This window comes from Heteronotia binoei, chromosome 1 (genome assembly GCF_032191835.1).
Source record: "Heteronotia binoei isolate CCM8104 ecotype False Entrance Well chromosome 1, APGP_CSIRO_Hbin_v1, whole genome shotgun sequence".
NCBI lineage: Eukaryota > Metazoa > Chordata > Lepidosauria > Squamata > Gekkonidae > Heteronotia > Heteronotia binoei.
The window spans coordinates 194564173-194636261 of record NC_083223.1 but is presented as its reverse complement, the minus strand read 5'-3'; the positions used below and the strand labels follow the sequence as shown (position 1 = coordinate 194636261).

The 72089-nt window shown below is 46.6% G+C and overlaps 1 protein-coding gene and 1 long non-coding RNA gene across 2 annotated transcripts in view; both read left to right on the top strand.

Moving 5' to 3' along the window:
- LOC132576410 (dynein axonemal heavy chain 6-like) overlaps window positions 1–15466 on the top strand; it is a 125100-nt gene extending 109634 nt beyond the window's left edge. The window contains exons 18-19 of the mRNA XM_060245563.1: window positions 7438–7653; window positions 15257–15466. Of these exons, the coding sequence (XP_060101546.1) occupies window positions 7438–7653; window positions 15257–15466 (426 nt within the window). The remainder of the gene's footprint in view (window positions 1–7437; window positions 7654–15256) is intronic.
- A 28903-nt stretch (window positions 15467–44369) lies between these two features.
- LOC132576588 (uncharacterized) lies at window positions 44370–59462 on the top strand. Its single transcript, XR_009555762.1, has 3 exons — window positions 44370–44581; window positions 48291–48543; window positions 59355–59462. It is a non-coding gene; the product is annotated as an uncharacterized LOC132576588 (long non-coding RNA).
- Window positions 59463–72089: the final 12627 nt, after the last annotated feature.

The following is a 72089-nucleotide window of genomic DNA, read 5'->3' as shown; positions in this document are numbered from 1 at the left end:
TCTGTCCTGTGGGCAGATAGTCATACATGTGACACTCAGTGCAAAACACTGGAAAGCCCCCACCTCCCCTGCTGGCATTCTACCTTCATGATAGCTTTTTAAAAATATATACAGTCCCCTTTAAATCCTGTTTGTTTATATGGGTCCCCTTCTTACCTTATTGGGAGCACAAGGAAATTAGGGATCTGGGTTCCTGGTCCTTACACAGCCCCCAGGCTAAGAGCCACAGGCCAAGGGCCTTTTAGCTCTCTGGCAAGGCTCAGCTTAATAATGGGGAACACAGCCACTCCTAATCAATCAGCAACAATGACCTTCACCTTCAGCCTACTCAAACCAAACAGACAGCAGTTCCCCAGCAACCACAAACTCAGAATTTTCCGCAGTCACACAAACTCAGAAATTCTCAGCAACTTCCCCAGCTGCTTACCGTTATATCAATTATTCTCTGCTCTATCTCAGAGCTTCTCTGCTCTCTCCTATTAAGTCATAGTTCTCTTCCTGTATCAGGACTTCAAGTTCCTCCTGTTTCCCACACTCTGTGCCTTAGTGTAGAGACATTGGAATTCATGTTTTTGTTTATGTACCTGCAAGTTAATGTTACTTAGCATACCTGCCGCTCCTCACACAAGTTTAACATTTTTATCTCCAATTATTGGCATCATACTATGCTTTGAATTAACGTCTCACTCCCCCATACAATTTAGTTTAAAGCCTTTCTTATTAGGTTAGCTAGGTTCTTACCAAACACGCTTTTTCCTACCTTTGTGAGGTGCAAACCATCTCCCAATAGAAGACCACCATCTCGAAAGCGTAAATCATGGTGCAAAAATCCAAACATGTTTTTGTGGACCTCCCTTCTTCTGTGTAGATGACTGGGAAAGGCAATGGCAAATCACCCCGTAAAAAGTCTGCCGTGAAAACGTTGTGAAAGTAACGTCACCCCAGAGTCGGAAATGACTGGTGCTTGCACAGGGGACCTTTCCTTTCCTTCTTCTGTGGGTTGAAATCTTGGCAGAATCCAGTTCTGATTCTGCCTGCGTGCTGCATATTCATTACTAATTTGTAAGAGACTTATATCTGTCCATTTTTGCTGACATCATGTTTTAACAACTGAGGTGATGACTCTGCCTTTCTGCATTCTGCATTTTAATCAACTTATCTCATTGGTTATACACACTGACCAGAAGCCAAAATGACCCTAGACGGGATGTACTAAAACGAATGACAACATGGTCCATAGGAAATAGCAGAGCCTGGATGGTCCATAGGATCTCAGTCTCAGTCTGCCTCCCCCAACTGAGTGGGGAAGGAATACTGCTGCATTTTATATGAGCCAGCCTTGTGCAGGGTAAGTTCTTCCAATTTTGCAGTCATAAGAACATAAGAGAAGCCATGTTAGATCAGGCCAATGGCCCATCCAGTCCAACATTCTGTGTCACACAGCGGCCAAATATATATATATATATATATAAATATATATATATATACACACACACACACACACACACACACACATACACACTGTGGCTAATAGCCACTGATGGACCTCTGCTCCATATTTTTATCTAACCCCCTCTTGAAGGTGGCCATGCTTGTGGCCGCCACCACCTCCTGTGGCAGTGAATTCCACATGTTAATCACCCTTTGGGTGAAGAAGTACTTCCTTTTATCCGTTTTAACCTGTCTGCTCAGCAATTTCATCGAATGCCCACGAGTTCTCGTATTGTGAGAAAGGGAGAAAAGTACTTCTTTCTCTACTTTCTCCATCCCATGCATTATCTTGTAAACCTCTATCATGTCACCCCTCAGTCGACGTTTCTCCAAGCTAAAGAGCCCTAAGCGTTTCAACCTTTCTTCATAAGGAAGGTGTTCCAGCCCTTTAATCATTCTAGTTGCCCTTTTCTGAACTTTCTCCAATGCTATAATATCCTTTTTGAGGTGCGGCGACCAGAACTGCGCACAGTACTCCAAATGAGACCGCACCATCGATTTATACAGGGGCATTATGATACTGGCTGATTTGTTTTCAATTCCCTTTCTAATAATTCCCAACATGGCGTTGGCCTTTTTTATTGCAAACGCACACTGCCTTGACATTTTCAGTGAATTATCTACCACGACCCAAGATCTCTCTCTTGGTCAGTCTCTGCCAGTCACAACTTCTGCCAGCCTTGCAGCAGTTTGCATGCACTTCTCAGTAGTGATAGGGGCTGCTGTCTCTCAGTGGCTACCACCTACCTTGAGCAGGACTGCCTGTGGGTTGGAGAGGCCCATCAGGGGCAGGCCCATAAACACTTTTCCCAGAGGCTGTAATGGTCAATATGCCCTTTGCAATGACTCATGTTGTTGTATCTTGTGGTTGTTTTCTTCAGACTTCTAAGGAGATACGTGCTATTATCTCTGCTAACTTCCTTTTCAGTTTTTGGAGCTCTTTTTAGTTAATTCACAATCACTAATCTTGCTGTAGTGTATCAGTAACAACATGCGACCAGGCGCGGGGGCAACTGGGCTGTCCCAGACGCCCCAGCGCCGGGCGCGGAATCCCCCGCCAATCAACAGCTGTGGCGGGAAGTTCAACCGGTCAGGATTGGCCTGACCGGCCCAGTAGGCTGTACCGGGAATTGTATATAAGTGGGACCCGGCCCGCGTGTTCCCTCTCTTGCAACGTGCTCCTAATAAACTATGTTGCCCTACTCTCGTCTCCGCTTCGAGTACGTTACACTGGCGACGAAGGTGGGATACTAGCCTCATCGGCTACGAAGGAGACCAAGGGCACCACCGGCCACGTCCGCCGCTGCAGCCACCATGGCCAGCCAGGGCGGAAACACCGGTCACGTCGAGCCGTTCGACCCCGCGAATCCAGAGGCCTGGGAATCCTACCTGGAACGGGTCGAATGCTACCTGAGGGCCAACAAGGTCACGGAGGACAGCATGAAGAGGGACGTTCTCCTGAGCGTCTGCGGGGCGGCCACGTTCGAGATCGCCAAGGGTCTCTCGGCCCCCGCCCGCCTCACGGAGAAGTCCTTTGCCGAGGTCAGCAGACTCCTCACCGGCCACTTCTTACCTCAGCCTTCACGGGTGGCCCGCCGGTTCCTGTTCCACAGAAGGGACCAGGCGGCCGGAGAATCGGCCGCCGACTACTTGGCGGCCCTCCGCAGGATCGCCGGGAACTGCAACTTCCCCCAGCTGGAAGACACCCTGGCCGATCGCTTCACGTGGGGCCTCCGCGACGAGAGGCTCCAGCAGAAGCTCTTCGCCAAAGAAGAACTCACCCTCCAGAGTGCCTTCAACGAAGCAGTGGCGTTCGAGAGGACCGCAAGGACCTTCCCCAAGGCTCGGGCAGACACCGTCCACCGCGAGGAGCTGGACCACGACCGTCCAGAGGAGGAAGAAGCCTACCAGCTGCGCCGCCCACCCGGGCCACACAGCCGAGCAGCCCAATGCCCCCGAGCGTCCGAACGACCCCCAGCGACGGAGAGGGTCCCCGCCACCAAGTGCGCCAGCTGCGGCGACCCCCGCGACAGGAGGGACTGCCAGTACCGGACCTGGGACTGCTGGAGCTGCAGGAAGACAGGCCACATCGCACGGGCCTGCCGGCCCAAGCCCAACCGGTGGAAGCCGACCACGCATCACAAGTCGGCGGAGTTCCACTCCACAGACTCTACGTCCCTTCAGGTACTGAACTTGCCCCTCGCCACCCCCGACAAAATTAAAATGGCGGTCCTCATAGAAGGGAGCCCCTGCCAAATGGAGGTGGACTTGGGTTCCTCCATCTCCATCATAGCGGAGGAAACCCTGAGGAAACTGTGCCCCCGCCAATGGCTGCAACTAAGGCCGGCGGACTTCATACTCCGGGACTTCCAGAAGAATCCGGTGCAAATTGTGGGGTGGGCGCGGGTGCAAGTCGAGCGAGGGCCCTTCTACGGCCCGCTGGACATCCTGGTGGTAAAGCGCCAGCTTACCACCCTGCTAGGACTGGCGTGGTTCAAACCCTTGGGGATCCGCTTGGAGGGGGTGGGGCAAACCCTAACGCCCAGAGGGTTCGGGGAAATATGCCGAGAGTTCCCGGACGTGTTCGATGGGTCCCTGGGGAGCTACAAGGGGCCAGCTATTTCCCTACCACTAGACCCCACAGTCAGGCCGATTATGCTCAAGGCGAGGAGGGTCCCGTTCGCCTTGAAGCCTAAAATAGAGGCAGAGCTAGACCGCCTCACGGCCCAAGGTGTCCTCGAGCCGGTGGACTACGCCACCTGGGAAACCCCCATCGTAACCCCCATCAAGCCAAACTGGGAGGTGCGGATCTGTGCCGATTATAAATGCACCATTAATAAGGCACTACAGGACAACCCCTATCCAGTGCCGGTGGTGAGCCACGTCCTGGCCGCCCTAGCGGGATCTAAGATATTTGGGAAGCTAGACCTGGCACAGGCCTACCAGCAGCTCCCAGTAGACAACAAGACGGCGGAGGCCCAAACGATCGTGACGCACAGGGGGGCCTTCCGGGTGAAGAGGCTACAGTTTGGGGTTAGCGTCGCTCCGGGAATTTTCCAGAGCATAATGGACACTCTCCTTAAAGGGATCCCAGGAGTCCAGCCGTTCTTCGATGACGTTTTAGTCGCCGCCCCGGACCCCGAAGAATTCGGCAACTGCCTTCGAGAGGTGCTCCGCCGGTTCCAGGCAGCGGGGCTCAAGGTTAAGAGGGAGAAATGCTTGCTGGGGGTCCCACGGGTGGAGTTCCTGGGGTTCGCCATAGACGCAGCAGGAATCCACCCAACGGAAGAAAAGACCCGAGCCATCGTGCAAGCCCCGGCCCCCACGTGTAAAGCGGAGCTACAAAGCTTCTTGGGGGTGCTCAACTTTTACCATTCATTCCTCCCCCACAAGGCAGCCCTGGCAGAGCCCCTCCACCGGCTGCTGGACAAAAAAGCCCCTTGGGTTTGGGGCAAACGACAGGCCGCCGTGTTTCAGGCGGTCAAGGATGTCCTGGTGTCCAATGCGGTACTCCACCATTTTGACGAGGCCCTCCCCGTCATCCTGGCCTGCGATGCGTCGCCTTATGGGGTGGGAGCAGTCCTGGGGCACCAGCTTCCGGACGGGAGGGAGGTACCGGTCGCTTACTACTCCCGCACACTCACTCCAGCCGAGCGCAACTACGCGCAGATAGATAAGGAGGCCCTGGCAATCATGGCGGGGGTCCGCAAGTTCCATGAGTATCTATACGGGAGAAGGTTCACCATTGCCACGGACCACAAGCCCCTCTTAGGTCTACTGGCCCCAGACCGACAAACCCCCCAAATACTCTCACAGCGCGTGTTGAGGTGGAACCAATTCCTCAACTCATACACGTACACACTGGTTCACCGGGCCGGCAAGGCTATGGGTCACGCGGATGCGCTCAGCCGCTTGTCGCTTCCGGAAACGGGTCCAGACCCCGCCCCCGCACACCAGGTCATGCTGATGGAGAGCCTCCCGGAGCAGCCCCTCCACGCAGCGGAGGTAGCCAAGGCCACACAGAAACACAAGACACTGGCACAGGTGCTCGACTGGGTGGTGAGGGGCTGGCCAGAAGGGAACATGGGGGAAGAATTCAAGCCATATAAGACCAGGCGGGAGGAACTAGCAGCCCACAATGGGTGCCTATTATGGGGAAGCAGGGTGGTGGTCCCGCCCCCGCTGCAGAAGCGGGTCCTGGAATCCCTACACGAGACCCATCCCGGCATAGTCCGAATGAAGGCGTTAGCCAGGAGCTACGTCTGGTGGCCGGGGATGGACGGGGAGATTGAGACCTGGGTTCGGAGGTGCCAGACATGCCAGGAAACGCGGCCCGAGCCTCCCAGCGCCCCCGCGACACGGTGGGAGTCTACCAGGAAGCCATGGTCGAGGCTCCACCTCGACTTCGCGGGGCCATTCCAGGGGCAGATCTTCATGATAATCATGGACGCCTACACCAAATGGCTGGAGGTCATTCCCGTAGGGTCCACCTCGTCAGCCACCGCAATCAAGGCGCTGCGCAGGGCCTTATGTACACACGGTATCCCGGACACCATAGTCTCCGATAACGGGACCGCGTTCACCTCAGCCGACTTCCAGGCGTTCCTCCAGCGATATCTGATTAGGCACATTAGGGCGGCTCCCTTCCACCCGGCCACCAACGGCCAGGCAGAGCGGATGGTCCGCACAACAAAGGAAGCCCTGAGCCGAATTGTACAGGGCGACTGGGACCACAGGTTGGCCGCGTTCCTCTTCGATGATAGGATCACACCCAACCCGGTCACAGGGGTTAGTCCGGCAGAGCTCCTCATGGGGCGCAAGCTCATAACCCGACTGGACAGACTACATCCCGACCGGGCTTCAGACATCCGCGAGAGCCCCGAGGTCCAGGACGCAGTCAGGGGTTTCTTTGCGGGCGACCCGGTTTACGCCCGGAACTACGCAAAGGAGCCCGATTGGGTGGCGGGCCGAGTGCTACGGGTGACCGGGTCCCGCCACTACGATATATCAATCGAGGGGGGCCAGGTACTACGACGGCACATAGACCAGTTGCGGCGCCGCACGCTACCAGAGGAGCCGGCGGACACAGAAGAGGCAAGATCCGGGGGGGAGCCATCCAGGGGCCGACCTGAGGACGGGGCCCCAACACTCATAACGCCGGCGCAGGAGGCACCGGAACCGACAGAGCCTGAAGGATCCGCAGAACCAGTCCCGCCGCCTCCGTCCGCACCAGGGCCCACCGAAGCACCAGCCACGGTAGCCGCGCCTCCCGGACAGGACCTCCCTAGACGGTCCACCCGGGAGCGCCGTCCTCCCGCGTATCTGCAAGACTATGTTCATTAACCAGGGGGGGAGGGGTGTAGTGTATCAGTAACAACATGCGACCAGGCGCGGGGGCAACTGGGCTGTCCCAGACGCCCCAGCGCCGGGCGCGGAATCCCCCGCCAATCAACAGCTGTGGCGGGAAGTTCAACCGGTCAGGATTGGCCTGACCGGCCCAGTAGGCTGTACCGGGAATTGTATATAAGTGGGACCCGGCCCGCGTGTTCCCTCTCTTGCAACGTGCTCCTAATAAACTATGTTGCCCTACTCTCGTCTCCGCTTCGAGTACGTTACACTTGCCATTCTCTCTTTGGTTCAGACAGAGTCCCAAAGGTTCAGGCCATAATTAATTCATTATCCTTCTAGGTTATATTGTTTATATATTGATCACAGCAGCTAGAACAGGAGGATGGAGGAGAGGTGATTGTTACTCAAGAGCCCAAAAATACCTTTTCTGTCATGAAGTTAAAGTAGTATAGTTGCTCCAGAAACCCCACCACAGAAACTGAATCTGTTAGCTAGAGCAACCATTTCCAGGCAGGGAAGTATGGAGGGGGTATCATAAGCAGGTTAGCCTTGGTGGGTGTTAATTTACAAATAATTCTTGGATTGTTTTCTTTTCAGAATACTTCAAAGAGATGCAAAGTAGACAGTTTTGTTGTAAACCCAAAGTGTGTCAGCCTTGGTGAACTTTTTGGACAGACAGATCCTAACACCATGGAGTGGTCAGATGGCCTTTTAGCATCAGCAGTACGAGCATTTGCCAAACTGTCTGCCAAAAAACCTAAAAAGAAAGACCAAAGCAGCAATGGAAAATCTGGAATCCAGAGTTTGTACACTGTGAGTTTAGCATTTAATAATTATACTATACTTTCTTATATAGTGTGTAGACTGGGTCTTTTGTATAGACTTGTGAGTTTTGGAAGTTTCTCAATTTATTGTTCAATGTGCCCACCTTGAATTGCTCCTTTCCTAGCCAATTCCTTTCATTTTTCACATGTACAGAAGCAAGCAAAATTAGGAATGAGCATGAACTGGCTTACAAACCTAAATTTGTGATGAACTTGGCCCAGTTTGTGGTTTGTGAATCGAGGTTTGTGCCATCCTGCCACCATAATTCTCTCATTTAAATGCCTTCTGAGTTCACTTGTGAGTTGTGCTGCTGCAGCAGCAATGCAGCTTGCAAAAGCCATTTAAAGGTATCCCTTTAAATGACTTTTGCGTGCCAAGCCACGCCACTGTCCAATTCATAAGTGAACTCAAGGCATTTAAATGCCTTTTGAGTTCACTTACAAGTTGCACCATGATGGCAGTGCAGCTTGCAAAAGCCATTTAAAGGGTACCCTATAAATGGCTCTTGCAGGCGTGGATTGCACTTGCATGCAGCTCAAAGAGAAGGATTTTCCAACATAATAAGTATGGGGAAGATCTTCAATCAGTGATCGATTGGATCCTTCCAGCTAATCGTTTTTCAGAAATTGGAACCTGTTTCTGAGGAAGTGGAGTGAATGAAACGAGAGTTGCTCACCTAGGGACTCATCAAGAAGTTAAGAACATAAGAACATAAGAGAAGCCATGTTGGATCAGGCCAACGGCCCATCAAGTCCAACACTCTGTGTCACACAGTGGCAAAAAATGTTATATACACACATACACTGTGGCTAATAGCCACTGATGGACCTGTGCTCCATATTTTTATCTAAACCCCTCTTGAAGGTGGCTATACTTGTGGCCGCCACCACCTCCTGTGGCAGTGAATTCCACATGTTAATCACCCTTTGGGTGAAGAAGTACTTCCTTTTATCCGTTTTAACCTGTCTGCTCAGCAATTTCATCGAATGCCCACGAGTTCTTGTATTGTGAGAAAGGAAGAAAAGTACTTCTTTCTCTACTTTCTCCATTCCATCCAAGTTGATTGAGTTAGCTAAGAAAAGTTGGTCAATATTGACTGGAAAACACTTGGACTATACTATAGTGATATAAATGTGCATATATTTTTTGTGAGTTCATAGTGGAAGTCTGTCTAAAATAGTGGGTCAGAATTGACCAAGAAAATACTTGAATTGTATTATAGTTATGCATGTTGCATTTAACTGTTAGTCATAACAGAATTACTACAGGTATTATACATTGTATAGAATTTATGGAAAAGTGTTAATAATGAAGTAATTTTGTTTTTTAAAAGAAAATTAAGTTACAGAATAGCAGCCACCATAAACAGTGTCTCATATGTAATACAACATTTTCCTGCAGAGAAAAGTAGCCAGAGTTTCTTATGAAATTAATAAATCATTGAATGAAACTTATTATTTTATTGTGATTGATTACAGAATATATCATTGTTGTTGTTGTTATTTATTACATGTATTGAATTGCCCTATCCCAGGTAGCACCAGACTCAGGGCGATGTACAACAGTAAAAAATACATATATAAAAAATCAATTACAGTAAAAAATTACAAACCCTGATGGCGTCTTTAAAATGCTCTTAGTCAGTACATCATGGCATCACATCAGGGATGGGGGGATCCCCCCAAGAGGGGGTGGAGAGGAAAAGGTGCCAGCATGGCAACCATCACTGTTCTTATGCAAAGACTTGGCAGAACATCTCTGCCTTACAGGCCTTCCAAAACTGTAAAAGATCCCACAGGGCCCTGATGTCTTCTGGCAGAGCATTCCACCAAGTTGGGGCCAGGATTGAAAAAGCCCTGGCCCTTGTTGAGGACAGCCAGACCTCTTTCGGGTCAGGAATCACCACAGATTTCAACTACTGGAGCGCAGTATGTCCCTTCCAGGGACATAGATACATCAGTCTCAGACCGCTCAAGGCCTTAAAGGTCATAACTAAAACCTTGAATCTAACCCGGTACTCAACCATCAACCAGTGTAGCTGGCACAGCACAGGTGGAATATGTGCCGACCGTGGTGTTCTTGTCAGGACTTGCGCTGCCACATTCTGAACCCGTTGGAGCTTCTGGATCAGACTCAAGGGTAGCCCAGCATAGAGCGAGTTACAGTAGTCTAGTCTGGACATGACCGTTGCATGGATTACTGTGGCTAGGTCCGAGCGAGATAGGAGCGGAGCTAGCTTCCAAGCCTGACAAAGATGAAAAAATGCCACCTTGGCAATATGTGTGACCTGGGCCTCCACTGAAAGCGAGGTGTCCAGTGTCACTCCTAAGCTCTTGACGGTAGGCACTGGTGTTAGTAGCGCCCCATCAAAAGTCAGCAGTCTACGCTCCAACCCCGCTCCCCCAACCATAGAACCTTCATCTTTGATGGGTTCAGCTTCAGCCTGCTCTTCCTTAGCCAGCCCACCACAGCCTCCAAACCCTCAGCCAGAGTTGGTGGGACTCTAGCCGACTGGTCGTCCAACAGCAAATATAGCTGGGTGTCATCTGCATACTGATGACATCCCAGCCCAAAGCTCCGTACCAGCTGGGCAAGGGGGCTCATATAGACATTGAATAACATTGGGGAGAGGAGTGCCCCTTGTGGAACCCCATACAAAAGGGGATATCTGGAGGACCTATCCTCACCTTGCACCACCCTCTGTCAACGACTATGCAGAAAGAAGGAAAGCCATTGTAAGGCCGCCCCGCATATTCCCACTTCGGCAAGGCAGTGAGTCAACAATGCATAGTCAACTGTGTTGAACACTGCTGTAAGGTCTAACAATAACAACAGCGCCGACTCGCCTCAGTCCAGCTGCTTACAGAGGTCATCCGTTACAGTGACCAGGACAGTTTCAGTCCCATGGCAAGGGCAGAAACCAGACTAGAATGGGTCTAGTGCAGATGTGTCCTCCAGAAAGCCCTGAAGCTGCTTGGCCACCGCTCTCTCAATTATCTTGCCCAGAACGGCAAGTTTGAAACTGGTCGATAATTGGCTGGATCTAAAGGATCCATTGATGGCTTTTTTAAGAGCAGTACAACCACTGCTTCCTTGAGGCCCTCTGGAAACATCCCCGTCTCTAGGGACAGGTTGATGATTTCCTTGATAGGGCCCCGGATCCTCTCATTGTTGGTGTAATGAATCTATGTAAACCCAGTCTGACAGCTATGTTTTGACAGCTGGTGATCTAGCAGGTATGCTAGGCCACAATGACCTTATCAGCAGGCCGGTTTGAGCCGGCAGAAGCCAAGAGAAGAAACCTGCTGAGTCAGCATGACAGTGCACAGCCAGGATTGGCTAGTAGAACTATAAGAAGACTGTGTGTGGAACACACAGGTCTCTCTCTGAGAGTTGGTGTATAGGCGGAGCATTTTGTCTGTTGAAGTAAGGTATTGGACTGCACTAGTGAGCACTTATTGTATATATCTGTAAATACACTATTTTGGCACTAGTTGCAGGTGTCTGGCTGATTTCTTTCCTGGAGCCCTGTGTTGGGCAGGTCACCAAGCTCACTCTGCTAACTCCCGCACCGACAGGGTTATGGGCCCAGCACGCTTCCGCTGCGCGGAGGAGCACCGTGAGAGTTGAGCTGACCGAGAGTTTGGAAAGAGCCGGAGGCGAGGAACGCTGGTTGAAAGACAAAGCAGCACCAGCTATCTCGTTTTGAGAGCCAGAGGGACGACGGCAGCCAGCTGTGTGGAGGAGTCGGCATCATGGCTTAGCAGCAGCTTGCAGTGCCCGTTGAGAAGCTCAACTCAGCCAACTACGCGGTGTGGAGCCTGAGAATGGAACACTACCTCAAGCGTGAAGGGCAATGGCTGGTTGTGAGTAATCCCCCTGCTGCCTTATCTCCTGCCCAGACTGTGTTAGCCGATAAGGCACTGGCAAACATCGTGCTGGCTATAGGAGATGACCAGCTAGTATATGTGCGTGGGAAGGACACTCCCAAGGCTGCCTGGGACGCGCTCAGTGGGGTTCATGTTAGTACCACTGCTGGCTCCCTTATGGCCTTGACTAGGAAAATGTTTCGCACTGTTATGCCAGCTGGAGGGTGTGTGAAAGACCACATCAAGAAGCTAACGGACTGTTTCGTTGAGCTTGAGGCCAGAGGCAAGACTGTAGCTCCCGATGACAGAGTTTACATTTTACTGTCATCGTTGCCGCCTGAGTTTACTCCCTTGATAACTTCCCTGGAGACAGTGGACGTAGCGACCCTGACAATGGAGTACGTCTGTGCCCACCTGCTTGATTTTCAAGAGAGGATTGCGGCAGTGAGCTGTCCGGGGGTGTCGGCCCAGGAGCGTGCGGCTATCGGCTCGTCCGGGAAGACAGCCAAGAGTGAGCCAGCTTTTGCTGCTGGCAGATGTCCAAAGGCTGAGGAAGAGGAGCCGACTGCAATGGCAGTCCGACGCTGCTATGGGTGTGGGTCGCCACAGCACCTGCTTCGAGCTTGCCCAGAGAGGGGGAAGAAGCGGCGTGGATGGAGGCAGCGAGAGCGGAGGACCACCAGCCCGTGTGAGGAAGGAGCCCGGCTGGTCACGTCTGCAGGAGAGAGCACAGGGTCTGCTTGGATTTTAGACTCTGGGGCAACGAGCCATCTCTGCTGCAAAAAGGAGCTGTTGAACAATATTGACATTCCTGGGCACAGGCATGTCAGATTAGCTGACGTAACTTCCTCAGCTGTTACTTGTACAGGGTGTGTTGAATTTCCCGTGTTCAATTGTACTTTGCAAAATGTTTTGTGTGTACCCTCACTACAGTCAAACCTGCTAAGTGTTAGCACGCTAATTGACCAGGGATACCAGGTGAGGTTTGAAAGGACCTGTTGTAAAATCCTGGGAGGTGGGGGAAAGGTGCTTGTAACTGGAAAAAGAGAAGGTAAAATATATGTGGTCCAGAATGAATGTGCCCAGGTGGCACAGGTGTCAAATGAGCCTGTGCACAATAAGTGTATACATTTACTTCACCGGAGACTGGGGCACTGCGGGTTTAGAGCGTTGAAAAAAACCCTGGAGTTGGTGCCAAGTCTAAAAGTGAAACCTTGCAAATGTTACTTGGATTGTCAGGTCTGCAAGAAGACCAAAAGCAGGGCATGTGCTGTGTCTAAGGAAAGCACGAGAGAAAGTAAGCGTGCCCTAGAGCTAGTTCATTTAGACGTGATTGGCCCATTGCCAAAAAGTCTGTCGGGGAGGAGGTACTGCTTAGTGGCCACAGACGACCATACGAGGTACTCTTGGGTCTTTGCTATGGTGCAGAAATCTGAAGTGTACAAGACACTCAGAAAATGGGTCAAAGCAGTTGAGAGACAATTAGGTGTAAACCTCCTGGCCATTCAGACCGACAGAGGGGGGGAATTCTTATCAAATGAATTGAAATGTTGGCTGGAGAACAAGGGCATTGCCCACCGTTTAACGAACCCAGCCACGCCCCAAGAAAATGGGAAAGAAAATGGGCTAGCAGAGCGCACAGGAGCTGTGTTGCAAACGATAATGTACAGAATGCTTGAGGATGCAAGGTTGCCAATTTGTTATTGGGCAGAAGCCATGTACTGTGCTGTGTTTATACATAATCGTGTTTGGTGTGAACCTGTAAATAATTTGCCCTATAGGTTGCTGTATAACAGGTACCCAGATTTGAAATTTCTGAGAGTCTTTGGGACACAGGCTCGGGTTGGTATCCCCTCCGAGAGCAGCAGGGAGGGGGATGTCCGGGCAGAGAGCCTAACTTTTCTGGGCTACAAGCCAGAGGCCAGGTGTTATCGCTTCTGCGATAAGAGAAAGAAAATAATCCTCAGTGAAACTGCCCAGTTTAACGAGCAGTCCAGCTGGCCTCACTTACACTCTGATAAGAGAGAGTTTGTACTCCTGCCAATTACTGATAATGATGCTGAAGTCCTGCCCAGGGTAATTAAGCAGGAACAACAATCTCCCGACCGGGGGCTGGCAAGCAGAGGCTCAGAGAAACGTGAGCTCCAAGGTGGTTCAGAGCCTCAGACGGAGAGTCAGGAGGTGGAGTGTGAAAGTCAGGAGGTGCAACCTCTAATCACAGGGGCAGAACAACCAGCCCAGGAGGTGGGAACAGATCAGCCTGAAGAAGACAAGGCCGGTCCTAGCACAGAGCCACGGGTGTCTGCTAGAACCACAAAAGGCAAACCTCCTGCCAGGTATAAGGTACCCTATGTCACTCTGACAGTTAAACCAGACCCACCAGGGTTTGAAGAAATGCTAAAGGAAAAGGCCAAGAAGTGGAAGGCCTGGGTGGCAGAGTGCGAGGCAAAGAATAGGGAGGCTGAAGCCAAACGCCAAAAAGAGCTGGCTGACCAGGACAGTGATGATATTTTTTATCACTAAGATGAGTTCCTGGACTGGTAATTACAAATGTGTAAATATGAAATGTATGTTACTGTATGCATGTGAATATGAAAACTGTGTACAGTGGTTGGGGGTACTGGGTTCAATAGATTAGGAGGTGTGTTGGTGTAATGAATCTATGTAAACCCAGTCTGACAGCTGTGTTTTGACAGCTGGTGATCTAGCAGGTATGCTAGGCCACAATGACCTTATCAGCAGGCCGGTTTGAGCCGGCAGAAGCCAAGAGAAGAAACCTGCTGAGTCAGCATGACAGTGCACAGCCAGGATTGGCTAGTAGAACTATAAGAAGACTGTGTGTGGAACACACAGGTCTCTCTCTGAGAGTTGGTGTATAGGCGGAGCATTTTGTCTGTTGAAGTAAGGTATTGGACTGCACTAGTGAGCACTTATTGTATATATCTGTAAATACACTATTTTGGCACTAGTTGCAGGTGTCTGGCTGATTTCTTTCCTGGAGCCCTGTGTTGGGCAGGTCACCAAGCTCACTCTGCTAACTCCCGCACCGACACTCATCACCAGCCTTAACCAGCCACGAGGGACACGGGTCAAGTAGGCAAGTGGTGGGCCTAACAGCACTCAGGACTCTGTCAACATCAGAAGAGAAAAGCAGATTGAAAGAGTCAAAAACTGAGTCAAAAAATATAGATCTAGTGGTGGCATCTAGGCTTCTCAACAGCTGTTTGATGAATCTATGAACTATTTGTATTTCAAAGTAGCTCTTGTATTTCATTTTTAAAATTAGTGTGTTGTGTCTAGGGGTGTGCATTCAGATCTACCTGATCTGAAAATATATCTCAAAAACACCTTATCAATATTTTTGGATATATTTTGGCATCCCATATGTCTTTGGGATTTTTCGAAATAACAAAAAAAAAATCCTGAAAACCTCCCAGATATATTCAGGAATTGCTGGCAGACCCTGAAAAACAGCTGAGGGGTGAGCAGTGGCGTAAGGAGGGGGGGCGGGGGGAGCGGGCCGCCCCAGGTCTGGGGGTCCCCGCATTGGCAATGGGGGCCCCCAAACAATGGCCGTGACGCCGTGTTTGCTGCGCTGCGAGGGGGGGGGAGAAAAAGAATGGAGGCGCGGCGCCCGACAGCGACGGGGAGCGCGCGCGCACATCGGGGCTCCTCGTGCCCTTCCCCCTCCCCTTTTTTCCCCCTCTCCGTCTCACGCAAAGGCGGCGGCGCGTCGCTTTTTCTCCTCCCTCGCCTCAGAAGGCGCGTGTGCGCAGGCAGGCACCAGCCTCCTTCTCGGGCATCGGGCGGGACGCGCCTCCTCAGCGCCCGTGCGCGCCCCCAGGGCCCGAGGCGCCGTTGCCTTTCACTATTGGGGTCCAGGTCCAGATCCTCCACCTTTGTGCACTTGGTTCTTCTTGCTGAGGATGTGATCTGTACAGCTCTGTCCCCTGTGCAATGCCACTCTGGGCAGCTTTGGAGTTTCCCAAGGGCATCAGACCTGGAAACATGCAGCCTTTTATCTAGGCAGAGCTGGTGGAAATTACTGCCAAAGTAGCCACTTGTTTTCACAGATATTTTCTGAGCAGTTGTTCAGGGCTATGTGAGCAGATATGAAGATCTGGATCCAGGATTTGGCTGACTGCCACGTCAGTAGTAAAAGTACATCAGATGGATTACATATGTACGTGCCATCAAGTCACAACTTATTTATGGAGACCCCAGCAAGGGGCTTTCAAGAAAAGTGGGAAGCACAGGTAGTTTACCATTGCCTTCCTCTGCTGAGCTTTCCAAGGTGGTCTCCCATCCAAGTACTGGCCCTGCTTAGCTTCTGAGATCTGATGAAACCAGGCTATACCATGCTGCCTTCCTCCACCGTACAGATTGCAACAGCATAAATCATTTGGACATTATTCAGACCTGTCGCACATCTCCCTGCCCCGCCCCCCCCCCCCCAAAAAAAATCCCTTGACATCTTCTATCTTGGCAGAATTCTAAGTGAGGAATAATCTGAAATGGTGCAGCAGTAGCATGCAGAGTCCAACAGTCTCTGCCTTGGATGCAGTAATTACAGCTTAACCCTATAACAGGGATACTTGTGGTGGCTTGGAAGCCACATGTGATTTTTTGGCATGCCACATGATGCTCAGCAGAGCCACGTGAGTTTTTTTTCATGGGACCAGGAAAGGACGCAAAAGGCCGAGGCTGCTAATAGGAATTGTGATGAGCATAACTATCTGCGATTGGGCACTTCCTCCTCTGGATTTATTGTGTTTGTTCCTGGTGTGATCCAGCAGAGGAAGCCCTGCTGATCCCACCCTTTGCTAGCTGAGGACATGTGCCCCTTTCCTTTTGCCACCACACTGGAAAATGTAGCAATGCTAGTTTTATGAAGGGGGGAAGTTGCTATACCAAGTCTGGCTTTCCTTCCCTGTTTGAATATTCATGACTTGAGCAATCTGTACTAGCCAGACTCTCTCCTCGCCCTTCCCTCTCACCCTCTTCCTGACGCGAGGTAGTTGTTCTGCACGATGCTATATTTAAACGTAGAACCATTTTAGCAATTTGACTTTAAAAAATTGTATATTAAACCAGAAAGCTCAAGGCAGGCAGAAGGCTGTGTCAGGTAGCACATGTGGGGGTGGGAGCAGCGAAAACAACACCCCCATCCCTCCCCCTCCAGACAGTGTCCTTGCAAAGTGGCAGGGGGGGGAGGGTGGAGTGGGGGGAGGGAGGGAGGAAAGATGGCATTAAAAAATCAGAGAATCTTGTACCCAAGAAAAAACAGAGGCATTAGGGCTTTCTTACAAGGACCCCCAGAGCCCCATGGTGTAGAGTGGTAAAGCTGCAGTACTGCAGTCAGAACCCTCTGCTCATGACTTGAGTTCAATCCCAGTGGAAGCTGGTTCAGGTAGCCGGCTCAGGTTGACTCAGTCTTCCATCCTTCTGAGGTTGGTAAAATGAGTACCCAGCTTGCTGGGGGGGGAAGTGTAGATGACTGGGAAGGCAATCAAACCACCCCGTAAAAAGTCTTCTGTGAAAACGTTGTGAAAGCAACGTCACCACAGAGTCGGAAACGACTGGTGCTTGCACAGGGGACTACCTTTACTTTTTTTTTTCTTTACCAGGACCCCCAGACGACTTTGGAATGACAGGACTGCTTTCAAAGCAAAACAGGCCTAGCAAGCCCAAGCTTTCATTTCCAATGAGATGGGGATTTCTGGGTGTGTTCAAAGTTTCATCTCAGTGTGTTCTGCCTGATGATTCCATTGCCTCTTTGGAAAGAGAAGGAAGGCCACGGTTGCCAGTCTTCAGTGTAACCTGGAGATTTCCCTAGAATTACAACAGGCAACAGAGATTGGTTCCACTGGAGAAAATGGCTGGTTTGGAGGGTGGGCTGCATGCCATCATGGTGTTTCCCCACCTCAAACTTTGCTCTCCCCAAGCTCCACTTCTAAATCTCCATGAAGTTTTAAGACAGGAGGTGGCAACCCTAGGAAACCCTTCAGCAATCTAAAGCTTGCTGTCAGTCACCCCAGCGAGGTCCTTCCAGAGTACAGCATGCCCTGCTCATCTCCATTTTAAGAAAAAATGACAAATTGCAGGAAGTGTGAGGGAGTCCCCCTGACGTTTGTTTCTTCAGTGTCATACAAGAGACTGTGAATCCTCCATACTTTGGGACCTGCAATCTTTGGTGTACCTAACTGTGTTTAATGCAGGCTTAGTACATATATATGTACGTGCTGTCAATTGATTTATGGTGTCCCCAGAGGGGGGGATATCAAGGCAAATGAGAAGCAGAAGTGGATTTGCCATGGCTTTCCTCTGCTGCGCCTTTCCTAGTGGTCTCCCATCCAAGTACCAACGCTGCTTAGCTTCCAAGCAGCCCCGTAGCCAACCAGGGACCCACGGGGCCTGCCCCCCTGACAGGGTTTTTTTGGGGGGTGCTCACCCCCCATTCTTCCCCCTCCTGCATGATTTAAATCATGCAGGAGAGGCACCCAGGAGCAGCCACTGCCCCTCCCATGCCATTTATAGGGCCCACAAATCAGCTGATTGGTGGACTCACCAGCCTCCTGCATGATTTGAAAGGCCCCTCTTTAGATGGCCCCCTCCCTCCTGGCCCCTAGCTACAGAGCTTCCAAGACTTGGCAAGATTGGGCTATGCCATGGACTTATGGTGACCCCAGCAAGAGGCTTTTGAAGCAAGTGAGAAGCAGAGGAGGTTTGCCATTGCCTTCCTCTGCAGCCTTCCTTGGTGGTCTCCCATCCAAATACCAGCCCTGCTTACCTTCTGTGATCCAACAAGATCAGGCTATATACCATACCATCTTTCCTCCTTTCATAGGGACACCTGATAGTTCACCTCAGTTCCTGTTTGCTGGTTGGAAACAGGAACCTGTATGTGCTTTTTTTAGAGTGCAGATTTGAACCTGAGTCTCTGAGATCTCGCTCTGACATCCTAACCGCTACACCACACTGGCTTTTTGCACAAGTGTTGCATGGGACTGGCCCAGGCAACTGCACAGACATTGTTGGTGCCTTCCCCGCTGGTAGGCATGCTGCTTCAGCCATCTTGGTAGGCACAACCAGACACCCATCTCCCGCTGATGCTCTCTGACAAGCTGCTAAACACCCCACAGAGAAAGAAACACTTCTCATTTACAACTATGCAAATTTGTTTCTTTTCTGATATGCAAATGAGGGAAGTCACATCACTTCCTGTTTCCAGCAGGGCTCCCTCGCAAGTGGTGGCCATCTTGCGGAAGTGACATCGCTTGAAGTGACATCATATCCTGTTTCTGGAGGCGTGCACACACACACATAGGGGGGCCCACATAAATCTTGGGCCCCGGGCCCCCAAAGCCCTAGCTACGCCACTGGGGGTGAGAGCAGATTGCTTCCACCCCACAGCTATTTTCAGATTTTCTTTTGCAGTCCCTTTAAACAGGGTGTGGAAGAGAGCTCACAAAATTTGGAAGAGAGCTCACAAAACTGCTGAGCTGAGGAGGGGGAACACCCTCCCTTTTGGTTCAGTTGGGGCTCTTTTGGGGAGTGTGCTTTAAAACTGGCAAGCCTAAAAGAGCCTTCAAAGCAGCTGATCCCATGGGGAGAACTCTCCCTGCTGGCTCATTTGGATCTCTCTTGGGTAGTTCTAAGAGAACCTCAGCTATATCTGTGGGAAGAGTTCTCCCTGGAAGATCAGCTACTGTGTGGGCTCTTTGGGGCAATTTGGTTCAAACGGGACTGGCCAAGAGAGTCCCAGCTGAGCCCAAGGGAAGAGTTCTTCCTGTGGGATTAGTTACTATGCAGGCTCTTTTGGGTAGTTGAGTTTAAACCAGACTGTCCAGGAGAGCCCCAGCTGAACATGTGGGAAAAGTTCCCCTTGTGGGATCAGTTGCTTTTCATGCTTTTTTGGGCAGTCCAGTTTAAACCGGACTGCCTAAGAGAGCCTCAGCTGAGCCTCGTCTCTGCTGTTTTTTGTGGCTTTGGTGCTGCTTTTTTCTCCCTATTTTTTATTTGGTTCTATTGGGTAAAATAAATAAATAAATAAATTCAAAATTTGTAAAAAAAATAATAATAATAAATCCTGAATCTGAATACTTTATTTGTATTGGTTTTTTTCAAGAATCCTGATTTTTTTTTGGGAGGGGGGGTCTAATAGACCTTAACTGAAAAATATCAAGAAAAAATTATTGCACACCCTTAGTTGTGTCTGTGGCTTAGTAAGGGGAACACTCTGCTTGCTTGCAAAGCGAGATGTCACCTCAATCTGACTCAGGTCTTTCAACACACCTTCCAAAATAAGTGGTTCTGGGGGACTTCCGGGGGAGGAAAATGTTGACCTGAGCTGCTTCTCATAACTGGAGCAGGCTGGAGCTTCTGTTCGGGGTAGTGGAAGGCAATTCAATGCCTACTGCCTACTTTTCTCAGAGATTAGTCCAAGATATGCACAGGAAACTTTAAGGAGATTTACCTTAGCTAAAAGGGAGTCCCGGGGGGGGGCTTCTTTGAGGCTTTGAGGGGTCTCCGGGAAGAGTTGCACTTTCATCATCTGCAGAAGCTTTCAAAGTCATTTATTTGACATAAGCTCGACAGGATCCTAACCTTCTTGGACTTTACTAAACATCTAAAGTTTTGAAAGACCTGTGAGAACTTGAATAATTGGAAGAGAAGGTACAGATCTTTCATTCTGGAACTTTTTACAGCTTAATGGAGTAAATTTAAAAGGTGGGAAAGGAAAATCTAGAAAGTCTGGAAGAAGAGGGGAGGAAGAGATGAAATTTGGACTTTATAAATATTAAGGACAGTGTTAAAAAGAGCTAAAAAGTGGAAAGGAATTTATTGTTTAGTCTACTTGCGGTTTTGAAAAAAGAGCAACAATCGTCACATCGTCACAGACTTGCAGCACATTTAAGCAAGACAGGAAGTACCTCAAGTATCGTGAGATCTCCTTACCAGTGTGAATGAGACTTCGTGGCAACAAAAGCAAGAAGTAGAGGAAGGAAAACCTACTCTAGGAATATATACCATTGAGAAACATCGGCAGCCATTGCTGGGAGGTCAAAATAAAACAATGTTTTTAAAGAATTCGGGACATTAAAAATTGTTGGAGTTAACTGAGAAGAGGGTAAGAAGATAAATACTATTGGTCATATTATTTGTGTGAACCTGGAACATTTTTAAAAGGGGGGAAAATTGTAGGGAGCAGTAAAAAGTTGTGGCTATTTTGGAAGATTTAAAAAATGTAAAAATAAATATCTTGACTTTGGGAGCTCCGAGGATGGCGAAATTGGGCTTGTTGTAAAGGGCAAGTCCTACTCTTTTGAACCTGATAGTCGAATTGGAAATTGGTGAGGTCCAAATTTTCGCTGTTTTTTAAATGTCTGGACACAAGCAGCCCCGTACAAGGGCTACTTCATTAGAAAAAATGCAGGACCAACTGCAGTACAAGGGCTACTTCATTAGAAAAAATGCAGGACCAACTAGAGGCAATGGAGGCCAGAATGATGAAAGGGGTGAGAGAGATGATAAATGAATCAAACAAATAAATTATTGCAGAGATTAGAAAAGACATGGAAGATCTCAGAAAGGAAACTGAGGAAACATCTAAGAAAGTGCAGGAGGTAGAAGGCAGAATAAATGTATATGAGTCCACCTTGTTGAAAATGCAAGAAAAAGTGACAATCCATGACTGCAAATTGATGGAGAATCAGATACGTCTGAGAGGAGTACCTGAAAAGGAGGATGGTGATTTAAAGGAATTTATAATAAAAATAATTGCAGACTTTTTAGAGGAAAACCCTGAAGAGACTAAAAACATGTATGACTATATGTATAGAGTGAACTCACTTTATGCCAAGAAAAATAACTTACCAAGAGATGTTGTCATAAGATTTATGACAAAGGAAATGGTGGGAAGAATCATGAATAAAATTTTTAAAAAGACACTGATAGTGGGAGGCAGTAGAGTGAGAATCATGAAGGAGCTGCCAAGGCAAGTGATAAATGATAAAAGAACATATAAAAAGTTGACAGAAAAATTGAGAGACAATGGAATGAGGTTTAGATGGATAATATCTGAAGGTTTGAGTTTTGAACTCCAGGGAAAAAGAATCACAATTACAAATACACAGGATATGAGTAGATTTTTTTCAAGAAAATAAAGAATTTGCACCATGATGGATTACAAATTACTGTCTTGGAATGTTAGTGGACTAGATTCACCACAAAAAAGAAGGGCAACATTTCATTGGATTAAGAAACAAAATTGTAATATAATTTGTTTGCAAGAAGTGTATATTAAACAAAAAGGATTATAAATTTTTATGGAACAAACACTTGGGAGTGGAATTTTTTTCATTGGTTGAACAGAAGAAAAGGGGAGTGGTTTTTTATATTAAACAAGAATTGGAGCCAAAATTAGTGTTTAAAGATAAAGATGGACGATTTGTAGCAGTAGAGATAATATTAAATGGAAAAAAAAACATTGTTATTGGGATTGTATACGCCTAATGGCGCAAAGGATGCTTTTTTAAAAGATGTTATACAACAGCTTGATGAAATGACTTATGACCAAGTTTTGTTAATGGGAGATTTTAATGGAACAGTTAAGAACTCATTGGACAGGGCTGGAGGGGGGGGGGAAACAACAGCAAAGAAGGAAAATTGCCAAAGTCTTTTTCTGAAATGGTCAAACAAGAAAATTTGAAAGATATATGGAGGAAATTTGGGACTATACTTTTTATTCAGCAAGACACAAAACTTTTTCCAGAATTGACATGTTGTGGGGCACTAAATATTTAGGTCTTATAACAAGGAAAATAGAGATTTTACCCAAAATTGGGGCTGATCATAGCCCAATAATGTGGATTACAAAATTGTCTAAGAAGTTGAGAAGATGGAGATTGAATGAAGATTTGCTACAGAATAAAGAAATAGTGACATATCTAGAAAATGAAACGAAAGCTTTCTTTCAAATGAATGACAAAGAGGATATAGAATTTCAGATGGTCTGGGATGCCTATAAAGTAGTAATGAGAGGAATATTGATTACTTTGAATAATAAAGATAAGAGAGCAAAAGAAAAACAGTTGTTGGACATTCAAAATGAAATAAAGAAAAAAGAAGGGGAGTTGAGAAAAAGGCCAGGGAAAAAGAAACTTATAAGGGAAATTTCAATATTATAAACGCAAATGAGACATTTGTTAAATAAAGAATTGGAATGGAATTTGAAAAGACTGCAGCAGAAATCTTTTGAGGGAGCAAATAAATTGGGAAAGTATTTGGCTTTTTCTTTGAAGAAAAAGAGAGAAAATAAAATTATTAATAAAATTGTGGTAGATGGAAGAGAGGCAGTTACCCAAGAGGGAATAAAAAGATTTTTTTAAGTACTATGCCAAGTTGTTTAAAGGTGTTAAAATAAAGAAAGAAAAGATGGGTGAGTATTTACAAAAGATAAAAATATAACCCTTAACTGAAAATATGTGAAAAGTTTTGAATGATCCAATTGAAAAAATAGAAGTTGAAGCAGCAATTAATGCAATGAAAAATGGAAAAGCACCTGAGCCAGATGGATATACAGCTAAATATTTTAAAACCTTTAAAGATGAGTTAACAGCGAAATTGCAGAAGTTGATTAAGATGATAAGAACAAAAGGGAAAATATCAAACACATGGAAAGAAGCTGTTATTTTGTTGATACCTAAGAAAGACAGAGATGTTACGAATGTAAAATATTATAGACCAATTTCGCTGTTAAATAATGACTATAAAATATATACAAGAATCTTGACAGAACGGCTTAAACAACATTTGATAAATTTTATAAAGGAAGATCAAGTGGGGTTTCTTCCCAAGAGGCAAACAAGAGACAATATCAGAACTGTTGTAAATATTGTAGAATATTATGAAAGACATCCAGAAAAGGAAGTAGCATTATTCTTTGCGGATGCAGAGAAAGCATTTGACAATTTAAATTGGGACTTTATGTTTGCAGTAATGGAGAAAATGGAGCTGGGAGAAAGCTTTATAAGAATGATAAAAGCAATATACACTGAACAACATGCAAGGCTATTTATAAATGCAGATTTTACAGAAGATACGATTATCAGCAAAGGTACAAGACAAGGTTGTCCACTTTCCCCATTGTTGTTAATAATGACTCTTGAAATATTACTGATGCAGATTCAAGAAGAAAAAGAAATAGAAGGATTAAAAATAAAAGGATTTACTTACAAATACAGAGCATTTGCAGATGATATAATGTTTATAAATGAAAACCCCATACAAGTCACACCTTTGTTGTTAGCCAAAATACAAGAATATGGGAGTTGGCGGGACTTTGTATTAATAAAGAAAAATCAAAACTTCTATGCAAAAATATGCAAATAAATAAGCAACAAGAATTGCAGAGACTAACGGGCTGTGAAGTCACCTCCAAGGTAAAATATTTAGGTGTGGAGATAACAATGAAGAATATTGATCTGTTTAAAAATAATTATGAGAAGATATGGCGTAAAATGGATGAAGATATGTTAAAATGAAATAAACTTAATTTGTCACTGCTGGGTAGAATAGCTGCAATTAAAATGAATATTCTACCAAGAATAATGTATTTGTTTCAAACTATTCCCATTGTGAAAGATAGTAAACAATTTGATAAATAGCAAAGGAAAATTTCAGAATTTGTGTGGACTGGGAAGAAACCAAGGATTAAAATGAAAATTTTGAGAGATGAAAAAGAGAGAGGTGAATTTCAACTACCGAATTTAAAATTATATCAGGAAGCAGTTTGTTTAGTGTGGATAAAAGAATGGATAACCCTGTTAAACAAAAAACTCTTAGTGCTGGAAGCTCACGGAAATAAATTTGGCTGGCATGCGTATTTATATTATGGAAAAAAGAAGATGGACGGTTTTTTCTCTCACCATTATATAAGAAATAATTTGCTAAATACATGGATGAAATATAAGAAATATGGAGATGAGAGAAGACCATTATGGATAGTGCCAGCTGAAGTAATAAAAATAACAGCTGAGATAGGTGAAGAAAAGTGGTTGTCATATAATCAATTATTAAAAATACAAAGTGGCAAAATAGAATTGAAAACTGCTGAAGAGTTGAATAATAAATATGATTGGTTCCAAATGCAACAAATAAAGAGCTTGGTGGATAATGATATCAAAACTGAAGGAATAAGAAAAGAACAAACAGAAATGGAAGAAGTTCTGCTTGGAGATAATGAAAAATTAATTTCAAAAATATATAAATTACTTTTGAAATGGTCTACGGAGGATGAAGTAGAGAAATCTCAAATGATTAAATAGGCAATTAATGTAAATAAAGAAATACAGATGGAAACTAGGGAATACTTTTGGAAGAATTCTATGAAGCTCTCGACGTGTCATAGTATTAAAGAGAACTTTAAAATGATGTATAGGTGGTATATGACTCCTAAAAAATTAGCAAAGTTGAACAATAAGATGCCAGACAGATGTTGGAAATGTAAAAAACATGAAGGTTCTTTCTACCATATGTGGTGGACTTGTGAAAGAGCAAAAAAGTATTGGCAGATGATTCAGCAAGAAATTTCTAAGATCTTGGGATATGAATTTAAAAAAGTTGTAGAGACTTTTCTATTGGGATTACAAATGGAAAAATTTCCAAAAGAAGATAGAACTATAATTTGGTACTTGCATTCAGCTGCTAGGACATTATACGCGCAGTTGTGGAAGCAAGAAAAATACCAGAGAAATGGGATTGGATAATAGAAGTTATGACATGGAGTGAAATGGACAAATTAACAAGAATATTAAGAGACTATGATTTAGAAGTTTTTAAGACTGAGTGGAAAAAGTTTAGAAGATATGTAGAAAAAGAGTGGAAAATAAAAGGACATTGGACAATTTTTGATAATGATTAAGTTTTAAAAAGAAGAATATAAATTTTTATTTTAATACTTAAGGGTACCTTTAAATATTTGCATTTTAAGTAAATAACACCGGTGGGGGTCAAGTAACAAGGGGAGGGGTGGGTAGAAAGTAGTATATGGGGCAGATAAAAGAAGTTTTTAAAGATGTAAGAAATAGATTTATTACCATATGTTACCAATAAAATTGTTTTAACCGACAAAATAAGTGTTTCTGGAGCAGGCAAATACTTCTCATCTTCCACAGTGAAGACGGAGGCAAAAAATGCATTCAGCTTCTCAGCCATTTCCCTATCCTCCTTCAGTAATCCTTTTACCCCCTGGTTATCCAAGGGCCCCACTGCCTCCCTGGCTGGTTTCCTGCTTCAAAAATATTTGAAGAATTTTTTTCGTTGGTCTTTAAGTTTTTTGCAATATGCTCCTCATAGTCCCTTTTTTCCTGCCTGATCACAGTCTTGCATTTGATTTGCCACAGCCTGTGTTCACTTTTATTAATCTCACTTGGACTAGCTTTCCACCGCTTACATCCAACTCTTGGATGTATGCCATCCGGACCTGGTGACTTATTAGTTTTTTAATTCATCTATCAGTTGTAGGACCTCCTCTCTTGTCACCTCAATGTGACTCAGGTCTTTCAACACCCCTTCCAAAATTAGTGGTTCTGGAGCGGGCAAACACTTCTTGTCTTCCACAGTGAAGACGGAGGCAAAAAATGCATTCAGCTTCTCAGCCATTTCCTTATCCTCCTTCAGTAATCCTTTCACCCCTTGGTTATCCAAGGGCCCCACTGCCTCCCTGGCTGGTTTCCTGCTTCTAATATATTTGAAGAAATTTTTTTGTTTGACTTTATGTTTTTGCAATATGCTTCTCATAGTCCCTTTTTTCCTGCCTGATCACAGTCTTGCATTTGATTTGCCACATCCTGTGTTCACTTTTATTAATCTCACTTGGACTAGCTTTCCACCGCTTAAAGGAGTCCTTCTTACCTTTTACAGCTTCCATTACTTTGTTTGTTAACCATGCAGGCCTTTTCTTATACCTGTTTGTGCCTTTCTTAACTTGTGGTATATATTTTATCTGAGCTTCTAGGATTGTAGTTTTAAATAGCCTCCAAGCTTCCCCAAGGGTTTTGACTGTATTTACCTTTCCTTTCAGTTTCCTCTTCACATGCCCCCTCATCTCAGAGAATTTACCCCTTTTAAAGTTAAACGTGGTCGTGCTGGTCTTTTGGGGCAACTCTCTATTTATACAAAACGTGAAATCAATAACGTTATGGTCACTGCTCCCAAGCGGCGCAATCACTTTTACATCTCTCACAAAGTCTTGGGCATTACTTAGTACCAAATCCAGGATCGCCCCACCTCTGGTAGGTTCTGAGACCATCAGCTCCATAGCACAGTCATTGAGAGCATCAAGAAACTCAATCTCTTTCTCTCGACCAGAACACATATTGACCCAATCAATCTGCGGGTAGTTAAAATCACCTATTATGACACAGTTTTTTTTGACTAGCCACTATCTTTAATCCTTCCATCATATTATAATCGTCCTCTATATTTGATTTGGTGTGTGATAACAAACTCTCATAGTTAAATTTCCTTTTGGGCCCTCTATTTCAACCCAAGAGAGAAGACAGGAGGTCCTACAACTGATAGATGAATTAAAAACTAATAAGTCACCAGTTCCGGATGGCATACATCCAAAAGTTCTGAAAGCACTCAAAGTTGAACTTGTGGATCTTCTGAGAACAATATGTAATCTTTCATTGAAATCTGCCTCTGTTCCTGAGGAATGGAAGGTAGCAAATGTCACCCACATCTTTAAAAAGGGTTCCAGAGGAGATCCGGGAAATTACAGGCCAGTCAGTCTGACTTTCAATACCAGGAAAGTTGGTAGAAAGCATTATCAAGGACAGAATGAGTAGGCACATTGATGAACACGGGTTATTGAGGAAGACTCAGCATGGGCTCTGTAAGGGAAGATTTGCTGCACTAACCTGTTACAGTTCTTTGAGGGGGTGAACAAACATGTGGACATAGGAGACCCAATAAATGTTGTTTACCTTGACTTCCAGAAAGCTTTTGATAAAGTTCCTCATCAAAGGCTTCTTAGTAAGCTCGAGAATCATGGAGTAAAAGGACAGGTCCTCTTGTGGATAAAAAAGTGGCTATTTAATAGGAAGCAGAGAGTGAGTATAAATGGGCAGTCTTCACACTGGAGGACGGTAAGCAGTGGGGTGCCGAACGGCTCAGTACTGGGTCCCATGCTCTTTAACTTGTTCATAAATTATTTGGAGTTGGGAGTAAGCAGTGAAGTGGCCATGTTTGCAGATGACACTAAATTGTTCAGGGTGGTGAGAACCAGAAAGGATTGTGAGGAACTCCAAGGGGATCTGTTGAGGCTGGGTGAGTGGGCGTCAATGTGGCAGATGAGATTCAATGTGGCCAAGCGCAAAGTAATGCACATTGGAGCCAAGAATCCCAGCTACAAATACAAGTTGATGGGTTGTGAACTGGCAGAGACTGACCAAGAGAGAGATCTTGGGGTCGTGGTAGATAACTCACTGAAAATGTCAAGACAGTGTGCTATTGCAATAAAAAAGGCGAACGCCATGCTGGGAATTATTAGGAAGGGAATTTAAAACAAATCAGCAAGTATCATAATGCCCCTGTATAAATCGATGGTGCGGTCTCATTTGGAATACTGTGTACAATTATGGTCTCCGCACCTCAAAAAGGATATTATAGCATTGGAAAAAGTGTAGAAAAGGGCAACTAGAATGATTGAAGAGTTGGAACACTTTCCCTATGAAGAAAGGTTAAAACGCTTGGGGCTCTTCAGCTTGGAGAAACGTCGATTGCGGTGTGACATGATAGAGGTTTACAAGATTATGCATGGGATGGAGAAAGTAGAAAAAGAATTACTTTTCTCCCTTTCTCACAATACAAGAACTCGTGGGCATTTGATGAAATTGCTGAGCAGTCGAGTTAAAACGGATAAAAGGAAGTACTTCTTCACCCAACGGGTTATTAACGTGGAATCCACTGCCGCAGGAGGTGATGGCGGCTACAAGCATAGCCAGCTTCAAGAGGGGGTTATATGTATGTATATATATATATATATATATATATATATATATATATATATATATATATATATGTGTGTGTATATATATATATATGTGTGTGTGTGTGTGTGTGTGTGTATATATATATATATGTGTGTTTCTGTGTGTGTATATATAAAAAAATTTTGGTCACTGTGTGATACAGAGTGTTGGACTGGATGGGCCATTGGCCTGATCCAACATCGTTTCTCTTATGTTCTTAGGGTTTCAAAATTTCAGGGGCCCAGAGAATCTGTGTAAAGAGGGTTAGGGGGCCAAAGAAGAAACCTGTGAACATAGTAACATTATATCTTATATTCTAATACTGAAATATGGCACCATCTCTGGATATCTAAATCTATGGATTGGGCCCATTTACACAGAAGTACAACCCCCCCCCCCCCGAGTTTGCAGAAAAATCTGTAAACGGAGAAATGAAGGGGGGCATAAATCCCCTGGACAGAGGAGTGTTGTCTGCACATTATTGTAGCTGTTGGTGGAGTGAAGAGGGGAGGTTGACTGGGAGAACTCCCTCTAGAGCCCAACGGAGTTGAAGTAGTGATATTAGGGTTGGGTGGGATGGGGGGGGGGAGATGGCTCCTTGTTGCCATTGTTGAGGTGAAAAGGCTGGAATCAGGTGAGTTGGGGGACGCACCTTTGTCATCACCTTTGCTGTTGAGGGAGTGAGGCTGCAGTCAAGTGGGATGGGGGGAGCTGCTTCCATCCTCACTGCCAATGAAGTGGTAAGGCTGGGGTTGGATTAGATAGGAAAAACTGCCACCACCAGCATTGTCGAGGTAGCAAAGTGGCCATGAAGGTGGACAAAATGAGGAGAGTGAGCAGAGCATCACATGGAGGACAACGATGGGTGGTGGGGAGAGCTGTGGTGTCATGAGCCCTGACAAGGGTGGGTTGGAGAGGTTAACAGACCTGGAAGAGTTGCCAGCCAGTTCCTTAGCCGAACAACCAGCAGCTGGCCCGTCAATCACTCTCTCCACATTCCAGGCACCAGTGTCAGCTGTTGACAATCAATCTCCCCCAAGCTCTCCTCCTCCATCTCAAGAGTTCGAAGCAGGCTCCGGAAAGAACTTTCAGAGCGAAGACATGAGGCACGCTGATGCTTCAGATCTCTCAGCCCTGAGTTCTAGCAGAGTCACTGCCACCCAGGGAGCAGGCTAATTGAGGCTCCCATATAACTCCCACCCAGGACCTGGTAACCTCGTGGAAGCAATAAGTCGATTCCCTGGCTTGCATCCACGCTCCTTCCTGATCCTACCTGCCTGAATTCTTTGGCACACTGACCCTTTGGGTTTTGGACACTGACTTCTGATTCTGGTTTGCAATTTTGCTTTGGTGACTTGACTTACTGGACTTTGACCTTGGACTGGCTTTGGATTCCTGCCTGCCTGCGCCCTGAGGACATGACAAGTGGCAAGGATATGGGGGTGGGCATAGTGGTGGTCAGGAAGACAAGTTGTAGTAGTGAGAAGAACTGCAGTTAAAAGGAGGAGGAGGTGGGGAGAGCAGTCACAAGGGGTGGGAGGGCAAACATACATCAGCCTGAGGAAAGAGGATGCACTAAGAGGGAAAGGAAGAGAGCTGGTGGGGGTAAGAGAGTGAAAAGGAGAACACTGTGGTTGGAAAATGATGGGAGGAGGTGGCAGGGAGAGGAAAAGGCAGAAGAAGGTAGCTGGGGGTGTAAGAAGTTGTAATGTACTCAGAGACGAGACGTGTTGAAGGCAATGTACTTTATTAAGTGGTACATCACAAGAATGGCTGCTGCGGGCCGGGATCCGCTTTATATATGCTTCAACCCGGAACGGCCCCCAGACTGGCCAGCCCAATCCTGGCCAGTCAAACTTCCCGCCACTGATGGTGATTGGCGGAGAGCCTTCGCGCGCTTCGCCCGGCGACCTAGAACTTCCCCTGGTCGCCTGTGCCACGCGGTGCTTCATTCAGCACGATACACAACACTCCTCCCCCCCCTAGTTAATGTACATAGTCTTGTAAGTAGGCCGGTGCTCTGCGCTCCCGCATCGATCGTCTTGGGGCCCCGTGGAGGGGGTTTCCTCCTGTAGTTCCGTTTCAGCCGGGGTACTGGCCGGCTCGGCTGGCAGATCGGGATCGGCCGGTCTTGGGGCATCGTATGTTGGCAGGGTCGGCGATGCCGCGGCTGGGGTGTCCATTGCTGGACTGTCTCTGCTCACCACTTCCCCCGAGCCGGGGGTTTCCTCGGGCAAGGTGCGGCGGCGCATCTGATCTATGTGCCTTTGCAGGATCTGGCCCCCCTCGGTCGCTACCTTGTAGGACCTAGACCCTGTGACTCTCAGTACCCTGCCCGCTACCCACTCAGGGCCGCTCACGAAGTTCTTTGCGAACACTGGGTCCCCCAGAAAGAACCCCTGTGTGGCTTCCCTGATTTCTGGTGCGCCCGGTCCGGTCCAGGTGGAGCCTATCCAACCGGGTCCAGGTGGAGCCTATCCAACCGGGTTATTAGCTTTCGTCCCATCAGGAGCTCCGTGGGGCTTGACCCTGTTACGGTGTTGGGAGTGACCCTATTGAGGAACAAGAAGGCTGCCAGTCAGTGGTCCCCCTGTATGATGCGACTCAATGCCTCTTTGGTGGTCCGCACCATGCGTTCGGCCTGGCCGTTGGTGGCCGGGTGAAAGGGGGCGGGCCTAATGTGGTATATAAGGTACCGGCTGAGAAACTCCCTAAATTCCCTAGAGGTAAATGCGGTCCCATTGTCCGTGACCAGGGTGTCGGGGATCCCATGGGTGCAAAAAGCCCTCCTCAAGGCCCTGACCGTGGCTGCTGTGGAGGTGGATGCTACGGGGATTACCTCCAGCCACTTCGTGTAGGCGTCGACCAGGATAAAGAATATCTGGCCCTGGTACGGCCCGGCGAAATCTAGGTGGAGGCGGGACCACAGCCGGCGGTTGGATTCCCAGCAGTGGACTGGTGCGCTGTGCGGATCGGGTCTAGACTCCTGGCACGGTTGGCACCGTCTCACCCACCCCTCAATTTCCTCGTCCATGCTTGGCCACCACATGTAGCTGCGGGCCAGGGCTTTCATCCTTACGATCCCCGGGTGGGTTTCGTGTAATGCGTCTAAGACCTGTTTACGCAGCGGGGGGGGGGGGATCACCACCCTACTTCCCCACAGCAGGCACCCCTTATGCGAGGACAGCTCGTCTCTGCGAGATACGAAGGGCCGGAACACGCTATCCAGCTTGCCTGCTGGCCACCCCTTACCCACCCAGTCCAGAACCCATGCGAGTGTGCAGTCCCTGCTCATTGCCCGAGCTACCTCCGCGGTGTGGAGGGGCTGCTCGGGCAAGGACTCCAGGAGCATTATCATGTGGGTCTGCGCAGGGTCGCGTTCTGTTGAGGGAAGGGGTAGACGGCTGAGTGCATCCGCGTGGCCCATGGCTTTTCCGGGCCGGTGAACCAAGGTGTAGGTGTATGAATTTAAAAATTGGTTCCACCTCAGGACCCGCTGTGAGACGATTTGTGGGGTCTGTCTGTCCGGAGCAAGGAGACCCAGGAGTGGCTTGTGGTCGGTGGCGATGGTGAAACGCCTACCGTAGAGATAATCATTGAATTTGTGTACCCCCGCCACAATAGCCAAAGCCTCCTTATCTATTTGCGCATAGTTGCGCTCAGCCGGTGACAGGGTTCTAGAATAATAAGCTACCGGTACCTCCCTCTCGTCCGGGAGTTGGTGCCCCAGGACTGTGCCCACCCCGTATGGAGAAGCGTCGCAGGCCAGGACTAGTGGTAGAGCCTCATCGAAATGGTGGAGGATTGCGTTAGAGACAAGGAGGTCTTTTACCGCCTGAAACGCCGCTGCTTGTCTCTTCCCCCAAACCCATGGTGCCTGTTTGTCTAACAGCCGGTGGAGTGGCTCCGCTATGGCTGCCTTGTGGGGCAAGAAAGAATGGTAGAAATTGAGTAACCCCAAAAAACTTTGGAGCTCTGCCTTGCACGTGGGGGCCAGGGCTTGGACAATGGCTCTGGTCTTGTCTTCCGTCGGGTGAATCTCTGCTGCGTCTACCGCGAAACCCAGGAACTTCACCCTCGGCACCCCCAGTAAACACTTCTCCTTTTTGACTTTAAGCCCTGCCGCTTGGAATCGATGGAGTACTTCTCTCAGGCGGCTGCTGAACTGCTGGGCGTCCGGGGCAGCGATTAAAACATCATCAAAGAACGGTTGCACTCTGGGGATCCCTTTAAGGAGAGAGTCCATTATACTCTGGAAGATCCCCGGAGCCACACTAACCCCAAACTGAAGCCTCCCACCCTGAAAGCCCCCCTGTGGGTCATGATGGTCTGGGCTTCGGCGGTCGTGGCGTCGACCGGCAGCTGCTGGTATGCCTGCGCCAGATCCAGTTTGCCAAAAATCTTGGACCCGGCCAGGGCCGCCAGCACATGGCTGACTACGGGGACGGGGTAGGGGTTGTCTTGGAGAGCCTTATTGATTGTGCATTTGTAATCCGCACATATCCTCACGTCCCCATTAGGTTTGACCAGAGTTACTATGGGGGTTTCCCAGGCCGCGTAGGACACCGGTTCGAGGACCCCCTGTGCTGTAAGGCGGTCCAGCTCCACCTCGATCTTCGGCTTTAAGGCGAACGGGACGCGTCTCGCCTTAAGCCGGATCGGCCTGACCATAGGGTCGAGCGGCAGGGTGATGGGTGGTCCCTTGTAACTCCCTAGGGACCCATCGAAAACGGCTGGGAATTCCCGGCAGACGTCTTCAAAGCTACCCGCTTGCACTTGATCCACCCCCACCAGCTGGATCCCCAGGGGTTGGAACCAGGCCAGCCCCAACAAGGTAGTGAGCTGCCGCTTCACCACCAAGACGTCTAGAGACCCTCGGAACTCCCCTCTCTCTACCCGCACCCGGGCCCAGCCCACAATGTGCACCGGGTTTTTCTGGAAGTCCCTCAGAACAAAATTGGCCGGCCTCGTTTGGAGGCGTCGGTGGGGGCACAGTTTCTTTAGGGTTTCCTCCGATATTATTGAGATGGAGGAACCCGAGTCCACTTCCGTTATGCATGGGCTGCCCTCGATGAGGACCGTCAACTTGACCTTGTCAGGGGCGGAGAGGGGCAAGTTCAGTACCTGCAGGCTGGTTGACGCCGTCGTGTGAGCCTCAGTGGAGTCGTGATGTGTTGACTGCCGCCGGCGGCTGTTCTTGGCCCGGCACGCTCGCGCGATGTGGCCAGTCTTCCTGCAACTTCGGCAGTCCATGTTGCGATATGGGCAGTCCCTTCTCTCGTGGGAGTCGCCGCAGCTCACACACTTGACGGTGGAGGCTCTCTCCGTCGCTCTGGGCCTCACTGATGGTCTTGAGTCCGATCCTTGTGGCCACCGGATTTGGAAGGCCTCTTCCTCCTCTTGATCTTCCGGTGCCACTTCTTCCATGTGGACTGTCTCTCCTCTGGGGTGGCTGTAAGCTCTGGTGGCCCTCTCGAAAGCCGTCGCCTCATTGAAGGCTTGCTGGAGGGTAAGCTCTTCTTTGGCAAAGAGCTTCTGCTGCAGACGCTCGTCCCGGAGGCCCCAGACGAACCGGTCCCTCAGGGCCTCCTCCCGTTTGTCGAACTCGCAATTCCCGGCGATCTGGCGGAGCGCTGCCAGGTAGACTGCCGCTGTTTCCCCGGGCTTCTGATCCCTCTTATGGAACAGGAATCTGCGGGCTACGATGGATGGTTGGGGCGAGAAATGCCCAGTGAGGAGTCTGACGACCTCCCCGTAGGTCCTCTCTGTGAGCTTCGCAGGGGCAGAGAGACCGCGTGGGATCTCGAAGGTTAAGAACATAAGAACATAAGAGAAGCCATGCTGGATCAGGCCAACGGCCCATCAAGTCCAACACTCTGTGTCACACAGTGGCAAAAAATGTTATATACACACATACACTGTGGCTAATAGCCACTGATGGACCTGTGCTCCATACACTGTGGCTAATAGCCACTGATGGACCTGTGCTCCATACACTGTGGCTAATAGCCACTGATGGACCTGTGCTCCATATTTTTATCTAAACCCCTCTTGAAGGTGGCTATACTTGTGGCCGCCACCACCTCCTGTGGCAGTGAATTCCACATGTTAATCACCCTTTGGGTGAAGAAGTACTTCCTTTTATCCGTCTTAACCTGTCTGCTCAGCAATTTCATCGAATGCCCACGAGTTCTTGTATTGTGAGAAAGGGAGAAAAGTACTTCTTTCTCTACTTTCTCCATTCCATGCATTATCTTGTAAACCTCTATCATGTCACCCCGCAGCGAGGTTGCCTCGCCACAGACGCTCAACAGGACGTCCCTCATTCTGTTGTCATCTGTAATGAGGTTGGCCCGCAGGTAGCAGTCAACCCGTTCAGTGTATGTTTCCCACCGCTCGGGATGGTCTGGGTTGAATTCAGCCAGATGGCCCGTCGTTATGCTAGAGTTCGCCATGGTGGCAGTGGGCTTCTCTGTTCCTGTGGTGCGGTGCCTTCCTCGCCTCCAGCCAGTTCAGGTTCCCCTCGGGGACGCCTGCCTAGCTAAATCCCACCTTCATCGCCAGTGTAATGTACTCGGAGACGAGACGTGTTGAAGGCAATGTACTTTATTAAGTGGTACATCACAAGAATGGCTGCCGCGGGCCGGGACCCACTTTATATATGCTTCAACCCGGAACGGCCCCCAGACTGGCCAGCCCAATCCTGGCCAGTCAAACTTCCTGCCACTGATGGTGATTGGCGGAGAGCCTTCACGTGCTTCGCCCGGCGACCTGGAACTCCCTCTGGTCACCTGTGCCACGCGGTGCTTCATTCAGCACGATACACAACGGAAGTGCTTAATTTTCATGGCCCTTTCTTACATGCCCAAGGAAATGCTGATCGCCACTTTCACTTGATTTATCAATATTGATAGAAAGATCAAGAGAATCCAGGAAACTTACTGGAATACAGTTTTGCTTGCTGGGAGCTGCATAATTATTGCCTTAGTGCAAACACTTTTTGTCTAACTCAAATGGACTAAGAAAAATCTTGTTTCTGGTTCAGAGGTAGAGAATAACTTTCTAGATACGCTGTGTGCACCATTCTAAATGTCCCTGTGGTCCAAACTAAACATGTTGGCATCCTCATGGCCTCCACAGGGATGATGCTGCTATTTAAAAATTATTTTAAAACTAGGAATAAAGCCCATTGAAGAAAAAATACAATGGGCTGTAGAAAGAGGCTCTGAGCAAGTGTCCCTCCAACCCTTGCTGTCTTCCCACCCACCCAAGTGTAGGCATTCACTCCTCCCACCTCAAGGGAGCTGATCTCCTTCTGGAGAGCAGTTGTAATTCTGAGTGATCTCCAGCCCTCACATGGAGATTAGCAACAATGGTTCCTCCGGAGGAAATGGCTGGTTTGGGGGGTGCATTGTATGGTATTGTATCTGTCTGAGGTCCCACCCCTCCTCAAACCCCATCCTCTCCAGAGTCCACCCCTTAAATCTGCAGGAATTTCCTATCCTGGGATTGGCAACCCTATCTCCTTCCCTTTATCTGTCCCTCTGACCTCAGTTTTCCATTGCCTCCTCCCCTTCCTGCAGCCTCCACCTAGGGAAAATACAGTCTTTCTCCACAGTGGGGGGAACCAAAGCAGATTACATCATTCTCTCCCCCCTTTGATCTGAACAACAACCTCGTGACGCAGGTTAGGCTGGAAGTCTGTGACTCATCCGAAATCACTCAGTCAGCTTCCACAGCAAGAACCTGTGTCTGGCAGATCCCGCTCTGAAGCCCTAACTCCTGTGCCCTCCTCAAATTCCACCACAGAATCTCCAGGGATTTCCCACCAATCTGAGACTAGCAGCCGTAGTCAGGAGTGGCCCCAATGAGTTCTGCCTCAGAGGCCTTTCAGACCAACAGTCTGTCTCTGATAATGTTGTTGGTCTTAACCATAAGACTTTAATCTCTCTATATTTCTCACTTCCCCTCTGTATCTTTCTCTCTGTATCTGGTCTGTTGCCAAAGGACACCATTTTCCCACCTTTCCAGAGGAGGATAAGGAGGAGTCCTCAGCCAATCAAGGGAAGCCTTTCTCTGGCTGTTTTTGTCCTCCTCCCTCCCTCAGCCAATCAAGGGAAGAGTTTCTTTCTGTCTTCTGTGAATCATTACAACAGGTGGCTTAGTCAATGGAAGAGTAGGGGGAGCTAGTAACTGCCAGAACTAAGGCTGGTTGCCTTTTACTGACAGAATCAGCTTTGCTGGCTAGCAACAGCCACTTGGGTGGGAGAGAGCAGCAGACTCAAGCAATGGCATGTAAGTATTATTGATTGATAGTTTGATGGGCCAAAAATTGATGCACCACAGTTCCACTCAGTCCCAACCATCAGGTTGCTCGGTTTTGCCAAGACAATGGAGCTTTTATTGCATTATAGGTGCTGCACAGGTCTGATGCTGATTGGTCCCCTGACATGGCATTCTTGCTTCCCCTTCCTTCACATTTTCAAATGCCAAAATAGCCATGAGGGAGGGTGTGGCCATTTTGGTGGCACTTGATAGACTGTGGGGAGGGAAAACACTGCAGGCCCAATTGGGGTCATGCTTTCATGGTACTGTTATTCACTTTATTTTTAGGGATGTGTGTATGTGTCTACAACTGGAAGTCATATCAACCTCTGGTGACTGACCCCTACGGGGAGCCTGGAGGATATTCAGAGAGGTGACTGAAGCCTCCCCTGTCCTCTTGACTGGGTATCTCAAAAAAGCCCCCCATCCAAGTACCAACCACAATCAACTCTGATTAACTTCTGAAATCTGACAAAATCAGGCTTGTCTGGGCTATTCAGGTCAGGGCAGCATTGTTAATCACTTTAAAACGGTGGCAGTATCCTCATAATGGCCATGAGGATACCATTACATTGCTCTAAGTCTGACTTGTTTTCTCTGAGATCAAGTTTGGACCTAGACAGAAACCATTTTTTCCTGACTTCACCCATTAAGGTAAAACATGTATCAGTCTCATGTGATAAATCAAACTTTAGTTGTGTACAGGATTTATATTTATTAGTTGTTTTAAAAATAAAACCACAACTTTCCATAAGCGCAGGGCAGTTTGCTATCTTTGTTTTCTTTAGTTCCAGATATATTTATTTTTGTTTTATAATAGACTGTATTTAATTATAATTATGATTTGCCTTGGGATCTAAGGGACAGCATATATCTTTCATTTTCAAATCACATGTTGATAATCAGGGAATATCACTGAAATGGATCACAGAAGTCATTGGATTCAGTCATACCCGCTACCATCCTTGCTATTTAAAATTTTCTTTTAATCATTGTGGTTTTAGCATAAGAACCTAAGTCATATTGTCAGCATGTGCTGTAACTGTTCTGATTTCTGCTTTGCTAAAGCTCACTACAGTGAATATGCAAGATATTCTAACAGATGAAGTCCTGCAATCCACAGAAAATTCTTCTTGCCAGTGTAAGTAGTATAAGCAGCAAATATGATAGAAATATGACAGAAATTCCCTATCCTGCACCATAGATAGAACTGGGAGGGGCAGTTTGGTGGTGCTGTTGTGTTGTACATCAGAGAGGGCATAGAATTAAATAAGTTAGAAAAATCAGGGGAATTAACTCCCCAACAGAAGCAATATAGGTGGAAATACTGGACTCTAAGGATTACTTAAAGTGGGTGTGTACTATCACCCTCCTGATCAAAACCCTTGAAACTGATCTTGAGTTGGAGAAGGAAATGAGGAAGGAGACTAAAGTAGATAATGATATGATACTGGGAGACATAAACTACTCTCACATGGACTGGGTAAACATGTGCTTAGGTCATTATGTAGCAGTTGGATTCCTAGACATAATAAATGACTGTGCACTTGGTCAAAGAGCCAGCCACAGGGGTAGTGATCTTGGTTCTGAGTGGGTCTCAGAACTTATTGAGAGATGTAGAGGTTGTTACACCAGTTGGTAACAGTGACCAGAATGCCAACAAGTTCAGCATTAAGGCTAATGTACTCCTAAAGTCCAAAACTGTCACATTTGATTTCAAAAGAGATAATTTTACAAAAATAAGGAAAATAGTAAAAAGGAAGCTGAAGGGAAAACACAACAGTGTCAAATCCCTAGAGAATGCTTGGAATCTATTTAAAACCATGCTAATTGAAGCCTGGATAGATTGCATTCCACAGGTTAGGAAAGGCACTACCAATATAAATGAAGGCCTGCATGGTTAACAAAGCAAGTCAAGGTAGCTATAAAAAGTAAGAGGCATCTTTTTAAAAGTGGAAGGTCTGCTCCAATGAATTGAACAAGAGGGACCCCAGGCTCTGACAAAAAAAGTGCAAGTCAATAATTAGGCAGGCAAAAAGAGATTTTGAGAAGTGGGTTGCTAAAAGCATCAAGACATACAATAAACATTTGTAAAATATATCTGGAGCAGGAACCAGCCAGAAAAGCAGTAGGACCTTTGGATAACTAAGGAATAAAGGGATTGCTAAAGAAAGATGGGGAGATGGCAGAGAAGCTTAATGGCTTCTTTGCTTCTTTGTTCACTGTGGAAAGTAAGGGGGCAGGTACCACAGCCACTATTTTCAGAATGGGAGTGTGAAGAATTGAGTCAAATTGAGGTGACCAGAGATGACATTCTAGACCTACTGGAGAAATTAAAAACTGATAAGTCTCCAGGTCCTGATGGCATACAGATGTGAAATTGTTTATCTACTAACTCATATATGTAACCTATCACTAAAATCAGCTGTTGTGCCAGAAGAATGGAGAGTAGCAGTTGTGACACCAATTTTTAAAAAAGGATGCAGAGGGGAACCTGGAAATTTATTTATTTATTTATTTTAGTGAATTTCTATTTCGCCTATTCCCTGTAGGGCTCAGGGCGGAGTACAACATATAATAAAGCAATAAAATACAATAAAAACATTTTAAAACAGACAACTCAACAGCACTCAGATTACCATGACATCACATATTGCCCAGCCTAGCCATCTCACATCATGGTATCTCATAGGGATGGCAGTTTTTGTTCCAGTTCCTAGCACAGATGACAGTGCTGGCCAGGGAGGTCAACCAGATCAAGAATAGACGCTTGCAGCCTCAGCTAAAAGTCTGGCATAACAGCTCCGTTTTACAGGCCCTACAGAAGGCTAATAAACCAGGTAGGGCTCGGATCTCAATAGAGAGCTGATTCCACCAGGTTGGGGCCAGGACTGAAAAAGCCCTGGCCCTAGTTGAGGTGAGGTGGGCGTCTCTTGGGCTGGGGACAGCCAACAGATGTTGGGAGGCCAAACGTAACGACTTACTGGGCATATATGGAAAGAGATGGTCCCACAGGTATGTAGGAAATCAAAGATAGACTTGTTAGACTCGTAGGAGGAGAGAGCCTCCTGGGGGAAAATCAGCATGGCTTCTGCAAAGGGAAGTCCTGCCTCACCAACCTTTTGGAGTTCTTTGAAAAAGAGAACAAGCATGTAGACCAGGGCTGTCAAACTCATTTTTTATGAGGGCCAGATCTGACATAAATGAGACCTTGTTGGGCCAGACCATATCAGGCTGGGCCATGTATGTTCCAATTTTAGATTAGGTAGCAGATATATAAACTTTATAAAGGACACAGACAAACACAATTAAATATTTTTTTAAAAAAACCCTTAAAATAAAACATGGTTAAAACATTAGCATTTATTGGTCTTAAAGATGCTTTCTTTGTATCTCTCTCTGGCTCTTTCTCTCTGTCCCTAGGGGATGAGGCGGGGGCAAAGCCTCAGCCAATAGAAGGAAAAGAGGCTTGACTCAGTAGCTCTGCTGTGCGATTGAGAGAGCCTAGCAAAGCAAGCTCTCCCTCGCTGCCTTCCTCCCCAAGGGAGGATCCTCAGCCAATGGAGAACATAGAGGCTTTGCTCTGTAGTTCCTGTGCAATTGAGCAAGCCTGGCAAAGCGAGCTGTGATGCAGAAGAAAGCAAGAGAGAGGGAGAAGGAAGCAGATGTCAGCCAGTTGCTTGGGGGCCTGATTTGGCCCCTGGGCCACATGTCTGACACCCTTGAAAGACAATAGTGACCTGGTAGACATTATATGCCTGCACTTTCAAAAGGCTTTTGACATGGTACCACAACAAAGACTCCTGGGTAAACTTAGCAGTCATGGGATAAGAGGACGGGTTTAAAAAATGGGTTAAATGACAGAAGGCCTTGTGTGGTTTAGGACCAATATATCTAAGGGACATCTCTCCCCATAGGCCCCTTGTTTGGCTGACCACTATCTCCTGGATGTCCCCAGCCCACAGGATGTCCACTTAGCCTCAATGAGGGCCAGGGCTTTTTCTTTCCTGGCACTGGCCTGGTAGAACATGCTCCCATTTGAGATCAGGGACCTGAAAGACATATTACAGTTTTACAGGGCCTGTAAAACAGAGGTGTTCCAACAGGCCTTTGCCTGAGGTAGTAGACACCCAACAATCTGGTCTCCCTTGCTGAAATCTTCCATATTATCTCTGTTCATTCCATCTTTGTTCCATTATCCAGTTAACATTGCTGGAACTATACAAATGAACATATTGGATTAAGGTTTTTTAATGTTTTAAATAATTTATTGTACCGTTAACATTGATTTTAAAAGTTTGTAACTTCTTTGTTAGAGCCCTGTGGCACAGAGTGAAAAGCTGCAGTATTGCAGTCCAAGCTCTGCTCACAACCTGAGTTCAATCCCAGCGGAAGCTGGGTTCAAGTAGTCAGCTTGAGGTTGACTCAGCCTTCCATCTTCCGAGGCCGGTAAAATGAGTACCCAGTTTGCTGGGGGAAAGTGTAGATGACTGGGAAAGGCAATGGCAAACCACCCCATAAAAAGTCTGCCGTGAAAACATTGTGATGTGATGTCACCCCAGAGTCAGAAACAACTGGTGTTTGCACAGGGAACTCCTTTTACCTTGAACTTCTTTGTTGTTAGCCACCCTGAGCCCACTTGCAGGGAGGGTGGGATATAAATTGAACAAACAAATAAATAAATAAATCAAAGAGTAGGAATAAATGGACAGGTCTCACAATGGAGGGGGGTAAGCAGTGGAGTCCTACAAGGATCAGTATTGGGGCCAGTACTATTTAATTTATTCATAAATGATCTGGAAAAAGGGGTGAGTAGTATCGTGGCCAAGTTTGCAGATAACACCAGATTATTCAGGATAGTGAAAACCAAGGTTGACTGAAGAGCCCCAAGAGGACCTCCACAAATTGGGTGAGCGGGTGACAATGTGAGACACACAATTAGACTGTCACTAATCTAGCATGTTTCAAAGATCACTACACAAAATGAAAAGTATAAAACAAGGAATTGAGAAATGTCTTGCCTCCTGGAGAGGTGGCAAGGTGGCTTTAAAAGGTTCTGTCTCTGAGCTCAGAGATGAGCAGGAAGGGAGGAGGAATTTAACCCCTGGCATTACAGCAGCATCTGGGGTACCTCTTAAGAGATGCTAATGGAGCTACTTGAAGAGACAATAGGTACCCTTCTCCAGGCAGGAAACAGAGTGGGGAGGACATTGGGCTAGACCAGCCCCAGAGACTATCTCCAGGAATGAACTGGAGATTTCCCTGAATGCATGGGGGTTTCCCAGAATGCCTACCAGAAAAGGAGGCTTCCTGGGGTCAACAGGAAAAGAAGCCTAAATCTGGGCAGGCCAGGTAACAAGGGGTGGAGAGTAATGTAAGGTGGGTGGAGTCAGAGGATTAACAAAAGTGCTTGCTCTGAAGAGCACAGGGCCTCTTCTTTCTTGGAGCTGGACCTTGGAAGACAACAGACTTCTACCTTCCAGCCAGCAGCCACATTTGACCATGTGGCTGGGCCTGGCTGGATGCAGGAAGCCTAAATCAATGAGGTATCATTAGAAGATTTTGTAATTTACTAAACTTAGATGTGCCTGCTCTGCTTAAACATCTGGTAGGGCAAGTTTTTAAACCAGGAACAGACGGATGCATTTCAAACCAACTTTTATTTGATCTTCTGGTTGCTGTGCTAAGATTATGCTTGTAACTTTTCACTTTTTAAAAATCCTATGTTAGAACTTTTGTGTTGTGAGCCGCCCTGAGCCGCTTTGGTGGGAAGGGCGGATATAAACTAAATAAAATGAAATGAAATGAAACCTTTTACTATTTTGAAGGCTGGCAGTAAAGTTCTGTACCACACAGTTCCCCAACCCCCTTAGACCACGCTACTGTAAGAGGGGTAGGGTGGCCAGACCGTCCCGGTCACCCGGGAAAGTCCCGGTTCTGGCCCCCAATTCCCGCCTCCCGGGCTGGCTATACCGGGACCATTAGAAGTCCCGGTTTAGCCAGCGGGGAGCCGGCGAGTGAGGGAGCCAGCGTCCCTGTGCGTGCACACGGCGGTGTGGCAGGCTCTGCGCATGCGCGGGGCCCGCCACAACGCCATGCGCACGCGCAGGGATGCTGGCTCCCTCACTCGCTGCCTTCCTCGCCCGCGCGCAGGGCCCGGCGGCGGTGGCGGAGGCCGGGGAGGCGGCGGAGAGGCCGGCGCTGGTCCCTGGAGGCCTCCAGAGACCAGCGGAGGCGGCGGAGAGGCCGGCGCTGGTCCCTGGAGGCCTCCAGAGACCAGCGGAGGCGGCGGAGAGGCCGGCGCTGGTCCCTGGAGGCCTCCAGAGACCAGCTGAGGCGGCGGAGAGGCCGGCGCTGGTCCCTGGAGGCCCTCCAGAGACCAGCGGAGGCGGCGGAGAGGCCGGCGCTGGTCCCTGGAGGCCTCCAGAGACCAGCGGAGGCGGCAGAGAGGCCGGCGCTGGTCCCTGGAGGCCTCCAGAGACCAGCGGAGGCAGTGGAGAGGCCGGCGCTGGTCCCTGGAGGCCTCCAGAGACCAGCGGAGGCGGCGGAGAGGCCGGCGGAGTACAAAAGTACCATAGAGTTTTAACCTCCTAAATGGTTAGAGCATCTGGTGAAACCATAGAGTTTTCCCAGAAATGCCTAGAGCGGCCCCACACAGGTGCCACCATTTTGATGACATCACTTCCGGGTGATATCATCGCAGGGGGAGGTTCCACCCACCGGCCCAATGTGGGCCAGCGGGTTGAGAACCTCCTGGCCAGGAGATTCCCCACCCAGACTGGGGGGTTGACAGCCCTAGCTGGGGCCCATGATCCCTGCCAGCCAGCCAGGCCCCAGGGAGGACGCTGCACAGTACAGCTGGACCCCATGATCCTTGCCGGCCAGCAAGGCCCCAGGGAGGCTGCCAGATGGCTCAGCTTGGCCCAACAATCTCTGAGGGCCAGACCAAGTGATCTCGGGGGCCATAAACAGCCCTTGGGCTGGACGTTCCCCACCTAGAGGGCAAAGAAACGGCATAGAGGCCAAAGCATTCTCCTGATGTTGCCTTCCAGCACTGGTATTCAGAGGTTTGCTGCCTTGTGCTCCCATGAGTGCCAGGATATTCTGCAGCTGATGTGTACCTACAGTTGCACACTCTAGGTGGAGAAATTCCTGGAGATTTGGGGGGTGGCACCTGGAAAGAGAAGGCTTTGGGGAGGAGATAGAGACCAGCAGGTTATAATATTGTTCACTTTCCAAAGCAGCCCTTTTCTCCAGGCAAACTGATATCTGTTGTCTGGAGATCAGTTGTAATTATGCAAGATCACCACCTTGAGAATGGCAACCCCATGCATAGTTCCCACAGGTAACTAAAGGGGCACAGATAACTGCTTGATTAATTAAGTTACAGGTAATTAAAGCCCTCTTTTCTATTTTATTTTATTTTACATACAAAACAAATCTGCAGTTAATACTTTTTTCACAGATGACTCTAACACTGATTGGCAATGGGTTGTTTTGGATGGCCCAGTAGACCCAATATGGATAGAAAACTTAAATTCTGCATTAGATGACTCCAGAACATTGTGCCTTGCTAATAGTGAACGAATCTACCTATCGTCAGGAATGAGAATGGTATTTGAAGTAGACAGCCTCTCTCAAGCCAGCCCTGCTACTGTTAGTAGATGTGCCATGGTTTATGTGGTAAGTTTCTTTGTTTTAACCAATTTATTGATAGCATATGGTTACAGAACTTAATTTCCCTTCGTTGCTTCAATACTAACCCATATGACTTTTCAATCCCCCCTCCCTCCAATATAGACTTCCCCGAGGTTATAGATTCTAATTCAATACTAAAGATACATCTGACTAATCAAAATTCGTTATATAAATATTTCCCCCCCCTTCTTGCTTCTTCGTCCCCCCCCCCCCATTATTACTAAAAAATTGTCCAATGTCTTCTTACATTCGACTCTTTCTCTATATATTCTTTAAACTTCCTCCACTCTTTTTTAAATATCTCCAAATCATAGTCTCTTAATGTTCTAGTTAATTTATCCATTTCACTCCACGATAGAACTTTCATAGTCCAATCCCATTTATCCGGTATTTTTTCTTGCCTCCAAAGCTGCGCATACAATGTCCTAGCAGCTGATAGCAGGTACCAAATTAGAGTCCTATCTTCCTTTGGATATTTTTCTAATTGTAATCCAAGCAAAAATGTCTCTGCAATTTTCTTAAAATCGTAACCCAATATTTTGGAGATTTCTTGTTGTATCATCTTCCAATACTCTTTCGCTTTTTCACATGTCCACCACATATGGAAGAAAGAACCTTCATGTTTTTTACACTTCCAACATCTATCCGACATTTTCTTGCTCATCTTAGCCAATTTTTTCGGGGGTCATATACCACCTGTATATCATCTTAAAACAATTTTCTTTTATGCTCTGACAAGTTGATATCTTCATTGAGTTCTTCCAAAGGTATTCCCATGCATCCATTTGTATTTCTCTATTCACATTGATTGCCCATTTGACCATTTGAGATTTTACTACTTCTTCTTCTGTAGACCATTTCAATAATAACTTATATACTTTTGATATCAATTTTTCATTATCACCAAGCAGGACCCTTTCCAATTCTGTTTGTTCTCGTCTAATTCCTTCCAATTTTATATCATTTTTCAACAAGCTTTTAATTTGTTGCATTTGAAACCAATCATATTTATTGTCTAGCTCTTCCGAAGATTTTAATTCAATTTTATCTCCTCGAATCTTGAGCAGTTGGTTATATGACATTTCTCTTTTATCGTCAGATTCAGCTGTTATTTTTATTACTTCTGCTGGCACTATCCACAGCGGTTTTCTCTCGTCCCCATATTTCTTATATTTTATCCAAGTACTTAGTAAAGTGTTTCTAACATAGTGGTGAGAGAAAAGACCATCCATTTTATTCTTCCCATAATACATATACGCGTGCCAGCTGAATTTATTTCCGTGAGCTTCTAACCATAAAGGGTTTTTTTCTAACAGCATTATCCAATCTTTAATCCATGTCAAACAAACTGCATCATGATACAATCTTAAATCAGGAAGTTGAAAACCTCCTCTCTCTTTAGCATCTGTTAAAATCTTCATCTTTATTCTTGGTTTCTTTCCGGCCCATATAAAGTCAGAGATTTTCCTTTGCCATTTGTTAAATTGTTTTGCATCTTTTACAATCGGGATGGTTTGAAATAAATACATTATTTTTGGCAAAATATTCATTTTGATTGCAGCTATCCTACCCAATAAGGACAAATTAAGCCTATTCCATTTCATCAAATCTTTGTCCATTTTGCACCACAGTTTTTCATAATTATTTTTGAATAAATCAATATTCTTCATTGTTATCTCTATTCCAAGGTATTTAACTTTGGTTGTGACTTCACAACCCGTCACCTCTTGTAGTTCTTTTATTTTATTTGGTTGCATATTTTTACATAAGAATTTTGATTTCTCTTTGTTTATATACAATCCTGCTAGTTCTCCATACTCTTTTATCTTGGCTAACAAGATATGTGGTAAGTTTCTTAAAGGAAAAAGAAAAGGATTACATCCTTTTTATTCCCTGCTGATTTTATATATTTTCTTTTATTTAACATCTTAATCAAGTATGGCAATTGAAATGAGCTATTAATTACATTTTTATTTTCAAAAGTTTTCTCATCATTTTCAGAGGAAATAGTACCTATGAATTGAATTAAATAAATATGCCCAGTAATGGAGAATTTACATTCCTGATATTTAAAAATATTTATTGGCTTCTATATTGGAAAAATAATATAATATGTATATGTTTGCTCTGCATACAAATGTGACTGGTATATCACTCCCTTGCATTTCATGACATTTTTGCTTTCTCCTCTGTTTAAAACTTTATTCACTGTAGGTATGTGTATATGACAATGGAGAACACTTTAAGCCTCTGGTTATATGGACTTTAGCCAGTGTGATGTAATGGTTATTGATTTAGTAAATACAGTTTGTGATACCTGGGTTTGAATCCCCACTCTGCCATGGAAGGTTGCTGGGTTACTTTAAGCCAGTCACATTCTTAGCCTATACTACCTCATAGGATTGTTATAAGGATAAAACAGAGAGGATAAAATAAAAATAATTCTAAATTCTAAAGCCAGATAATGGTATTATGGAGTGTGAGGTTTAGTCCAGATTAAGGGTTTAGTGCCTTATTTCCCAACTAGAAAGTGAGATTATTAAATGATTATTCTTGCATGTTTGTACATAAATTCATAGTTGTAGTGCTCAGTCTCTTGTGCAGATGTATTACAAACAAAAATTAATAAATGATACTAAAATTATATCTGCTAAAAATAAAGTAGTATTCAACATGCTGGATAACAAATAATGTTTAAAACTAATTGTATATACAAAACGCTATCAAATGCTGGATGTGAGGATAACAATGTGGATGTGAGAGCCAGTTTGGTGTAGTGGTTAAGTGTGTGGACTCTTGTCTGGGAGAACCGGGTTTGATTCCGCACTCCTGGAATGGCCTTGGGTTAGCCTTAGCTCTGGCAGAGGTTGTCCTTGAAACGGCAGCTGCTGTGAGAGCTCTCTCAGCCCCACCCACCTCACAGGGTGTCTGTTGTGCAGGGAGAAGATATAGGAGATTGTAAGCCACTCTGAGTCTCTGATTCAGGGAGAAGGGTGGGGTATAAATCTGCAGTTCTTCTTCTTCTACTACTACTACTACTAGGGTGATCTATGTACATTAAACATTTAAAATTTATTTTTATCATATAAAAGTATTCAATATGGTATTTTTATAAGTCTAGCCTTCATTTTTGTCTATTTTTGGGAACTTTGGAGCAATTGACAAAATGTGAAAACATCCTGAGAGCCATTTCCATATGTAACAATTGCCTTTAAAAAGAATATACAGCATAATAAAATGAATACAGCGTGTGTCTTTTAGTGTCTCAGGTGCGTGGGTCAAATAGCTGGTATGTACAATACAAGCTTTGTTATCTGACTCTTGGATAGCTGGAAAATTCAAGTATCCAGCGTTGCCCAGAGGGCAAATTCCTCCACACCAGCTAACCCAAGGCCATTCCAGCAGCTGCAAGTGGAGGAGTGTGGAATCAAACCTGATTCTTCCAGATGAGAGTCCGTGCACCTAACCTCTACACCAAACTGGCTCTCAATACAGCAATAACAATAAGCTTAGACATCTGGTGTATTAGATTAATTAGCAACCCTGATTCCCCCATGATTGCTAGATAATAAAGCTTTTACTGTATATTCAAAAACAACAGAAACATATACATGTTATGAGAAGCAGCAAGACAAGAAGAGTGTAAATAACTACAATAAATTTCTTAAAATCTATTTATTTTATTTATTAACAGGACCCAGTTGATCTAGGATGGGAGCCATATGTCAAGACATGGTTAGAAAGCATTTCCGCAGTAATATCAGAAAATGAGATTGAGTATCTTGGAAGTTTATTTCAATTAAGCATGAAAAGAGGTCTAGAATTTTTGGATAAAAATAAGAAAATGCACATATTTCCTGTTCATCAGATGGGCATTGCAATGAATCTTTGCAGAATTCTTGGTTCATTTATTAACATAATCAAAGCAAGTGAAGGATTACAATTCAGTAAGTAAATTCATTCTAAGAATAATGTATAATCTATATTTAGTACATACATAATAACGTTCATAGAAAGGGCTCTGTTTCTGAGGTGAGTTTGGTGGTGATATAGGAATGTCTGTTAGTCTGTTGCAAAAAAAAAAAAGGGAGTCCTTTGGCACTTTAAAGTTTAACCAGTTTAGATAGATCCATGTGGGCAGCCAAGTTGGTCTGAAACAGTAGAACAAAGTAGGAGTCTAGTAGCACCTTTAAGGCCAACGAAGTTTTATTCAGAATGTAAGCATGCATGCATACTTCGTCAGATAATGTTGCATATTTCATCAGACTAGAAAGTGGACATTTATGTCATAGATCCGTAACTCTTTAAGGTGTTGCGAATATTCTGTTTGGGATTTCTGGTTTGTTCATTTATTTGATTTTTAACCCTTCCTCAAAAGAAGGATCCCTAAGGTATCTTACATAAAGTAATAAAATCAGAACTGCTTCCACCTGCTCTAACGCATAGCGTTGCCCTGCCATGGCATCCCACCTGAACCTTGTGTTAGCATTAGGTTGTTATGTTTATTCCCATTTCCTTTCATCCCAACTAGGAATGGGCATGAACTGGTTCACTTACAAAGGAACTAATCTCTGAACCACCTCATCTCTCCACTCATGATGAACTTGCATCTGGGGACACAGTTGATTGATGTACTCTGGACCTTGTGTTTCAGCCCTGTGTGTATATGTGTGAATGTTGTGGGCAAACTTCTTTGCTCATGTGGTGTGGCTAGGGTACCCACCAAGTTGTTGTGGGGTTACTTTGGGCAGCCCCTGTCAGAACTCTGGGGGATATCTGCCTTTCTATCTGTCACTGAGCCTTTGAAAACTGGTGGGGTGGCCCTGCTTCCATTCCTGTTTCCATTCTGCAGTCTAGAAGAATTTGCTGTGGTTGGTGGGTGTGCTCTGGACCTGTGTGTTTCAGCCTGGGATGGGGAGAATGTGAGAGTTATGGGCATGCTTTCCTTTTGTGATGTGGCTGGGATACTGTGGGGTTAGTGTGGGGAGTCCCTGTTGAAATTCTGGCAATATTTGCCTTTCTGTTGATCAAAACCACTTGGGGGGGGGGATGTGAGAGTAGGTGGAATGCTTGCCTTGCTTCCAGTGTCTGGATGGTGAGGGTCTGCCCAGATGAAGTTTACCTGTGAGTTTGGTATCACTAGCTTGTTCCTGAGCCATTCCATAGATTCCTGTAACTGCAGCTGTTTTTTCCAGAGAGAGCACTGGGGAGGCCTTGGGATGTCTGTAATTGGGACCCCAGAAATGTAATCTGCTCTCAACTTGGAGAGATTGTAGAGGAGCAGGTGGCAGAATGAGGTCCCCTGTGCATTTGGTTTGTGTAGCTTGCATGGGATCTGTTATGTATGTGAGTCAATATTGATATCAATGGTGTTCCTGCCTGGCTCATGGGAGCCTGAAGGACTGAGCTTGGGGACTTGGGAACAATGGGCAGTAGGATCCAAATCCATACTGCCCTGCTCAAATCATGGGCCCCCTGCTGGTTTGAGTGACCCAATAACATTCTCGTGCAGGAACCCAGTGTTGTATATAGTTGACCCTGCAGGCTCCCGTTCTCCAGTCTTGTTAGTTCAGCCACCTACCATGCTGTACTCAATAAAGAGCTTGTTATCACTACCACCTCACCTCATCCATGCTTAGAACCCACAATATTACAGTGACGATGAAGGTGGGATCCTGGTAGGTGATCCAGCAACCGACACCACGCCTTGCAGCAGCTGCTTCCAGCTCCACGCATCGCACTACCATTGCTGAGAAGGTTTCCAACCAGGATCTGAAGATAAACACTCAAGCGTCCAGTGTCACCGCTCCCCCAGAACCTGGCCCCAACCAGGTCGCTGCGCCAGGACCACATAATTCCAGAGTTTGACCCCACTCACCCAGAGCATTGGGAGAGATGGAAAAGGTTGAACTACATCCCGTACCACAAGATTACAGATGAACAGCTGCAGAAGCATCTCTTGTTCAGCATCTGTGGTTAGGATACGCTGAAGCTGGTGGAGAGCCTCCTCTCACCTACAATGCTGAACAAGGCCACCTACAAGGCCATCATGGAGAAGCTGACTGACTACTTCTTGCCCCGGCCAATCCGCATGGCCTGGCACATCGAGTTCCACAAGCGGAACCAGAGGGCCGGAGAAACCATCACTGCCTTCCTCGCAGAGTTCTGCCGCTTTGCCCGTGAGTGTGCCTTCTCTAATCTTGAGGAGGCCCTGCTCGATCATTTTGTGACAGACCTCCGGGACGAAAGAATGCAGGCAAAGTTGGCAGTCAAAAAGACTCTTACTCTGGCCAATGCCCTGAGTGAGGCTGCACTGTATGAAAAATTGCACAAGGAGTGGCATGCAACCGGGACGCACCAGGTTGCCAGGGGCTCCAACCCACATTACTCTGAGGATGACATCGCCCTCAAATTGCACCAGGCAGCCCGAAAGCACCTGCCACTATGTGCAATCAAGACAGCATCGATCCGAGGCTGCACCAGCTGTGGATACGCCCACAAATGATGCTCCTGCAAGTACCGCGATGCTGTTTGCCACATATGCGGAAAGACTGGCCATCTGGCGCGAGTTTGCTGCTCGAAGTTGCCGCGCCAGGGCCATGGAAGCACTGCGTGGCAGAAAAATGGCCGTCGCCCTGAGGTCGCTTTCATGGAGGATATTCAGGCACCCACCACAGCAGGGGATCAGGTATGCCAACTTCCCATGCCTTCCCCTGGTAAGTTTAAGGTGACCGTGTTAATAGAGGGCAAGCTCTGCAAAATGGAGGTAGACTCCGGGGTGGGCCAGATGGTCATCTCAGCCCGCACTTTTGGGACATTGTGCCCTGGGGGGGAATCCTGGTTACTTCCGTCTCCATTCACAGTCAGGGATTTCCAGAAACGAGAGGTCGCTGTGCTGGGGGTGGGGACAGTTCTCAGGTAAGCTACCCTTAATAGTCGTGGAAGGGGATCTGTGTAGCTTACTGGGTCAGTCATGGTTCGAGGCCCTGGGGATCCGGGTAACTAGAATCCATTAGGCTCCCTCACAGAGAGACTTCCAGAACGTCTGTGAGAAATTTCCCTCCGTCTTCAACAGCACATTGGGAACATACACCAGACACCCTGTAACATTGGATCTGAACTCCTGTGTGCAGCCCATAAGGCTGAAGGCATGGTGAGTGCCCCTGGCTCTTAGACCCAAAATAGAGGAGGAGCTAGACCTCCTTATGGCCCAGGGGGTACTGGAGTCGGTAGCCAACGCAAAATGGGAGACCCCGATAGTCACCCCATTAAGCCAAATGGCAGCATCCAAATTTGTGCAGACTACAAATGCACAATTAACAAAGTGCTGAAAGGCCACACATATCCGGTCCCCGTGGTTAGTCATGTGCTGGCGTCCCTCGCAGAGGCTAAAATTTTTGGAAAGCTGGACTTGGCCCAGGCCTATCAGCATCTCCCAGTCGACACTGCCACCACAGGGGCCCAAACCATCGTAACACACAGGGGGGCTTTCTGGGTCAAGCGCCTGCAGTTCAGTGTCAGCATGGTCCCAGGGATCTTCCAGAACTTGTTCAGTCACACAGTTGACTCCAACTCTTTGTAGCCCCATGGACCAAGTCATGCCAGGCCCTCCTGTCTTCCACCATCCTCCATAGTCCACTCAAATTCATGTTAGTTATATCAGTAACGCTGTCCAGCCATCTCATTTTGCTGCCCCCTTCTTCCTTTGCCTTTGTCTTTCCTAGCATCAGGGTCTTCTAAACTGAGTGCTCCCTTCTCCTTTGGTGGCCAAAGTATTTGAGCTTTAGCTTCAACTTCTGACCTTCTAGGGAACAATCTGGGTTGATTTCCCTTAGGACTGACTGATTTGATCTTCTTGCAGTCCAAGGGACTCTCAAGAGTCTTCTCTAGCACCATAACTCGAAAGCATCTATTCTTCTGCGCTTGGCCTTTCTTATGGTCCAATATCCCTGTGGAAAACATAATCTGAAATTGAGTCCCAATAAGTTTTCTCCCACACTGAATAGACATGTGAGCATAATGGCTAAAACTGAGCTTAAAATCTTTGGAAAACCAGATCTTTTGGATTTTTCCAGCATTATTGACTATTGATTGATTGATTGATTGATTGACCCTCGAAGCTGGTGCTAAAGGCACCCCATTGAAGGTCAGTAAAGGGATTTCTCTTCCCAGGCTGCCTCGGCTTAGGTACAGAACCTCCGTCTGCTGGATTCAATTTCAGTCGACTTTGTCTGAGCCATTTTACAGTAGCTTGTAATGCCTTCTCCAGGTTTTCTGGGACGCAGTTGGCCTGGCCACCCATCAGGAGGTAGAGCTGGATGTCATCCGCATATTGGTGACATCACAGCCCATAACTCCGGACAATCTGGGCGAGGGGGCGCACGTAGATGTGTTATTTATTTATTTATTACTTTTCATTTATATCCCGCCCTCTCCGCAAGCGGACTCAGGGCAGCTTACAACATTATAAAACAATTAATCCAATAAAACATATAAAACCATAATTTACATATCAACTTTAAAACCATTTGTGACGGAACCGGCCCGATTCTGCCTTCAGACCCGGTCCCGTCAGCTCCCTATTGAGTCGCCAACTCCTGGAGGGAGCTATTTCTCCTTCTGCCCCTTGGGCTCGCTGCCACCACCTGCTCAGTCTAGGGGTTCAGATTGAGAGGAACAGGACTCCCAATCCCCCTCTCCAGCTATGAGGCCAGGCCTCAAGGTCCTCTGCCACTCTGTACTTGGGTTTCACAGAGACCTCAGCACTTCTTTGGGGCACCCCTGGAGGATTGGCACCTTATCCAACTGCATGCCTTCCCCCTTGCCTGGGGCCCCCTTTATAAAACAGCGTGGTCTAAAGCGGTTTGGGGATCTATGTGGTACAGAGATTGACTGCCAGCATTTAAAACAGAAAAACTATTTATTTACAAGAGAAAAAGATAGGAAAAGAAAAACAAAACAAAAACAGTTGCATTTAAAAAATTAGCACAGCACCCGTACAGCAAACAGCCTGACAAACAAAATGTGTTATAAACGCGTCCTGCTGGCCCTGATCTAAACATGCCCTGCCCTTTTGGATGACTTACTTTGTCTTACTGCCTGGAGGCCTCATTTTCTTTTGAATAGGCCGCATGCACAGGCAGGAGCTCCCACACTGGCAACCTCTTCCTTCGAGCTGCAGCTGAGAACTGAAAACTCTCCCTGCTTAACTCACATGCAAAGAACAAAAGCACTTCCTGCCTCTCTAGGAGACTTTCCCCCTAGAGTTGTTGGTTTGGCTCTGGAAGGGAGGGGGGGAGTGAGGGGAAGGCTAGGCCGAAGCCTGCTTAGCAGTTTCAAGTTCTTTCCCAAAGAAGCACCAACATTGACTAAGATGGCGTTTCTCCACACCATTCTATAGCGCTATTTCAATCCAGTATAGGCGGTATTGACTTCTTAACTATGATCTGACCCACCGGTGTCCGGTGGCAGCCCTTTTTCAGTTAGACCACAAAAGCCTGTTTAAACATTTCGGTCTTACAGGCCCTGCGGAACGCAGATAAATCCCGCAGGGCCCTTATAGCTTCTGGGAGGGTGTTCCAAAGTTCTGGTGCTGCCACCGAAAAAGCCCTGGATCTCGTTACACATAGCCTGGCTTCTCTTGGGCCAGGGGCGGACAACAGATTTTTTGTCCCTGATCGCAGTGCTCTCTGGGGGATATATGGGGAAAGGCGGTCCCGTAGATAGGCAGGTCCCTGACCATAGAGGGCTTTAAATGTTAATACCAACACCTTGAAGCGAACTCGGAATACAACAGGCAACCAGTGCAGCTCTCTCAGCATTGGCTGAATGTGCTCCCATCGCGGCAGCCCCATTAGCAGCCGTGCTAATGTTAATACTATGTTAAATAGTATGTTAAATAGTATTGTTAAATACTATGTTATAGTATTAAATACTATAATAGTATTATAGTATTTAACTATAAATAATAGTTAAATACTATGTTAAATAGTATTGGGGAGAGAACCGCCCCCTGAGGCACCCCACATACTAGTGGGTGTCTCCAAGACGGCCTCTCCCCCACTACCACCCTCTGTCCCTGACCTTGGAGAAAAGAGGTAAGCCATTGGAGGGCAGACCCCTGAATCCCCATGTCAGCAAGGCGGTGCGACAGCAGCTGGTGGTCGACTGTATCAAAGGCAGCTGGCAGATCTAATAAGAGCAGCACTGCCGATTCACTTTGATCTAGATGTCTTAGGAGATCGTCCAAGAGGGCGACCAGTACCATCTCCGTCCCATGTCCCAGGCGAAAACCGGACTGAAATGGGTCTAATGAGGAAGTTTCATTCAAAAACCCCTGTAACTTTGCTGCCACTGCCCTCTCAATGACTTTGCCCCAAAAGGGCAAGTTCGAGACTGGTCGATAGTTGGCTAATTCGACCAGGTCTAGGGATGGTTTTTTAAGAAGTGGATGGACCACTGCTTCCTTGAGGGGCGTAGGGAAGGTCCCTTCTACCAAGGACCTATTAATGATCTGTTGAAATGGCACCAATAATTCCATCCGGCACACCCTTATCAGCCAGGATGGACATGGGTCCAGATCTCAAGTTGTTGGACACACGGAGCAGAGGACCTTGTCAACTTCCCTCAGACCAAGTGGAGTGAATTGGTCCAGCGTTGGAACATGTGACAGGCTCGGGGCCTCGAGTTCACATACTGTATCTAAATTGACGGGGAGGTCCCGGCGGAGTGTCAGGACCTTATCTGCGAAATAATCAGCAAAAGCCTCACAGTCTATATCCAATTCCCTATCATTTGACTTGCTCTGTATTAAGTTTGTAAGTGACCAAATAGTACTAAATAATTGATCCGGGCGAGAATTCGCAGGCGCAATCTGGGCTGTGGAAAAAAACTGCTTTGCACCTTTTATAAACAGTCTATAAGATGTTCTTGTCACTTCGTCGCGAGCACGCTGCCAACGCCTCTCTAGCTGTCTTAGTGGCTCTTTCATCAGCCGCAGTTCCGGGGTGTACCATGGTGCCAGCTGAGCATGGCGACGAAGAGGGCGCCAGGGGGCAATCTCATCAATGGCTGCGGAGAGTTGTTGGTGGCATGCCTCCACTAGTCCATCTAGAGAGTCGCCAGAGGGCCAAGGATCCTGCAGTGCCATCTGAAACCGCATAGGGTCCATCTGACTCTGTGGGTGAGCCAAAATATGCTCACCACCTAGACAGGGTTGTGGAGACAGGGCCATAAGAGCCTTTAGGGCATAGTGGTCAGACCATGGCACTGCCGAGGCAGTAATTCGATCCACTGTAACTCCCGCCGCAAAGATCAAATCCAGCATGTGCCCAGCCCGATGGGTAGTAGTTGTAACATATTGGGAGAGCCCTAGTGTCGCCATGGATGACACTAGGTTTGTTGCCCTGATGGAGTCTGCATCATTGGTGTGGATGTTGAAGTCACCCAGGATTATAAACCGTGGGTACTCCAGCGCCCAGCCCTCTACAGCCTCCATCAGGGTTAGCAGGGCACTGGCTGGTGTGCTAGGCGTTCAGTACACCAGCCAGATGGCCAATTTTTCTCTCCCATCACATAATAGGCCAACACACTCAATGCCAGAGATCATTGGAGGCAGGAGTGCCCGAAAGGAGTAAGCCTCCCATATCAGCAGTGCCACCCCTCCCCCCCCGCCCACTAGTCCTCGACTGGTGCAGGACTGAGTACCCGAGGTGAGGGTCATTTGGGAGAGAGCTACTGTTTCTCTCTCCCGCACCCAGGTCTCGGTCACGCAAGCCAGGTCTACATCCTGTTCATGCAGGAAATCCTGTAGAACTGCAGACTTGTTGTTAATTGACTTGGCATTACACAGCACCAGAGATGGAGGCGAGTGATTTTCCTTGGCCTCCCTACCTGCTACCTTTGGGATGGGACATATATTGGAAGGAGAGTGAGCATATCCATATCTCCATCTCCTTCCTGTTGATTTGTTCCTATTCCCACCACTGTACTTTCCCCGCCCCAGGAGCACTGGGATCCACTGGCCAGGCATCACCGTAGATTGGTTTTCACCACAGCCGTGGCCACAGCCTCAAACCTATCCAGACAGTAAACCTACACCAACAATTCTATTCCTATGCTTACTGTAATTTAACTCTAATTGCTCTTATCTACCCTATAGCCTAACCTTAATGACTTAATTTGATTCCTACTATTAATTAACTAAGATCCCTCTAATTTAATCCCCTCAATTAATTCCAATCCCTTAATTAGTAGCTAATAAAAGGTCCTAATTTAATTACACTAACCACTTAGGCACTTGTCAATCACTTCTTTTAACTAATTAAGAACAACCATTGCCTAACTATAACAATTATAATCCAATTTAATTAAATTCCCAATAAGTTAGGCTAACAATTTATTTCCAATAAATTAGACTAGTAAAAAATCAATTTTCAATAGTTAATCTAACAGCAGTGATAAATAAATCTAATTAAGAACAATTTAAAATGTAGGAATACAACAGGAGTTTTCAGGGCGATGGGATATCAGTACCAAGCACATTCCAGGAGTAAATGCAGGAGTAAAGTGTGCAGTGCAATCTCAGTTATAGTTAGTAACTTCCTACTGATGACTTCTGGTTCTTTAGGTGGTCAGAACTGGCCCAATCAAGTTCTTCGCTTCCAGCAGACAGCAAAGTCGAATATCCATTCGGCATGACCAGCAGCAGTCAGAAACCCGAGGGATCAAGAATCCTCAGTGGTGGCTGCAGTGGTTTCTCCATAAGGTGCTGCACTCGGGGCTAACAAAAAAGCCCTCCCCTCCACGAGAGCCCCAGGTGACAACCCCCGTCCTTGGAACGATGCCATCACCTCAGCTCTCCTCCACAATGCCACCTCTATGGTCACAGCCAACACCAGTTCCGCTCTCCTTCCCCCTGCATCTCCTGGCAATGCTTGCACTCCCACCGGCTGCACTCGCATTCCACCCCGCGGCGCCCACCAGCTCCAGCAAAGTGTCCAGGCCGGACCCACTGCTGCAGTGGGTAATTGCGTCGTGCTGTTTCTCCAGGGCTGCGGCCAGGAAAGCCAGAGAAGTCTCGGGCACACTCGGGTTGGCGCCGATACATTCAACATCACCCGGTTTGCGTTGTTGATTAATTTATTTCCTATAGTTCCTGTTTTCTAAATGTAGAAATCAAAACACGCGGGAGCTCTGCGTGTTTGTCTTGCAGACTGTATTGCTGAAAATAAACTATCTAAATAAATTGTATTTTGCATTTGCAGTTGTGACAGACTGTGCTTTAAAAACTCTTGTGCTATATAAACATGTGACAGACTGCAGGGCCGGATCTGGGGGGTGCAGAGGGGGGTGCTTGCCCTGGGCGCTGACGGAGAGGGGGGCGCCAAATTGGGTATGGAGTCCATTGTATTCTATGGGATCAAAAGACAGAATGACCCAAAAAGGGGCATCATTTTTTAATTTTGCCCCCCCCTCAAAAAACATGTAGATCCGGTCCTGACGGACAGTGAAGGGTTAATGCCTTATAGAGCCAGAAAGTCTTGAGTGGAAGGCAATACTCCCTTTAAGTTATGGAGCCCTGTGAGCAAAAGCTAGTTTGAGATCTACTGGCATTAAAGTTGTGAGCTGCTGCATAAATTAGTTTGCTCTGGGGCCATTTTTCCTGAGCTAAGACAAAAATGTGTGAGCCAGAGGCTAAAAAACTGTGAGCTAGCTCAAACTAACTCTGCTTAGAAAGAACACTAGTGGCAGGCTGATCAAAGGGTTAGTGTCAGTTGAGCAGAAAGACTTTTGAACTGACTACCGAAGAGAATTCAGTTTAGCTCTGACTGCAAACTGCAGCTGTTTTAGCACTGACTGAAGACTGGGAAGGTTGGCAAAAAGGAGTGGGGGGATTGGTGAGGACTCCCCATTTGGACCAGAAAAAGGGATATCTTCTAGCTAGAGAAGTGGTTCCCTGCCCAGTTGGAAAGTGAGTTAGCTCAAAGAGTGGAGTGACATCTGATGCATACAGAGAATATGAGTACTTGGTAGTATAGCCCTGCCTTCTGAAACCTGAAGAGTCAGTTAAATGTAAGAAAGTATACTGGAGTGTTCAGGAAACACTGAAACAAAAACCTCTCATCTCAAAGATTCTAAGACAGTGTGAAAAGTTTAAATTCTCAGTTGCTGAAAACATATAAACAGTAATTTGTGAAAATATTACTTCAGAGTTCTTATTGATTTATCTCAGACATTTTACCCCTGATTTCACCTGACCCTAGTCCCTCTATGGTGAATAAAATACTTTAATTGTGAATGCTATAAAGCCTCTCATTTACCATTTCAGAAGTTTAAGTTAAGAGGGTCATCTTGTCTCTTCCCTCAAGTTCCTGGGTTGAGCCAGCATAAAAATCCAATAATGTGACAGGGTGGGACAGCCATAGATGTTCAGGAAAGAAGAAAATAGATAAAGGGGCTGCTCAGTCAGAAAGGATAACTGAGGGAAAATCATGCTTCTGAGGGAGGGAAGAGGACAAGATTATCATAATAGTTAACATTGATCTACTTCATTTCTACATTAGAAGTAGCAACCTAGTGTTTTGGTACATTTAGAGTTTTTGGAGGATGATAGAAGCAAAATAGAAGAGATTACTTTTATTAAAAGTAAGCAGAGTATCAAATTAGTTGCACAGAAAGTCATAATTGTCAACTGTAATTTTCATGCGTTATTTCACGAATGGGCCAAATACATATATCTGCTTGTGTTATTTTTAAGGTCTGAAAGGAAAATATGGTTCTGTGGCTTCTTCATTTCTGAACCAGATCAATTCCTCTCAATTTTTTGAAAGCACAGCATTCTCTGGAATAGAATCATCAAAGAAAATGTAAGCAATAAGGATGCATAATGGAGTATCAAATACATATGAATTTTATTAAATTTAGAATTTTAATTAAATTGTTAAATTAGTTATTGCTTCGAATATCATTGTATAATTTAATGTATTGATTTAATGTTGTTCGCCGCCCTGAGCCTGCTTCGGCGGGGAGGGCGGGATACAAATAAAATGATGATGATGATGATGATGATGATGATGATGATGATGATGATGATGAAGAAGAAGAAGAAATAATTGTACAATTACTTTCAAAAAAGAGATAAAGCCATGTAGGTCTGAAGCAGCAGAACAACGTTTGAGTTCAGTGACACTTTTAATAATAAAACTTAGTTGGTCTTCAAAGTGTCACTGAACTCTCCCCCCCACAAAATTGACAGTTAGATACTAGTATAAGCAGAATCTTCATATTATATAAGACTTCGTATTATATAAGATAGCAACCCTAAATGGAGAGCACTCTCCATTTAGGGTTGCTAAGTCTAACTCAGAAAATATCTGGGGACTTTGGTGGTGGAGCCAGGAGTCCTTCACATTCCCTAAAAGAAATAAGTAAAAATATAGCAGTGCAGTTCCCCCGAATACAGTCTTCATTTCCTCATCTCCAAGCAGCTACACGTCCCCTGTGCTCTCTCTCTCTCTCACAGAGAGAGAGAGAGAGAAAACAGCCAAAATAAACAGTTTGCATTTCCACCCTTGTGTAGTCTCATTGGGGCCATTTACCCATGAGTTGCTGAAGTTCCAAGTTCTTCAGACTAACACAGGGAAACCAAAGGTTTTGGTTTATCTTTTACTATGCAAACAACCTCTGAAACGATTGTAAAATGGAGGGTCTGGGCTGCTTTCACAGCTACTGGAAGCAGCCATGTTGTTCTGCTGGCTCACCCCACCCCCATTCAGCTTGGCCTATACATATTTAAAGGCACAGACACACTGTCTAAAAAGTAAGCCTTTCCAATCAACATCTTAAACCTTCCGAAGTGTTGTTATGGCTCAAAAGGGGTCTTCTCCAGAATGTGCTGACTGTGCTCTAAAATGGTGCTAATAAACACCCATTTTCTGTGCTTTATCTGCCTGGGGTATTACACCAGAGGCGTAGACTTTTCAATTTCCAGGGGGGTGGGGCTGGGGCCCAGCCAGAGGCATTTGATCCAGTGACATCATAGGGAGGAGCCAGTGACATCACAGGGAGGGGCCTCCATTATCACTACCTATGAATTTATGGAGAAGCTCCCTCTCCATAAATTTAAGGTGCGCACCCCCCCCCCCCCAACAATGCCCATGGACCAGGTCAAAGCCAGGAAAAGGTGGGAGTTGGCCAGTGGTTATAGTGGTATCTCAGAGGTCTCTTGCTGTGTCCTGTTTTTGAAATTCACTTTTACAATAGTCACTTTAAGATCTGCAGATATACATATCGTGCATAGGACAAACCAATGGTCACAAATTTGGCAGTAAAAGGCAATACAGAAAGGCTTTAGGGGAAACATTTTATGTTTTCCTGAATGTTCACTTACAGGAGTCTTGTTTCTGCCTCACTAATAAAGTATGATTGTACTGAAATTGACAAAACTATGGCATCACAGATAACTTTGATAAATTCATGGGTCTCTGACCCAGGGCAGAATGCAAAACAGTTTCTGGGCACTCAATTTCTGACAATGTACAATGCTATGCTGAAAATTTGGTGCCTCTACCTCAAAAAACAGCCCCTCCAGAGCTCCAGATACCCACAGATCAATTCACCATTATACCCTTTGGGAATTGATCTCCATAGGGAATAATGGAGTGTCCAGCAGACATTTCCCTTCCCCACACTGTTTTCTGATGACCCTGAAGCAGGGTGACCCCTCCAAACTGGGGGATCCCCTGCCCCCAACTGGGGATTGGCAACCCTATGCCTAGGTGGTGAACAGTTGTCAATACATACCTATTTGATCAAGTCTTTAAGATTGTAGTCATTTTGGGGGGGAAATAGGCTTGCTGGGGCCATTTTCAAAAGGATCTGGTTCAGCATCCACTTAAATGAATGTAAACAATCACAGGCTTGAAGAAGACACAAAATATCTACCTGCCAAAAGAACCCTCAAATACTCTAGCAATATGTATGCAACATAGCAATACAGTGTTATTCTTCCCCCTGGTTTCTTCTGCAATCATTAACTAGTTGAACAAAGTTTGAGTCCAGTAACACCTTTAAGACCAATTAAGTTTTATTCTGGGTATAAACTATCCTGTGCTAGCACACTTCCTCAGATACCTTGAAAACAGTTTCCTCAACCCTTATTTCCAGGGGTTGGGTGGTTGTCAGAAAAGTCAAGATGCATAAATACTGGGTGATTATAGCTGATTACAGTTGAGACTGGATGTGAGAAAGATCTGTGAACTGCATAAAATTAGCATGCGAATACAAGTGTTTACTGGGGTTACACACACAAATATTTCTCTAACACGAGGCATGGATTTTTTTTTGCTAGGGGGTAGGATGGGGTATAAATTGAGATGAGAAGGAAAAAGAAGAAAAAGTTTTAAAAGGCCTCTGATCTTCATGTCCCCTCCTCCCAATCTCACTTTCCCCCAATTTTAAGTATGTTGAGCCCAACAAAGGCCTTGCAGCCTGACTGTTACCACACTGAAAGTGGATGCAGCCAGGGGGTTAAGGACTATACTTTTTTTCCAACAGACACCAAACATATTTAAGTATTGATGTGTTCTGGATATCAAAACCGTAGTAATTAATCTAGAGTCCAAAGATGCAGCAAAAATTTTTGCAGATCACAATTACCTTTTGCAACATCAAGGGTCCTCCTTCAGCCCTCTAGGCCAGCCAGATGAATGGACAAAATTGCCACCTTTCATAGATCTCAGATCTGTCCCTCCTGATAATCAAGCAGCAAAAGAGCATCTCTTGCCAACCCAGAAACATTATCAAAGTTCTTTCCCCATCCCTTTGACCCAGGTCTGTTCAGGTCAAAACAGCTTTTCCTGACACCAGAGATAGTCTTCCTGTTCACATATAGGTGTCCTGGGAGAGGAGAAAAGGGGGATGTTTATTTATCTATCCATTGTCTGCTCTGTAGCTCAATTAGCATTTGTAAGAAGGTGAAAAAGCTCATTACACCTCTGACTTTCTTCTTAGCAGCCCAGAGGAAAAAACACACAGATGGGGGAGCTGTACTGCTTCATATGCCTTTAAAGATCATTCCTTCTTGAAAATTCCCCAGGGAGGGGCTCAGCCCTCACCAAAAAAATTCGGAGGGGACTCAAACCTCTCAGCGCCTCCCCCCCTTAGTTTACGCCTATGGATTACACAACAGGACTGCCCACTCTTTCTGTCCTACATCTACTCGAAAGGCATGATTTCATAGAACTGGATTCCACAGATCTCTTTTTCAAAAACTATAGCTGTGCACCAGCCTGAATAAAGGCATCTTTCCCCCTGCCTGGCAAGATGTGGTCTGAGAAAGCCTCACATTCACTGGTTCTTTTCAAAGGTTTTGGCTGCACTTTCCCCATAACTTCCTGCAGGGAGGCCCTCTGCCATTGGTAGTGGAAGCCAGTGGCAGAATTCTAACATTTCATTTACAATTACATTTTCTTCAAATAACAGGGGCCAACTTTCAGATATTTTGATTGGGGGCCCAGGCTATTTGGCCTTACCGCACAGTAGGACATTCCATGCCCTATTTTCTTCTTTCCTGACAGGAAAAGGAGGAAAGGTCCCCTGTGCAAGCACCAGTTGTTTCCGACTCTGGAGTGAGGTTGCTTTCACAACGTTTTCATGGCAGACTTTTTTTTATGGGGTGGTTTGCCATTGCCTTCCCCAGTCATCTACACTTTCCCCCCAGCAAGCTAGGTACTCATTTTACCGACCTCAGAAGGATGGAAGGCTAAGTCAACCTTGAGCCGGCTACCTGAAAACCCAGCTACTGCCGGGGATCGAACTCAGGTCGTGAGCAGAGCTTAGGACTGCAGTACTGCAGCTTTAACACTCTGTGCCACGGGGCACAGAGATCCTCATAATTGGGGAATTTATATATCTAATAGTGATGTTTAACCCCCATCTGCGGATATCTAAGTCTGCAGATCAGGGCCACACCTATGCTAATTAGATTTTCCTGCAAACTTGGGGGACGCCCTTGGTTTGCAGAAAAATCTGAAAAGTAAGCAAAATACACGATCAGTTGAGCTGAGCCACTGCAGGCCTGTCCACCAAGAAGCCTCTCCCAGTGTCCACTGCCACAGCAGCTGAGCCCAGCTGCTAAGATGGAGGACTTTGGAAGAGGCTCCAGGCCCAGCTGCCATGGCACTGGAAGATACTCTGGGTCTGGCTGTCACCACAACGGACACTGGAGAGGCTCTGAGCCCATCTGCTGCAGCAGAGGATGCTGGGAGCTGATTTACGCACAGCTGCTGCTGTGGAGGATGCCAGGAGCTCTTCTGTGTTTGGAACCATGCCAAGTTCAATGGTGGTGGGAAGATGGGATTCTTCCCTCATAAGTCTCACAGGCCCCCCACAATAAAAGTAAGGGTGCAAGCACCAGTCATTTCCAGCTCTGGGGTGACGTTTTTTACAGGGTGGTTTGCCATTGCCTTCCTCAGTCATCTACACTTTCCCCCCAGCAAGCTGGGTACTCATTTTACCGACCTTGAAAGGATGGAAGGCTGAGTCAACTTCAAGCTGGCTACCTGAATCCAGCTTCTGCCGGGATCAAACTGAGGTCATGAGCAGAGGCTTAGGACTGCAGTACTGCAGCTTTACCACTCTGCGCCATGGGACTCTTGCCCTTACAATACTTTGACAATATAATCTGCACTGATAACTAATTTTCAAAAATAGATGAATTGTGGGAAATAAAAAACACAAAACTTGAAATTGCTCCCTGACCTGGATAGCACCGGGAAGCCTGATCTTGTCAGATCTTAGAAGCTGAACATGGCCAACTCTGGCAAGTATTTGGATGGAAGACCTTCTTGGAATAACAAAGTTGGGAGGGCAGGCTCTGTTTAGCCCCATCTCTGAATATCCTCCAGGCCCCCAATAGAGGTCAGTCACCAGAGGTTGACATGACTTGCAGGTACATAACACACACACAATATATTCAAACTGGGAACGTTCTAAGGTCTTCAACAGAAGTTCCAGCTAGCCCAATCATGTTTAGTTAGAATCAAGACCCACTGTGTTTTAACAATATCAGGCTGCTATTTGCAGTTAAAATATTTTTTAGAATTTAATTTACTTCATTTATGCACTGCCTTTCTTCCCAAGGCAGGTTACATCATTCTCTCTCCATTTTACCCTCAAAGCAACCATGGAAGGTACATTAGGGAGCATGTTGCAATGTTTGCAATCACTGGTGGGGATGCCAGCCTCCAGTTGGAACCTGGGGATCAGTTAGAATTACACCTCATCTCCAGGCTACAGAGATCAATTCCCCTGGAGAAAATGGGTTCTTTGGAGGGTGGATTCTATGACACTGAACCCCCACACCACTGAAGTTTCTCTACATTTTCTTACCTGAGGGCCAAGAATACATACTTGAAAGCCATATGAATGAAAGCTCAATTGCTGTATTTCTTTTAAGGCAGGAATCTGAGATGTGCATGGATGCACATGTGCATGATGGATGTGCATGGATGATGGAGAGTGTGCCAAGTCACCCTGTGGGTAACCCTCCCTATGATTTTCAAGGCAGTCTCATTCAGAGGTGGCTAACCATTGCCTCCCTCTATGGCATGACCCTGGTACTCCTTGCAGGTCTGCCATCCAAATACTAGCCATGGTTGACTCTGCTTAGCATCCGTGATCTGACACCATCGGTCTAGCCTGGGCCATCCAGGGCAGGGCAGCCAATGCATCCATGGTAGTTTATTTTTTTGGGGGGGTGGGGGGTATTATCTTGGTAGTGAGGGTTCAGTTTTAGCTGTTGTTATTTTGCAGCCTGGAAGACACAGGCGGGGAGGGGGAGTCTCTGGTCAGCCAAGGAGGGCCCAGCAAAGCCCACCCTGGTGACACAGACACCTGAAGCTGCATGGCTGGTCAGTTTCACTGCCTGAAACCCCCCACCACCACCCTGCATTGCCTTGGCTTCATGTCACTCGGGGTGGGGACTGAACACATGGGAGCCCCAATTGAGCCAATGAAGGGAGGAAGACCTCCTGTTGCCCCCTGTCTCACCTCCATGGCCCCTGCTCTAAAATTCCAAGCAAGTTCCCATTTTAAGTGGCCACCAGGGACTGAAACTGCTGAGGTGGGGGGGGGGGGTAGTGCAGCTTGGGGGCTTTTATGGCAGCTCTCCAAGTAGCAGCAACCTTCTTGGCCAGTTCTGAAAGGGGGAGAGAAAGACTGAGTGGGGAACTGTCAGCCTCAAAAGACTTCGCAAAGCCTAGCTATTTATAAAGGCGCCCAGTTGTGTGCCACTGATCAAGCCCAGCTCTGGGCAGCCACTGTGAAACACAGCAGGGCTGCCTTGGCCAATGCTCAGCCAGAGAGTGAGAGTGTGCGTGCACGTGTGTGCCTGCACACGGAAGGGGCCAGTCAAGTTGTTCAACAAGCACTTCCCCTGCCTCCCTTTCTCAGCAACCATCTCTGGTATCTTTCCCACTCCCCCCCCCCCATTTGCAAATCAATTGCTGTGGGCTGCTTCTGGCTCCCAAGCAAAACTGCAAGCCCAACACAGCTGTATAATTCCCTGCATCATGCTGGCCCATGCCCACTGCAGTGGCACCTTCTTGTCCTGCCTGCCTGCAGTGATGACTCGCTGCACACCCAGGCGGTGCCATCATGCCTGCCCTTTCCTTGCATGAGGGGCATCCAATTTGGCATCCCTGCATGGCTGCCGCCCCTGGCAAAGGCCTAGGATTGCCTAATGGACGGGCTGGGTGATAACCAAATGTTGGGAATATGGTTCTCCATGGTCTTTTTGAGAGCTTTACTAAGTGAGCTCCTAATGTGGGAATGTCACTGCACAGAAACAACAATGATTAAAACAGGGTTGTATTTACCTGTAACTTTTGTTCATTGAGTGATCTTCTATGTAGGCATACATCCCTCTCCTCTTTGAACTCTGGCAGTGGCATGGAGAGAACTGAGGAAGTAGTGTCATGTGATCATTTTGGTGGGAAAGCATCAGAAAGACAAGGGGCTATCCTAGAAAGCTTTGGAAATCTTTTCCAAAGCTAACACCTTGGTAACATGCTGTCCCAGGGTGTGTCTGCACAGAAGACCACTTGATGAACAACAGTTACAGTTAATTGCTACCCTGTTTTACAAAAAAATAAATGACTATTTAATAAATGCTGCAATGGCCTGATCCTGATTGGCCCCACAGTGCAGAGGGGCACCAGGTGATCTGGAGAAAATAAGGTCTCCTGGTCTGTCGTCCCCTCCCCCCGCCTTCTTGTGGCACTTTTTACATGGTCAAATTCTTCTGTAAAAATGGTGTCAAAACTGTGGCCACTATAACATGTAGTTTGATCCCTCAGCTTTGTTGAAATTATGGTATGGAATATGCTGTGAGTGCTTCCATTAAAGATTGCTGATAGCCTGAAATTTGGCCATATTTCAAAATACATACATGCATATTTGTATTTCTCATACACATGCATATACACCAAGGCTGATTCCACACTAGCCATTTGATCTTTGATTGCAATGCTTTGTTCGTTCAACTTTTACAGACCATCCAAATGATATTGTGCTCAATTTGTTACTTTCCAATGTTGCAACATCAGCCTGGCCTGTAGGAATAGGCAGAGCATGACTGAAGCTTCCTAAGAATACTGCAGCATTTTTTAAAAGTAATTTCTTCTCCTTCCAGCCAAATTAATTCCCAGATAAACCAAACAATGACAAAACAGTGTGAACAGGAAACCAAAAAGCAACTGTGTCAGAAATACAAAACACTTTTAACAAATTTACAAAAATCTCTTATAAATGTGCAAAAGCATCCACAAATTCATTCCAAGATGACAAATTGCATAAAGAACATGAACTCCCAAAGAAAGAAATACAATTCCAAAGGATGACTCCAGAAAACTTCAAAAGTCCATGTAGAGTAATACTACTCAAAAGTAAATCCCAAACAGAGTCCTTCTACTGAAGTTGGCTTCCGAAGGAAAAACCTCGCCTTCACGTGATCACCGGCTTTAATCATGTTGTGCTGCATTGCAGTTTTTTCTCAAGCCAACTGCACAACAGAACCACATGTGACATCAAATGATGCAGTAACAAATATGTGCAAAATAAACTATAAAATGTTGAAATACAACACACAATACAACCTTACAAAGTCCTCAGACCAGCTTCTCTCACACACTCATTTTTACATTTTTTAAGCGATGGCTTGACCAAACCCGGGATTACCCATCCTTAATAAACAAGTCACAGCTGGTGCTGAGTTATCACATTAAAGGGGACTTCATACAAACAAATGATAACTGCATACCCCAGATAAGTTAAACAGAACAAGAGAGATCATTACATTGGTTAAGACCAAAGAGTTTAATTGTGTTTAGGCGGTGTATCCACCTAACCTCCTTCTGCAGCAAGATTTTCTGTATATCACCACCCTTAAAATTAGAACTTTCTACCTTGTGCAACACAAAGAATTTTAGAGATTCTGAATCATGGCCAGTCTTGCTGGGCAAGAGGATGCCAGAAATATGGTGACGAATCCTTGAAATGTGTTCTAAGACGCGAGTTTTACAGCTCTCCAAGAGCATCCTACATAAATTTTTGAGCACTCACCACAGACTAAGGCATAAATAACACCCTTGGAGTCACAATTTGTAAAGCTTGATAGACACTTTAGTTCTTGGATCCATTTACGCTTTTATCTGTAAAGAATATTTACAAGCTTTGCAGCCTTTACAGCGATAATGACCAATAGGTAGACAGGATGGTGTCGTCAATTCCTGTAAACCTGTTTGGACCAGAATATTACATAAATTGCGTGATCTGCGGAAACCCACTAAGGGTGGAGAGGTGCATCCTGCAATACTTGAAACAATACTCCAGTGGCGAAGAATAATACTTTTTATAGCCATTGCTTTAGGTGTGTACTCCAAGGAGCAGAACATTTTCTGTGTTTCTCTAACTTTCCCTTTTTCCTTTTGTCCCCTCCAACCTTGTAACATATTAATTCGATCTTGTCTCAATGCCCTACTTCTCGCCTTGCTGATCACTTCATTCGGATATCCCTGCTCACTTAGCTGATCTGCTAATTGTTCACTTGCTTTCAAATAGTCAGTTCTCAAAGTGCTGTTTCGTTTCATATACAAAAATTGGCCGTATGGCACGTTATTGTGCAAATGGGGAGGGTGGAAGGAAGCATAAAGTAAATATCCATTCTTTGCCACCAGTTCCCTATAATTCTTAATTGCCAAAGTATTGTTAGCAGTACAAAAAACCACTGTGTCTAAAAACAGAATCATGTCAGGGTCCTTCTTAAAGGAAAACTTAATATTGGAATGACAAGAATCCATCCAGTCTACTAGTGCTTCTACTCTCTCCTCCTGCTTGGTCACTATGAAAATGTCATCTACAAATCTAACATAAAATAAAATATTATCAAAAAAAATATTTTTGGTGTCCTTGCCGAGGCTACCTACTTTTACCCCCCCCCAACCAATTTTTAAAAACAGATGATTTTTATGAGAGAGTTTTCAACTACTGTATTTCAAAAGAAAGAAAGATGAGGAGGGAGGAAGGAGGGAAGGAGCACTTGACACAACACTGATTTTAATTTAGTTCTATTAAAATATTTATATTATTTTCTTCTTTTCTACATATTTTGTGAAGTTCTGAAGATGCTCCTGACCTGAATCAGTGTTGGGGGGTGGGTGTGGGAGACTGTTGCAGCCCTAAACCATAAAGAGCTATGCCACATATTAAAAATGATCAAATTGATTGTGGCATAATCTTTTGTGAGCCTGGTATTCCTCTCATGATGTGGGTCACAAAAGTGAGGCCACAATAAATTCTGAGTATAAGCTTTTCATATGCATACACACTAGTGTGCATACACATTGAAAGCTTATACCTAGAATTAAACCTCCTTGGTCTTAAGAGTGTCACTGGAGTTGATGTGAAAGATCTCTGCTTGAGATCCTGGAGAGCCACTGCTGGTTTAAGTAGAGACAATACTGACTGATGGACCAAGAGTTTGATTCAGTGTAAGATAACTTCATGTGTTCACCTGAAAGCTGAATCTTAATGGGCCAACTATAGGCACTTGAAGTAAATCCTACTGGGTTTACATGTCTTACTCCTAATTATGTCCACATAGGATTGGGGCAGGCCATAACATGTGGCACTTGGCTAAAGCCAGGGGAGAAACAGGACAGAAATGTTTAATTTGGGGTGAATTAAGCCCCTTCAGTTAGGCTTTCATTCTGCATCATTTTTCTGGCAGAGAGGTGAGCAGGACTTGGGGGGGGGGGGTCTACTGGAAATGGTGGGGGGTTGTTTTGTTTCCACCTTCAATGCTTCAGCTGGACTTTCCTGTCCCAACCTTCTCCCCCACCACACACACACCTTTGTCTTTGTTCTTCTGCCAGGAGGAAGCCATAGGCTTTTATACAGGAATGAATGTGCCGCTGTTCCCTGATTGCATTTGGGGCCTGGCTGGGTGTGCACCTTATCAAAGATCTGTGGGCACCCCATGCATGGCACCAGCCTCCGCACACTGCTGCCACCTCCATCTTCTTCGTGGTCTCTGTGCTTCACACTCCTGGGATAGAGCGCCTGCGCTGATCCCCGAATCGGTACCTGAAAAGCCTGGGAATTTTCCGCGCTCGGCGCCAATGGGCATGCACAGGCATCCCAGTACGCATGCTCACTGGCGCCAGTGCGGGGATCCCGCCAGTTCCTTTCTAACCGCTGTGCGGAGAGATTTACCTTTCATGTCCCCTGTTGGTGAGATATCAGTTTTTGCCTTTATTCGTTGTATATAGCCCGTTTGTTGTTTTCTTAGAGTAGATAGTTAGATAGTTAGTTAGATAGTTAGTAAAAAAAAAAGTTTGTGTGTGTGTTTGTTGGACTGCCCTTCGGGGCCTTTCCCCCTGTTTGTTTTCCCCAAAAAGTTTTTTTCCCCTCAGAGGACTTTGAGTGGGTTTTTTGGCGATTGGCGTCTATGGAAAGACATTGGGGTTTTTTCAAACGCTGCCACTCTTGTGGGAAGAAGATTGCCCCCCCAGACGGCCATTCTCTGTGTCTTCTCAGAAGAAGAAGAAGAAGATATTGGATTTATATCCCGCCCTCCACTCCGAAGAGTCTCAGAGCGGCTCACAATCTCCTTTACCTTCCTCCCCCACAACAGACACCCTGTGAGGTGGGTGGGGCTGGAGAGGGCTCTCACAGCAGCTGCCCTTTCAAGGACAACCTCTGCCAGAGCTATGGCTGACCCAAGGCCATTCTAGCAGGTGCAAGTGGAGGAATGGGGAATCAAACCCGGTTCTCCAGGATAAGAGTCCGCACACTTAACCACTACACCAAACTGGCTCTGCTTGGGTGAAGCGCACCACATGGAGTCCTGCCCACACTGTCTCCGCTTCCCCAAGCAAACGTGGAAGAACCGGGCGGCGTGGCTTTCGGCGGCTTTAACTGAGTCGGCACTCCGCCCTCAGAAATCGGCATCGGGCCCATCGGCATCGACCATGGCAGACACCCCGGCCCCGACGGTCACATCAGCCGATGTGACCCTGATCGTGACCGAAATGCCGATCGTGCGAGGCTCCTCCACAAAACGATCCCATGAGGGATCAGTGGACACGCCCGCCAAGAAGCGTCGGGATGACTCGGGGACCCAAGCATCCGCTTCGAAGAAGGCCAAGTCCAAGGAGAAGCGGAAGAGGCCCCACACTCCATTGCCTTCTAGCGACGTTTCGGCACCGATGACCTCTGCTTTGCCGAGGAAGATCCTGGCATCCCCGTGCCACAGCCCATCAGCATTGAGAGGCAGTACTCAACAGCCCCGTCTCTTGATGTCTGAGCAGGAGATCGACCTCACCCAGCGATCCTCGTCATCTGGGTTGCGGCGTTGCAGTGGGAGCGGTGCGATCTCAGAAGTGGAGGCTTCGGCCCCGATGGACCCATCTCCCCCGATGGAGCCCAGAGGCAGACGAGAGCTAGAGCCCTCCATGGCACCACGCCGTTTCCCACTGCTACCATTGTGGGAGCAGCGTCAGTGGCCGCCCACCTATCCGTATCCCTACCCTCCTTACCAGTGGTATCCACCGAGGGAGTTTGCGGAGTGGGATCAACAGTCAGAGGCATCCTGCATGTCAAGGCTGTCACACCATTCCCAAAGGCCATCGGTATCAATCCCTCTGGAAAGGCGCACCACCCCAGCGGCTGAGACTCGTCGGTGACCATCGAGGTCGATCCGCTCGCCGATTCGGGAATCGACGCCGATCCTCTCTGAGCACTGCATACACTGGGAGTCTTCTTCATTGGACTCAGAGAGCGGTACCGACGCCCAGGAAGGTGCTTTGGAGCCTTCGCCAGTTTCCCAAATGGCAGAAGATCTTCCTATTTCGCCCTCGGAGGATCTGAAGTCCTATGGCGACCTGGTGAAGAGGATGGCAACCTCCCTCTCTCTGCCTGTGATGCAACCACA